Source organism: Nicotiana tomentosiformis, chromosome 7, assembly GCF_000390325.3.
Source record: "Nicotiana tomentosiformis chromosome 7, ASM39032v3, whole genome shotgun sequence".
Taxonomy (NCBI): domain Eukaryota; kingdom Viridiplantae; phylum Streptophyta; class Magnoliopsida; order Solanales; family Solanaceae; genus Nicotiana; species Nicotiana tomentosiformis.
Window position 1 is genome coordinate 113,822,604 of NC_090818.1, and position 72,089 is coordinate 113,894,692.

General features: G+C 37.0%; 2 protein-coding genes and 1 non-coding gene across 5 annotated transcripts; 2 read left to right on the forward strand and 1 right to left on the reverse strand.

Moving 5' to 3' along the window:
* Positions 1–9,011: 9,011 nt before the first annotated feature.
* Positions 9,012–11,534, forward strand: LOC104103332 (uncharacterized). 2 transcript variants are annotated; one of them, XM_070181853.1, is made up of 3 exons: positions 9,012–9,330; positions 9,644–9,768; positions 10,962–11,345. In XM_070181853.1, exons 2-3 carry the CDS (start codon positions 9,657–9,659, stop codon positions 11,123–11,125), a joined length of 276 nt encoding a protein of 91 aa, XP_070037954.1. In that variant the 5' UTR covers positions 9,012–9,330; positions 9,644–9,656; the 3' UTR covers positions 11,126–11,345. The 2 variants fall into 2 exon arrangements, with proteins under 2 accessions (XP_070037954.1, XP_033513883.1); XM_033657992.2 differs by having other exon boundaries at positions 9,017–9,330; positions 9,663–9,768; positions 10,962–11,534.
* Positions 11,535–18,827: 7,293 nt separating this feature from the next.
* Positions 18,828–23,366, forward strand: LOC104103331 (protein SLOW GREEN 1, chloroplastic). Of its 2 annotated transcripts, none has more exons than XM_009611230.4 (2): positions 18,828–20,016; positions 22,993–23,366. In XM_009611230.4, exon 1 carries the CDS (start codon positions 18,914–18,916, stop codon positions 19,967–19,969), a length of 1,056 nt encoding a protein of 351 aa, XP_009609525.1. In that variant the 5' UTR covers positions 18,828–18,913; the 3' UTR covers positions 19,970–20,016; positions 22,993–23,366. The 2 variants fall into 2 exon arrangements, with proteins under 2 accessions (XP_009609525.1, XP_009609524.1); XM_009611229.4 differs by having other exon boundaries at positions 22,998–23,366.
* Positions 22,197–22,296, reverse strand: LOC117278522 (U6 spliceosomal RNA). The gene has a single exon (XR_004508893.1). It is a non-coding gene; the product is annotated as a U6 spliceosomal RNA (small nuclear RNA).
* Positions 23,367–72,089: the final 48,723 nt, after the last annotated feature.

Consider the following 72,089-nt stretch of genomic DNA (forward strand, 5'->3'; position numbering starts at 1 on the left):
TGACAAATACAATAATATACTTTTAGCTAAAATAAAACTCTTGACCAAACAAGCTACAAATATGTGTTAAATGGCACTCTAAACACTGGTTAGGAAGAGTAAATGACAAAGCGATTAGGGGAACTTTCGGAAATAATTATTGTTTGGAGGTTTATTGCGGGGCTTAACTATAATTTAGCTAATTACATTTCATAGCTACTAATTTCTTATATATTTTACATTATATTCAATTTCACTATATTGAATTCAGTTGCATTCATACAACAAAAAATCAAGAAATATGGTGTATATCGTTGTATTAAATTTGATTGTATACAATATATTCAATTAGGCTATATTTATTTTAAACTATTTTATATTGTATTCAATTTTACTGTATTCAATTCGATTGTATTTTAAAAACAAATCACAAATACAGTGATATTCTACTGTATTTATTTGTAGTTACTTTTACATTGTATTCAACTTACTGTATTTAATTCGACTGTATTCAAACAATTTTTTTAAAAAAAATACAAGGATCTGCCACAAAAAATAATGTCACGACCCAAAATTCCAATCACGGGCCGTGATATCGCCTAACACCGCTTGCCAGGCAAGCCAACACACAACTGATAAAAATATAGAAGAAACGATATTTTACGACTAACAACATGATAATACGAAAATAAAAGCATTTCAAAAGTAAACAAGATAGGTCTAAAACCAACAACTACACAATCCATCGCAAGATGTGGTGTCATAGTACATGAGTTTCTAGAATTTATTTACATGCACTGTTCTGAAAGAATATACAACACTGTCTGAAAAATGGATACAGTACGACGGAAACAAAAAAAATGACTCTAAGGCATGCGAACGTGAAGCAGCTTTACCTTGAATCACCGTCTGGTATCCGCTAAGTACCTCTTGGGACTCCGTTGTTACCAATGTCAAGATCTGCGTGAGAAGTGCAGAAGTATAGCATGAGTACAACCGACCTCATGTACTCAGTAAGTATCTTGACTAACCCCGGTAAAGTAGTGATGGGGTTTTAAGTCCAAAGATACTAACTAATAAAACAAGTTCAGTTAAGTAGGCAACAGAAACAATACTAGAAATAACAAGTAAATTACGAGAATAAATATGAGAAGTAGTAAATGAATACCTAATTGAAATCACAGTCAATTTTCTCAATATCACAACCAATCCTTTTATAATAGCTCAAGTCATGAGGTTAAAGCGATAACCACCAAAACAACTTAATAAACCCATGAATACTCATAAGATGAAGAATGTGTTCAAAATATCAAATCAAATGGCATGATAACACCCTTTGTACATTTACCTCATCCTCACCAAACATATGCATGTATGTCAAATCAAATGGCAAGACAACACCCTTCGTACATTTATCTCATCCTCATCAAGTATATGTATAACAATACCAATCAGATAGAAGGAATACAAATAACAGTAATAATGAAGTAGTAGGTACACAAATAATATTAACTAATAAGGCAGAAGCCTAGAGATAACTGTAACAAACAAGGTATGAGGCACAAGAGTAATGATGGCAAATAAGGTAGGAGAGCATATATTTCATTAACAAAAGGTAGAAGGTTTAGATAAAACAATAACAAATGAGCGAAGACATAGATGTAAATATAACAAACAAGAAGAAAAGTATGATTCTGACAAGATAAACAGATAGAAGGCGGGGATAGAATAATAATAAATAAGGTAGAAGGTAAATACGTGGCAACAACAAACAACATAAAAGCATAGATGTAGCAATGACCACTCAAGATAAAGGCATAAATGTACCCTCAAGGTAAATATAACATAATATAATACAAGTCTCTCACGAACCATTTGTGCGATGAACTCTCATCCTCACATTATAATATAAAAGCAATTACACAATATCACCCTTCGTGCTTTTACTCTCTTCCTATGATAATGTAAAATAATGGCACGACATTATCCTTCGTGCATAATAATGTATATAAAATGGCACGTCATCACCCTTCGTGATTTACACTCTTCCTCGCATGATAATGTATATGCAATGACACGACATTAACCTTCATGTTTTTTACTCTTCCTCACATGATAATGTATATGCAATGGCACGACATCACCCTTCGTGCTTTACACTCTTCCTCACCAATAACATGTATATTAACAACAAGCAAGGTAAGAAGCATGGATAACATCAAGAATAGTGGTTAAGAAAATATACCACCTAAATATCAATTACAACTCTTATACCAATAAATAATTCAATAAATTAAACTTCAAGAACCCGATTGTTCAAGCATTTTGACAAAGCTCAAACATACTCTTCAACGTAAGTATGGAATCCAAATACCTCTCAATAACGGTCATAGACATGTATTTGTGATTAGGTATAGTGATGATCGAATTTAGCACATCAAAAATTTCACAAAGAGTCTATCATATTTAATCAAGTTGTAATAGGTTGAATCATGGTTTCTAGCATTGAAATTAGCATTCATACTATTGTACAAATCAAGTAAAACATGAGGCAAGAAAATCACATAGTCCATCAAGGCACAAAGAATCTTAAAATCTACCCCGCGCATGGATAACCCTGGCACATGCATATACGCTCGTCACCTCACATGTACGTCACCCCCCGCATGTAGCAAACAATATCATTTTATTAGGAAAAGTTCCCTCAACAAAGCTAGGCAAGACACTTACCTATTTCTGGAACGCAATCAATAATCAACCACGACTTTTCCTTTAGAACAAGCCTCCAAACCAATTGAATCTAGCCAAATATCGTTCAAACAATTTTAAATAAGCTTTAGAAACTGCCCACAGATGAAAAAGGTTCAATCTTTAGCTAAATTGAGAAGGTTAACAAAAAGTCAACCGGGCCCACGTGGTCGAAATCTTAGATTAAGACCAAATCCCAATTACACATTCACCCCCGAGCCAAGATATGTGATTTATTTCGAAATTCGACTTTAATTTGAGCTCTAAATCTCAATTTTATAAAATTTCTAAATTCTACTCAAAACCCTAATTTCTACATTGAAATTCATAGATTTGATGATAAAATTCATGAAAAAGTAATTAAATTGATTGCAAACAAGTTAAAGTTGCTTACCAATGCATTTGGGAAAAAATTCCTCTTACAAAATTACCTCTATAGTGTTTAGGGTTGAAAAATAGTGTAAAATGAGCTAAGTCCCATTTTCTTCAACTTTTACCCAACTGCATATGTCATAATTGCGAAACACTAATCGTAAAAGCGATCGGTGCAACAGACCCACAGATGTCGCTAATACGACTTTCCCCTCGCAATTCTGAAGAGTCCCTTCATCGCAAATGCGAGCTAAGCTTTACATTTGCGACACTGCCATCCCCTAGCTCCAAGTCACAAAAGCGACTCCAAGGTCGTAAATGCATCAACCCGCCTGTCCAAGGTCACATCAGTAGGTGTGTTCGGGTTGCAGCTCTCGCATTTGCGAAGTCTTCAATCCCAATCCCAAATTCACATTTGCGAGGCTCGCAATTGTGATAAGGTCTTTGCCAATGCGAGACCTGCAACTTGAACACATATACTGTTGTGCATGAGCAGTTTCAAATCAATCCGCAATGCATCCAAAACTCACCCGAGCCCCTTGGGCTCCAAACCGAACATGCACACAAGTGTAACAATATCATATTAGCTCGCTCGCTCTCTCAAATCATCAAAACAACATCTAAAATCACAATTCGATCACCAAAACTTTCGACCTTTAAGTTTAAAACCAAATTTTCCAATTGTTTCATATAATGCGCCGAAACGCGCTCGGGTCACCCGGGACCCAACCAAACATACGTATGTCACGACCCGAAATTTTTACCCTCAAGACCGTAATGGCGCCTAACATTTCACTTGCTAGGCAAGCTAATGTTAGATGTATTTATTAACTATTTTTAACAAACTTCAAATTCGATAACAATAAGGAAAGTGAATAGTCTAAAATAAGATAAATAAGCTAATAAGTGACGACATTTAAATACAACCCCGGATCTGGTGTCACAAATACATGAGCGTCTAAGATACTACAAATAATGGTATGAAATAACCATAACTATCTCAATAAAATGAACAACTAAAAGAAGTAGAAAAGGACTTTGGAGCTACGGACGTCGTGCAGCTATACCTCAAGTCTCTTCTGGGTAGCTGGATCCGAGCAAGTTTACGGTACGCCGTTAGGACCAACTCTGTAAGTGCCGAGCCTAACCTCCACGAAGTAGTGATGAGACTCAAATCAACCAGTAGAGAGTCCTGAATAACCAGTCATATAACTCATCTCAACAACCGATGCCAATTCAACAATCACAACAAATATAACTTTCATCAACATGTTACGGCGTGCAACCCGATCCCACAATATAAACTTTAAACAAATCTGTCGCGGCACGCAACCCAACCCCTCCATATAATCATCTGTCAATATCATAGTCCATCCTTATTCCGCCTTTTCAATTCATTTCTTTTCAATTTTCGTTGCGGCGTGCAACCCAAACAATATCAATTAACAATAGTAACTCAATAACTAAGATTTACAAGAAATCATACATCAAGAGGACAAATGTACGAGCAATGGAGAATAACATGATAATCACGAGGCTCGAACTACTCGGATATCTCAACTTTACTAACTCAATGGTATCTACTTTTAACAACACATACAAGTGAAACTACTTCAATGAAGGCAACAATTAATACGAAACTATAAGTCATAAGACAATTTAGATATATGAGGGAAACAAATCGAGACAAGTAGTGAATAAGTATGGAATCATGGAGGGGATGGATATTTTAATACAAGAAATGCTAAATGGCAAGTAGCAATTATGGCATGAAAGTCAAAATAAGCATATAGCAATTAAGGGATGAAGACAAGTCATAATATTAAGCAATGAAAATAGGGAAAACAAGTAATGTAACGGTTAAGTCATGGAAACAAGTAATCCAGGAAAGCATGAAAACATGTAATTTGACGGTGTATACACAGTTATACACTCGTTACCTCGCATATACGCTGCAACACATGTAATTCACATAGTACATAGCTTAATGGTTCCTAATATTTTCAAATCAAGGTTAGACCCAATACTTACTTCACTCCACAAGCAACTCAAGGTTCAACCATGATCTTGCCTTTAGAACAAGCCTCTAAACTAACCAAATCTAGCAATTTATTGACCAAACAATTCAAAATAAGCTTTAGGAACTACTCACGAATGAAAGAGGTTCAATTTAGGTCATTATTGAAAAAGTCAACCCCGAGCTCGCTTGGTCAAAATTCGAGATTCGGACCAAAATCCTATTACCCATTCACCCCCGAGCCTGTTATGTGATTTATTTTGAAATTCGACCTCAATTCGAGGTCTAAATTCCAAATTTATGAAGATCTCTAATCTTTCCCAAATCCCTAATTTCTACTATGAAAATCATATATTTAATGTTGAAAACTTATGAAATGTTATGGGTAATTGAATAAAAGTAGATTAAAGTCACTTACCAATGAATTTAGGAAGAAATTATCTTGGAAAAATCGCCTAGTGTTTAGGGTTGAGAGTTTGAAAGAAATGAGCTAAATCCTGTTTCCCCCCTCTTTTATCCAGTTGCAGTTATCGCAATTGCAATACAAGGTTCGCAATTACGATAATCGCAAAAACGGCCAACCCCTCTCAAAAGCAAAGAAGTCATTGAGCATGTTGTCGTTGCAAATGCGACAATTTCATCGCAAATGTGAACCAAGGTCGCTGCAGATGCAAACAATCGACTCACAAATGCGAGTGTGCCTCAGTTTTCCCGTAGTCGCAAATGCGACTCAATAGTTTGCAAATGCGAACCTGCCCCCTTCGTATCTGCAGACTTCACTTCGCAAAAGCGAAGCTGACCCAGCCCCCACCATCTTCGCATATGCGAGCATGAACTCGCATTTGTGATCAGGTCCTCGCAAATGCGATATATGCAGACCTGATGCACCAATACTCTTCTAAGTTCAAAAATCACTCGGTAGCCTATCCGAAACTAACCCGAGCCCCTTAAGCTTCAAACCAAACATGCACACAAGTGTAATAACATCATACGAACTCGCTCGCACAATCAAAATGCTAAAATAATACCTAGAACTATGAATCGCACACCAAAATAAATGAAATTTTCAAAGAGACTTAAGAACTTTTAATTTTTTAATCGGACGTCTGAATCACGTCAAATCAACTCCGTTTTGCACCAAAATTTACAGACAAGTCATAAATACTGAAACGAACATAAACCAAGTTTCGGAACCAAAATCTGAACCCGGTAGCAACAAAGTCAAACTACGGTCAAACTTATGAATTCTTTAAACCTTTAGATTTCTAGTTTTCAACAAATTGCATTATTTCAAGTTCGGGACTTCCGAATTCGATTTCGGGCATACGCCCGAGTCCCAAATCACTATACGGACCCACCGGGATCGTTAAAATATTGATCTGGGTCTGTTTGCTCAAAACATTAACCGAAGTCAACTCAAATAAATTTTAAGGCATGATTTTATATTTTTCTCAATTTTTCACATAAAAACTTTTCGGAAGAAGACACAGATTGCGCACGTAAATCGAAAAAAGCTAAACGAAGTTGATTGAGGTTTCGAAACACAGAAATGAGGGCTAAAACTAAAAATAACCTATCGGGTCATCACAACGTACAAGTCCAAAAAAATCATACGAACCTACCGGAATCGTCAAAACACTGATCCGAGGTCGTTTACAAAGAAAACATTGACCGTGGTCAACTCAGTGTCGCTATTAAAGTCAAAAATCATATTTTCTTCAAAATTTCACATATAAGCTTTCCGAAAAATGATACAGAGCACGCACCCAAGTCATGAATTATCAAATGAAGCTATGAGAGGTCTCGAAACACAGAAAAGGAAGTTAGTACTCAAAATAACCGGTTGGGTCATTACAAATAACCTTTGGAATACATAAATACATGCGAAAATATAAAAAATAAACTTTATTTGCATTAAAAAATACATATTACACACAAATTTGAGTGTATTTGTACATAATACATTGTATTTGTATCATTGTATGTGACTCAATAGCAAAGAAGAGAAGAAAGTTCGTCGTAGATGACGTCTTCCGGCCAAGCAAAATTATTTATATATTGTATTAAAAGTAAAATAGAGACGAACAAAATCTGGCCATATTTTATAATACAATATCACATTGTATTTACCAAAATCTGATCAGTCGAATACACTCAGATGTGAGATACAAAGTAGGAGAAGAAGCCATGGATTCCGGCATCTCCGTCAGATCCAGATCTGGTGACTCCGATCTTCCTCCTCCATTGTTTCCACAGCCGATAATGGACCCATTGCGACTTTGTGATTTTCATATTTGAATCTGACGGTGGAGATGAGAGAAGAGGCGAGAAGAGAAGAGAAGAGAGAAGAGGCGAGAAGAGAAGAGGCGAGAAGAGAAGAGAAGAGAGAAGAGGCGAGAAGAGAAGAGAAGAGAGAAAGACGGTTGGATCTGATGATGGATATGAGTGAAGGGAAGAGAGAGGGAGGCTGATGTTTAGTTGGGATCCGGTAGAGCTGGACGGCAGCAAAAAAAATATAGGGAAAAGAAAGAGAGGGTTGAGGGGAAAAAGAGAGAGAGTTGAGGAAGGAAAAGAGAGAGGGTTGACGAAAAAGTTGAGGGACCAATTGTATATATTTGTACTTTACTATAAAATATAAAAAATGGCTATAAATAATAATATTTTAAAAGTATTTTATTTTATTGGTGTATTATTTAGTTCTATCATATAAAATTTCCAAGAGATTACGGCATTCCACGTGACCTAGAGCTTCTACCATTCTGGGCTTAGTCGTAGGGCCCACTGGTTTTATAAGAGCAGGTGGGCCCATTCAAGGAACCGGTTTTGGGCCAAACAGGGGATCTGTGGGTTTAGCTTTTCACGTGGCCTTTGCTCATAAAATATGCCCTAATCCCATGACAAGTCATAGGTTTCGTACCACGTGGGCACTACCTTAGTGTGAAAAATTAAACTAAATAATGGTCTACATAATCCCTTAAGCTAAAAATAGTCAACGGATATATAATTTATGTATAACTGTATATAATTATTATATAATTTATATATATCGATTAGAAAAAATAAATATTCAATCTAGCTGGTTATTTGTGTAACAATCTATAGTTTAAAACTCCAGTTATGTAATTTTTTTGGAGCAATATATGTAGCCTCTCTCCGCAATGAATACTCCTCGTGTGCATGCTTTCGTTTAAAGTTTTGATACATCACTTATAAGAAGAATATTTGATAGTCTTAGCCATTAAATCTCTTTGTAAATATCATTTAATTGATCTTCCACCTCACAACAGATAGAGGTAAAATCTAAGTACACCTTATCCCCTTCATGTACTACTTGTGGACAGGGGGTATTTAGCGTAGAAGTTATAAGTTCATCTGAACTCCTAACTTTTACGTATGACCTATACTTTCGCCAAAAAAATTATTAAATATGTATAGATAATAAATTTTAAATTTATTAAATTAAATGAGATATGATAGAGTTACGAATTTGAATTCATAAAGTTCAAATCTTAGAATTGTGTCTACTTGTAGGATCACACTGAGTATGTTATTGTGTTTGTTAAAGCTTCTAGTAAATGAACAGTAAGAATGATTTGAAAAAAAAAAAACATGAAGCGAGTTCAGTTTGCTAAAACAATTACTCGATTTATTATCACAAGTAATATTATTTAAGGATTTAAATAATTTTATTTATTTCTTATTATTTTCGTAATTCTAATTAAATGTATTTTAGCTAAACGATGTAATTTATGATATTTCTTTATAAATTGTGCTTGATTTATATTTTAAAAAATTGTTTTTTTGATCCTTGCATCCAGTCACTAATTATTTTGGACGGATAGCATCATTTTCCATTATAAAATACAAATATTACCATATTTGTTTTCTCCTGTCACTAACATATGCCCACCTTTGCCGAAAAGTTTTACACCCCAAATGTAGCTTTAGCCTTTTTCTTTTTATAGCAAAATCTAGTTGTTTCTTCTACCAATAAACCCTACTTTCTTTCTTTCTTTATCCCTTTCTCCATCTTTCTCATACTCTCCAAATATAGTTTCTACGCAAATGATTCTCCAGTTCCCCTCTTCTTGATACAAAAAAAAAAAAGTAACTCAGAGAGTTCTTGATTTTCAAATTTTCATTTAAAAGTTCTTTTTAATTTCTTGAGTAATTGGATAGAAATGAGTGACTCTTCTGCTCAATACATCCACATGGTAAGTTTTAGCATCTTCTCTTGTAAGTAATAATTTCCTTAGAGTTTAAGATACTTATATCATCAGATCATTTTATCTGTTGTAACATGTAATTTGTTTTTTGTTTTTTTAAAAAAAAATTATAAATCTCATATTTTAAAAAGACTTACTTGATAGTATAAAATATTTTTTAAACGTGGCAAATTTTCTTCTTCTTTATCATCATCATCTTCTTCTACTCCTATACATTTTTTTTTCAGTGGTAATTAAGGTTTAGGCAGGTGATTTTAAAGATGGGGGTTAAATACTTAAATTTACTAATTAATTAAGAAAGGTGTGGTGAATTAATGCAGGTGCAGCACTTGATAGAAGAGTGTATAATATTCAAAATGAGCAGAGAAGAATGCATGGAAGCACTGGCCAAACATGCAAATATCCAGCCTATTATTACTTCCACGGGTAAATTCACCAGCTTTTTTTAAAACCTTTTTTTTTACTTTTTAATTTTTTGCTTCCATTTTTCCTTGTTCTTTGTTTTTTTTGTGTGTGTTTGGGGTTTGGGGGGGGGGGGGGGGAGAGGGGGAGGGTTGGGTTGGAGGGGAGGAGAGGAGAGGAGAGGGGAAAAGGGGCTAGGTACAATAATATAACCACATAATTTTGCGTAAGTGGTGTCGTATTTAAAGAAGAAAACAAATAAGAAAATTATTGCAACAAAGACAAATAAAATATATTTAAATACATTAATACAATTATTCTCGATGAGTTTCTATTATTTTTTCAATACTAATGACAGTCTATGTTTTCTTTTTCTTCAATTGAACGTACACTTTTCTTATTGTATATATGGTCATCTATATAACTAGAGCAATTATAACCTATATATTATTTACATATTTGTTTAGTGAGTTGTTTCGGCGAAGGGGTATTGGAATTAATTTATTGAAAGATTAAGTAATTTTATTCGACATGTTAAAATATACTGATTGCACAAAAGTTATGTATAAAGATAAATTCATAATTCTTTTCCCTTTTAATACTTATTTTGTCTAAAGCTTCATTTGCCTGAGAAGTTGAGCAAAGTTCAAACTCACACTCGAACAATATGAGTTTGATTAGGAAGAAAACATGTGCACGGGGGAATGAGTGGATATTTGTTTGGTTTATTTTGGGCTTCTGATCAGGATAAACTTTCCATTAAACCAGCATACATTTTCTGATCAATGGCATTTTTATGTTTGCTTAGTTTTAGAGTAGAAGTGATAAATATATTTGAATATGTTGAAGATATAAAAATCTTTCCAAATAATGCTGTTATTATTATTTAGTATGTGAATGAGAGTCTTGGCGTAACTGGTAAAGTTGTATCATCGGGAGGTCACGAGCCGTGAAAATAGCTAAATGTAAGGCCAAGTTGCATACAATAAACTCTTGTGATCCGGTCATTCCCCAGACCAAATAGCAAAAACGTAATTCACCGAACAGTCCTTTATTAGTATTATTTAGAATGTATAGGAGTTTTGTTCTTTTCCATTTTCTTTCTGGCCATGAGATAAGAAACTCCAAGACTATTTTAGCTATATTATATTTCATTTCAAAAGAAAGTTCTTAGACTGTTCTAGTTGGTTTAGTTTTAATCAATTGTATGTATGCAGTGTGGAAGGAGTTGGAGAAGGAGAACAAAGAATTCTTTGAGGCATACAATAAAACGAGAGAGGAAAAATCATCATCAGCAGAATCACAATTGGAGACGACAAGACAAAGAATCCATAATATGTTAATGTTGGATTCTTCCTCTACAGATTCCATTGACAAGTGACAACAATTATTAGTAGAATTTTCAATGGTTGCCTTCCTCTCTATTCTCCATTATTGATCAACGTCGATCTTAGGAAAATGATGTTTGATGTATACTTTCAAACGGTTGTATCTACTATCTAGTTTAGGGTAATAAAACAAAGAGATAGGGTTCAAAGGTAAGGTGGTCCTAGGTTGTCTTATTCCTACCATATATGAAATAAAGTTGTTGGGGTGTGTGATGTTGACTAGCAAACCTGTTTGACACGTAATTGCCTGTTGTCTTAGTTGGCATTGCCTTGTTCGTCCACGTGGATTCGTTGTATTAGTCCATGCATGTTAATTATCTCTCTTTGTTTATGGTTCTTTTTAAGCGATGGATTTTAAACGAGTTGTGTGTATTCAAAATCAATTATTTTAGACTTGAATTATATATCTGTGTGACAAATTAAAATATATGAGCAAAGTAAACAGCTTATTATCCCAACTAGTTGAGTGGAGTTCCAGTATTGAAAGATATAATTTCAAGAGTTTCTTGGAAAGAATAGTTCCAAAGAAAACGAAAATAATTAAGATATTAGACAAGGCATAACGAAGGAAGAAGTCTAAGAAGATAAACTCACTATTAAAGTAAAGAGAAGAAGATCACCGTTACTCAATTGGACCTAATTGATCGAGGAGCTCAATCGGGAATCGACCAAAAGAAAGACGAGTTAGAAAGCAAATGCATATAAAATAAGATCGCATATACGAGATTATTTATTTCTTGTTCTTATATTATTTATATAATTAAATCAAAGGCCGAAGAAAAAAGCTATTGATTAATTAGAGATAATTTCCCGACGTTTCTATGTATGTATAACAAGGATGGGTATGATTTGCCGACATTTCTTTATATGTCACAACAAGAATGTGTTAAAACTCAAAATTTGTAATACTTGGAGTTCATTATTCAAATGGTCATTCAACTATCCCAAATTATCCGCTAAAGTCACTTTTGTTTCGTTTGTAACAATAAAGTTACTTAACTATGCATATAACACTGAGAAGGTCACTCAACTAGATTTTTTAAATTTTTAATTGTCAAATACCTATTTTACCCTCTAAATTATCAATTTTTTTAATTTTTTAAATATTGTAAGTTTTTTCTCTTTTTAATCTACATTGTGGACTTACCTATAGAAAAATATATTTTATTTATAAAATAAAAACTAAAAAATAGTTTTCAGCTCATATAATGACAGAATAATAATATAAGCATAAATTTCAACCATATATAATATATATTATAAAAATACCTTTATTTAAATAATTATTTTTATATTACGTGCATGGAATATATATTGTACAACCTTTATTTTCTTTCACTCTCAATCGTGTAAATACTTTTTTTATTTTTTGTTGTTAATACTAAAATTATTACGAACATATTATTCTAATTAATTTTTTTATTATGCTCATTAGTTTGTTATTCCAGCATTATATATGCTTAAATACTTTTTTTTAATTTATAAATAAAATTTATTTATTATATAGGTAAGTCCATAATATAAATTAAAAAGGAAAAAATCATAATATTAAAAATTTAAAAAAAATAAAAAGAAGATAAATGTTTATAATTTAGAGGGTAAAACATGTATTTGACAATCCAAAATTTAAAAAATCTAGTTGAGTGACTGTCTAAGTGTTACAGGCATAGTTAAGTAACTTTGTTGTTACAAAAGAAAAAAAAATGACTTTAGCAGATAACTTGTGATAGTTAAGTGATCATTTGAGTAATGAACTCGTAATACTTGATAAGCGTAGTAAATAAATGTTACTATTATTTATTTGCTGACATTAATGTAAATCTCGAAAAATTTCCGACATTGAAATTTACGACATTTGATTTAATTAAGTATCAAATAATTCATTTTATGACATTTATGTGACTTTAAAAAGACATTTAAAAGATGTCGTCGCATCCTAACTTTATGTAGTGGAAAAAGTCTCAATGATAGGAAACCACCCTAGGTGAGAAAAGGATAGGATACTTGCTATATATCAAGTCCGATCCTACAAATAAAATTTAACTACGAGGTCGGATTCATGCATACATTAACTTGAGAATACTTAGAAACAACATCTCACAATATATAGGATCTTGTTTGCCAACATGTGACAGGCTAGATTGCATTTACTTGCAAACTTCATATTTAAATTTAAAGTTTTCATTTATAGTTTGTAATCTTGATGTGAAAAATCATGAGAGTTCCAAAGAAGTGTGATTGTAAAATCATGTAATTCTTGCCATCTTATTCAAATTAAACTTTTCATTTTGCAGATTCTTGGCTGCAACTTGAGATATAGCAGTATATATGCTTTATGTATTTTTGTACTCTGTCATCAAAGATGAGATTTCATGAGTCATGCATGTGAATGATTGATAGGGGGCAATTAAGAGATCGATTTCTTTTACTTTTTTAATCTAATTTTGTAAATACATTAACTCACTCGTTAACTGCTGAACCTTTTAAATTTCACATTGATCACTATTTTCAATCAATATTGTGAATTCGAGTCACCCCAAGAGCAAGATGGAGAGTTCTTGGAGGGAGGGAACCGAGGGTCTATCGAAAACAGCCTCTCTACTCCAGGGTAGGGGTAAGGTCTGCGTACAAACTACCTTCCCCAGACCCCACTAGTGAGATTATACTGGGTTGTTGTTGTTGTTGTTGTATTGTAACAACGTTCAGCTCGTGACATAAATTGAAAGGAACTTTATCACTTTTCCCTTGGTTTTAACTAAATAATATCTACGGTTTCCCTTCCCTGGGAAGCTTGTGGCAAAAAGTAATATGATAAGTTATGCGATTTATTATTATGTTATGCGAGGTAAAATGTGAAATAAGAATACTAACTGTTGGTAGTATATGGATTAACATAAACAAACAATAAAACCCGTCACACTCTTCATATTTGTTTCATAATTTTCCTTTTAAAATAACAAACAAATAGCGTTATAATCAGGGATGAAGCTAGTGTTCTGGCTACGAGTTCGGCGAATCCAAGTAACTTTGGTTCAATCTCTATATTTGTTTTGAACAATTCATTGATTATTTACAAATTACTAATTTAGAATCCATTAACTTAAAATCCTTAAAATTCCAAACTAATAAGCTTGAAATCTTAACTCCGCCTCTGATTATAATCCTTACACTACTAATTCCTACATTACAGTTCATAACTTGTTGAACCGATCGGCAATACAACTTCGAGAAGAAATGACGCCACATAGCCCGCTTTATCATCACAATAGAAAACATATTCAGTTTTTATTTTTAAACTATTTAAAGTTCAATTTTAATTTAGCTAAGCAAGCTTTAAATTGAGCTTGTTGCTGCTGCTTAACTTAATACCCGAAGTCCTGAAGTTTGAAAGCTTAAGTTCAAATCCGACCTTCTGGTATGAAGTTGGGCTTTACTAAAGCCTAACTTTAGAGTTTCACGAGAATTCGAACTTTTCAAATTTAGACTTAGGTTAGACGTTAGGCTTTGGAAGAGCTAACTTCTTACCCGAAAATTTGAATCCGGATTTTTCAGACTTGTGATTGCAATTTCAAACCCCCATATGTCTAAAGTAAATCCTTAAGCGAATAAACTTCAAAAATTTTATAAATTTTGCATTATCTTTTAAATGGGTCCTAAAAACGACTATTTGTGGAGCAAAAAACATGAATAGGCAAAATTTAAGGAATTTTTTTCCGAAACATAGCAACAATAGCTATTTTACACACATGACAACTAAATAATTATATTCCTAGCAGATACCTTTAAATCACGCACCTAATGCATTTATTTCCTTACTGAAAACGTTCTTAGCACTTTTTAATATTTTTTCCTGAATTTTCTCTTGAAATCAATCCCTAACATATTTAAATGGTAATATCTTTTTCTACTTTTTTGTTGGAAACTAATTCATTCCATAACAGGTTTGCTACTTTCCATACATGGATCTTTTTACTAGAAAAAAGTATATATAACGTTTTATACAACATAAACTCTACCGAAAGTTTACATCTTTATATTTTGAAAAAATAAAATATATTTATTTTATAAAAGATATAATGTATATTTGAGGTATATATACATTATAAATCATGTAATTTCATATCATTATTATACCAGGGAGTACTTTCTTATTAAAAAGATCAAAGGTATATTATTACATTAGTATACATAGTATTTCTCGAAAATATCATTATACTAGTTATATATAATGTTATACCTTAATACCATTATAAAACATAGTATTTCTCTAAAGAAAATATTATACCTATATATATATATATATATATATATATATATATATGCGCTTAGATATTGTAATAATATATATATATATATATATATATATATATATATATATATATATATATATATATATATATATATATATATATGCGCTTTTGATCTTTGTAATAATATATATTAATACATTAGTAACAAAGAAAACAACTAAAAATTTAAACCATGTATAGAATACCTCTAAGGTATTTACTGAGTATCCAGAGTTTTGGACTATAAAATGGAGAATGAGAAGATGAATCATGAAATAGCGAAAAAAAGGGGAAATCTCCAAGAGATTAAAGTTATTTTTTGTTTATGGGAGAGTGAGAGAAGAAATCAAATTAATAATCACTTTTGTGTGTTTCTCTCTCCTGTTTTTTTCTATTTTTCCTAATTTTTTCCTAACTTTCCCTTTCTCCAATTGAACACTTTTTTGTCTTTTTGTGTTTTTTCTCTTCTATTTTTTTTTGCTTTTTCATCGAGTGTCTGATACCCACATTGGGGCCAGACTACATCCGGATTCACGCCGGAAAGTCCCACATTGGGAGGTAAAGCGCTCCCTAACAAAGACGACTTCATATCTAGGGACTCGAATTCGAGATATCTGCTTAAGGATGAAGGAGTACTTACCACTCCACCACAACCATTGTTGGTCCTCTTATATTTTTTACTATATTGCAGATTATTCATTTCTTCATCATATGTGCTTTTGTTGGAAGGCTTCAAGAGCTTCTTTGTACTTTTTTTCATGCATTCATAGATCAAGATCCCCCGATCCAAAAACGTCTCGTTAATGAACTCCATGGATAAGTTAACTCTTCAACCACATATAGAGTTGTATCCAAGATTTAAGTTGAATGGGTTCAGTTTTTAAGATTACAGTAAACTCATTATACTGTTAAAATTATGGGTTCAAATCTAATGCTTGTTGAGATTTTAATAGTTTTTTTTAATATAAATTCATACTCCGCGTCGGAAGTTATGAGCTTAGTTGAACTCGTATCCGAAAGGCTACATCCGCCCCTAACCACATACTGCGATTAACTAACTCTGCGGGTTATTTTTACAAGGAATTATTATATGATACACGATCTAATGATAAGGAAAAACGAATAAAATATGATTTTATTTTGTAAAACAAAGAGCTAACAAAATGATATATTATAATAATATGCAATATTCCAGCTAAACCTTGAATAAATACACATTTACCCAATAATATACCGCTACTGTATCAAGATATATTGTAATAGTATATAATATACTGCAATAATATACTGTAATAGTATACATATATACCGAAATAATATACTATAAATATATGCAATTTTCAATAGAAATTTAAATTAAAACATAATTACGCAATAGTATACCGCTACTGTATCACAATATACTGTAAGAGTATACTAATAGAGTTTATAGTTATACTGCAACAACATACTATAATAGTATACATGTATACAGAAATGTATACCGAAATATTATATGGGTAGGGTCGCATAATTATTTTGGTTTCTACAGGTAACCCAGTATATATCCCCATAAAAATCTCCTATTTCTATTTGGGGATTTTTACCTTCTTATATTACATATAAAACTTTATTATCCTCCCTAATCAAGTTTTAACTTAATTATATGGGCATATACAATTAGTATTGAAGAGTATCCCTTTATATTAGGAATTGAATAGGGATTTATTTATTTCCCATCCCTGCTCTCTCTTTCTCTCTCTCTCTCCGACTCTCTCCCCGTCTCTCTCTCTCTTTTTCTCTCTTATGTTATTTCGCAATTTTTCTTCCTTCGTTTTTCTCTGCTTTTTCTCTTTTTTTTTCTAGCAATTTTCTTTCATATTGTACAATTGGTGTTCGAATTGAAGTTGTCAATAATTTTTTTTAAGGTGTTTGATTCTCCACCATTGGAAACCATTAAAAATCTTCAAATCTTTGAATTCGAATTTGAGTTTTCAAAAACTATTGTTGGTTCGGATTGGATATTGTTGCAAACAATTGAGAATATTCTTTGGAGTTTATATCTCAATTTTGAGGGTATTTGGTAAAGATTAAACTTGATTTTGGCTGAATTTTAGATTGAAACTCGAAGACGAAGAAGAAGAAGAAGAAGAAGAAGAAGAAGAAGAAGAAGAAGAAGAAGGAGGAGAAGAAGAAGAACACATGACATACAATATACGTACGAAATTGTATTAAAATTGTATGTAAATTGTATTCTGTTGTAATTATTTATATTTTTATTTGAATGTTGTATGAACGTTGAAAAATAGTTGTACAATATATGAATCGTTGTATGAAATTTGTATTTAAGTTATAAATACTATCTTCTTACATAAAGTTGTTGATACGTATCAAAATTGTTTTAAGAGAAGAAGTTTTGATTGGAATCTTAGAGAGGAAGAACACACCAATTACAAAATATATACAAAATACAGACAAAAGACATATTGTATAAAATTTGTATGAAAATTATGTTTAAGTTGTATGATGTTGTAGTTGTATTTACCTAGGTAAAAATGGTATAAGAAAGTTGTAGATAAGTTATAAAAAATTTGTGTATTGTATAATTACTTGTATGAAATCTGTTTTTAGTTTATAGTATATTGTTATAGATGTATCATAAAGACGGACATACCACATTACACAAACCTTTCCTCTCTCTTCTTTCTTACTCCTCCATCAAAAGTAGCAATTCTTATAGAAATACAATATGTAAATATAGAAAATTACCTATACATTCCACCCAGATTATTGTATAGGTTTTATATTGTATATACATATTAACTGCGCATTATCACTCTCTGGTAATATGGTAAAAAAATCTTTTATCATCACCTCTCTCTGATATTAATTTATATTTTATTTGTGCAATATAATCCTAGATTTGTGCAGTACATCGTAAATACATGCATTACGTAGCTGAGGATATGCTTTTTCTATTGGGTATTTAGATTAATTATTGTTTAGATATCAGAATATGGGATTTGATTGGAATAATTTGGTTGAATTTTGGTATGAAAATTAGCACCAAAGTTACAGTATCACTGGTTGGTTAGAGGATAGGGAAAGAGGAGAGAAAAAAAGGAAAAAAGATGTAACTGAAACACTCAATTTAAGTTACTAATAATTGATTGTAAGGAAAACTTATTTAGGGCGGGTAATATACAAAACTTGGACAATTTTGATAAATAAATTTCAAATATTGTATAGGAAAGAAAAAATCTCAATTTGAGCACTTCGCCCACTTCGAGAGGCCACTCTCCACAGGCCCAAAGTCGTGGCTCATCTCTAAGTCTAGTCACTTAACGGGCCTAAAGCAAAAGCCCAATAGTTTTAGTCTATTAGGCCCAACCTTAACAAGCGCAAAACTTCTTTTATCAAGCTTTCTCTCTAGACTAGACTGTAAAATCCACCATTATCGTTAGGGTTTAAGACCTTTTTCTTACACTCTTCTTCACAAACCTCATAAACGACATGACAACCTTAAACCCTGTCTGTTCCAAAACAAACCAAATTCACAAACAATTCAATCACCATTTTAATCGTCCAATTTATGCTAAACCCATTTCTTGTCTCTCTTTCAGAACCCCACCCCCACCATTTTCCACCTCTTTCTTCTCCATGAAAGCCTCCTCTTCGCAAAACCCTAAACCCCTTATCCCTCAAAACCCTAATGAAAAATCCCAAAACCCATTCTCATTCCTCAAACTCACACTCGTTGCTACAGTTACTGCCACTGCCCTTATCTTTTCAAGATTCTATTTTTTCCCAAAACCTTCAATTTCTGCTCAGAATTTTGCTCCTCCTCCTGCTGCTGTGGAAACTGATACGAGAGAAGCAGTTTCAGAGGAGGAAAAAGAAAGGGCAATTGAGGAACACTTGGTTTCGAACCCGGATGACGTGGTAGCATTAAGGAATTTGATGGAAATTAAGATAAAGAACAAGAAAATGCTTGACGCTATTGGTATTATTGATAAGTTGATTGAAGTGGAACCGAATGAATCCGAATGGCCATTGATGAAATCCCATTTGTATGTTAACATTGGTGAGGTTGAATTGGCCAAAGTTGGGTTCAATGAGATATTAAAAAATGACCCTTTTCGCGTCGAGGCGTATCATGGGCTGGTTATGGCTGTGTCGCAAGATGAATCGATCGAAGATTTGAAGGGGATTGAGAAAAAGATTGAGCAGGGGATGAAGATGTGTAAAAAGGAGAATAAAAAAAGCGACTTGAGGGATTTTAAGCTATTGCTTGCACAAATTCGAGTGATCCAAGGGAAATATGAAGATGCATTGAAAGTTTATGGGGAGTTAGTTAAAGAGGAGCCTAGGGATTTTAGGCCTTATTTGTGTCAAGGTATAATATACACATTGTTGAGGAAAAGCAATGAGGCTGAGAAGTGTTTCGAGAAGTATCGGAGACTTGTACCTCAAGGCCATCCCTATGCTAGGTATTTCGATGAGAATATGATCGCAACAAAGGTTTTTGCGCAGAAGGTGGAGAATGAGAGAGCTGGATCGAAAAGTTGAATAGAATAAGGCTTGGTTCTGTTGAAGTTCAAGATTGGATGATAGAGGTATGGTGGAAAATGGTTTACTTTATATGTTATTAGCTTGTTAATGGTTTTAGCTTACTAGATGTTTCGATTTAGTTTGTCTGCTTTGCATAGATTGGTTGTTATATCAGTTACGGATTAGCTATTAGGGTCAGAAAAGGAAATTTTTTGTAAGTGAGGAGAATGGTGCTCAGGCTCGTTGATTATCAGCAGGTTCTTGAATGATGTAATGTCATAGTTCATTTAATCAAGAACGAAAGGGCGAATTATGCTTTGTGATTTTTTCTTAGTACTTTTGGAATTTCTAACAATATGTGCTTGATATGAGTTGTCCTTATCCAAAAAATTGTGCTTTATATGTGTTGTGACTTTTAGGTGGAAAACACAGAGACTGCATGTGAAACTTTGCTGCTATAGAGTAGCAGATATGTAAAGAGCAGTTTCAGGAATGACTTTGCTTGCCAACGTTCCCTTTTTTTTTCAATCGATAGTTGAATGTTTGGATCTGCTTTAAATCATGATCTCATCTAGTATAAACCTTACCCTGTGGGTTTAGTGGTTTTTTTTTAAAACTTCACTTGGTCCTTCCTTTTCAAAGATATCTAGCTTTGAACAAGTCTAACCATCAGCGCTTTAGAATATTTCTTTATGGTGTTTTGTTGTCTGATAAGACCTGTACCGTAACACCATGTTTAATCATGTTACATGGTGTCTGGTGCGGGTCCGGTGCCCCATTGAAAATCTGAAGGGCTGAGTGCTGACCACGCCTGGTTGTATTCATCACCACATCTGTTCTCCAGGGGAAAAAAAGTAAAAATTCACTGCCTTAGAGATAAATAAACATGACCCATGACAGCAAGGTCTGGTGTAGATCCTTATCCTTGTATAGATGCGAAAGAGGTTTGCAAGAATACTAGGTTAGTGAGCACAATTCGAGATGAGGCAGGAATTCTTTATTATTGCAATTGTTTCCTGGAACATTTGTTGGATGTTTTTTTGCAGTTATTATGTTCTTGTCTTGACTGCTCTCAATGGAGCGCTTAAAGCGTGCTTAAGCCCTAAAGTGAGGTGCAAAACATGTTGAGCACTTCTTCGTGTTGCTTAGCGGACGCTTCAGTGTCATCATCAAGGCTCTAAGGCATACTTCCCTTTGCCAATGAACGCTATCCTGAAGAGCCATGAAGAGCCAACACTGAACAGTTAATATTTCACTTTATTGTAGTTTTTTCAATTTCTTTATCCATATATTTGTTATTCATACTTGTGATCATTAGTCTTGGACTATACATATATTTTTATACTTTCTTCTTCATTAAAGCACACATTTTATTTGCGCTTTGCGCTTAAAGCCCCAATAGACCATAACACTTTTTTACGCTTTTCGCCTTTGATAACACTATTGAGGACAAGATGCGGGACGCGCGACTTAGGTGGTTTGGTCATGTGAGGAGGAGGAGCACAGACACCCCGGTGAGGAAGTGTGAGAGGTTGACATTGGAGGGCCTACTGAGAGGTAGAAGTAGGCCAAAGAAAGGTGATTAGGCAAGACATGGCGCAACTTCAGCTGACCGAGGACATGACCCTTGATAGGAAGTTATGGAGGTTGAAGATTAGGGTAGTAGAGTAGGTAGTCTAGAGTGTTCATAACCGTAGTATTGGCATGCAGTCTAGCTTTCTGTTGGTAGTAGGTTTTTATGACTAACCGTTGTTTTCTTTCATTGTTGATCACCTTACTATCTTGTTGTTTTTATTTTGCTTTTATATGGCTTTTTAGTACTGCCCCTTCTTGTCTATATTTTCATTAATGTAGTGCTTATGCTTTTCTGAGCCGAGGGTCTATTGGAAACAACTTCTCTATCCTCACAAGGTAGGGGTAAGGTCTGCGTACACACTACCCTCCCCAGACCCCACGGTGTGGGATAATACTGGGTATGTTGTTGTTGTTGTCACCTTTGATAACACTAGCCTTGATGTGGCTTTATGTGGACACTGGAAATATGTATTGTTCTTTCTTGTCTTGCAGTATGTTTACACTTATCCTACGGTGTGGGATAATACTGGGTATGTTGTTGTTGTTGTCACCTTTGATAACACTAGCCTTGATGTGGCTTTATGTGGACACCAGAAATATGTATTGTTCTTTCTTGTCTTGCAGTATGTTTATACTTGCTTTATTGGACCAAGGTAGGGGTAACTCTGCTTCTTTTTTGGACCATTTCTCTGTGCGTTATCTTTGCACAGGGGCCATACAAATTTTCTCTGCATTGTTCAAATTTTAGCAGAGGTACACATCCTAGTTACTGCTCAACAACAACAATAACAACAACAACAAACTCGGTGTAATCCCACAAGTGACGTCTAGGGAGGGTAGTGTGTACGCAGACCTTACCCCTACCTTGTGAAGGTAGAGAGGCTGTTCCGATGACCCTCGGCTTAAATCCTAGTGCTCGAATCAGTTTAAGGTTGAGCCTCTTTCTTACACTTTTTAGTTTTACTTTTGTCTTTCGACCGCTTGACGTGAAACACTCGTCATGGAAGTTATGTAAATCATGGAGTCCATTGATGATATTTCCCTTTTGCTGTCCGGTATTCACTTCATGTTTGCTATTTAAAGGGACATTCATTTCACTGTTGATTCCTGAAGTTAAGCTTGCTGCTTGATGCAGAGTTTTGGCGTTATTTCGAATTCATTGGTTAAATTTGTGTGCTCCCTCAAGTTTCTTTTACATGACAATAACTAACTAGACATGGTGATGAGATGTTTATTTAATTTGATTACTTATTAAATTTAAATTCATTATTGCTTTGAAAAATGTGGGAGATGCTATATAGAAATTCAAAATCTGCTTCCTAATCAAATGTCTTTATTCTGGTGGACTTTTGTTGAAATTGGTGGGCCTAAAAGAGTTAACTTGACCCATGCATTACTTCTCCTTGTTAATGTATAGTCCGTTTGTTGAATTAGGCCATGACCTAAAATTCAATTTTTTCTCCTAGTTTAGTGAAGGGGAGTCATGGAGCTATGGTAAAGCTGCATCCGGGTGACCTATAGGTCACGGGTTCGAGCCATAGAACCAGCGACTAATGCTTGTATTAGGGCAAGCTGTTTACATCACTCTGGACCCGCATGAATGCAGGATGTTTTGTGCACAAGACTGCCCTTTTTTAGTTTAGTGGTATCAATGGAGCGGAGGTTTTGTGTGTTTTCCACGCAATATGTGATTTCAATTATTGTTATTCCATTTCTTCGTTTCCCATGTAATGTGTTATCTTTTTTCCCATAAGGCTGATGGTCTGAGGATTTTATTCAAAATTGCTGGTTCACAGAAGCAAAAAGAAAAATTTGTTCCTAGGAGGTGATCGTTGATTCATTTTCTAATCGTATTTTGGGAACTCCGTTGATGGGTGAGGCATTTTATACTGTTTGTTTACCCCAAAAAAAAAAGTAAAAAAAAAGGGGTTAATATGCTAATGACTTAGTTATGTAGTATTATTCTCGAAAGGATGTAGATAAAACAAGAGAAGGTGAAGCTTCTTTTAAATGTTGAGGTATTGATAAAAAAATTAAAGTTGCATTGTTACACTTCGAGTAAAAATATCTCCTGTATATGTGAAGATGAAAAAAAAATGTGAAGATGAAGTTTTAGGGTGTTCTTTGTAAAAAGATATATATATATATATATATATATATATATATATATATATATATATATATATATATATATATATATATAGTCTTTGAACATTTTGTAAAATTTTAACATGTAATCATACCACGAAACTTCAGTATATTGGTGGGAGTTTTTAACATAATATAGCTGAGTTTGATTTTCATTTTCTCTTACCTTTTACCACCATGTAATAGGAAAGAGTACCAAAAGTTAGTTATTTTTTTATTTTAAAGAAAAGGTAATTGTAATTGGCCCAAGAAAAATAAAAGGAGCTACGCCCTAGAAATCACCAACAATTTCTCTTTTTTCAGCTCTGTTTGGTGGCAGAAAATTATGGCACAATGATGATATTATATCACGTCATGTCTAGTGTGGACAATTCTGCTTCTTAGCAAAAGGTGTCACTGACAAAATTGGAAAATCAGAGATAAAAATATAGCTAAAATCACGAAACTTGATAGTAACTTATCGTGATATACTATTTTACATGAAAAGGCAATATTTTCTCTGTAGACTAGGGTCAATCAGTTTTTGTATCAATTGGACATTTGCCTTTTCTCTGCAATAAAATTCTTAATATTTTTTTTCACGTCTGCTGGCTTTGCATATGTTAGGATTAGTTTAGCAGGCCAAATCCTTAGTGACATTATTACCCTTTAGAGCACAAGGTAAATACGTTGACAACTTGTTTTAGTCCATAAAAAGCTTTGTGAAATTGGCAGACATAGTATATTGGATGAGTAGTATCTAGAAAGTCATGAGGTTGAAACGTAAAGACAGAGACGGATTTAGGATTTAAAGGTGATGGGTGTCATAATTTTCTTTAATGTATACCTTGTAATGACTAATACAATATTTGTTAGAAACGTTTATTCGATTTTTTTGTATTTATTCGGTTCAACCTAATAGGTATTTTCTATTCACAAATATAATAAGGAATCACACTTTTATTATAACAACATAAGTAAAATTAATATTTTCACTAGGAAATTACATCGTTTCTGTATATTTACACAAGTAAGATAACATTTTCAATAAGAGAATTACATCAATTAGAATAAGAAAATTTTTAAAAAATTCTTCAATAGATAAATTATACCCCATAAGTATAAAACTAAATAAACTATAATTTCTCAAAAATCAAAATCATAAATCTCATATTTTTTAAGCAATACTCACGAATTTTTCATCATAATTTAATAGTAAAGAGATTTAAATTATATTTAATAACCAAATAACACACATTTTTGTGATATAATAAAAATCAAAAATTCCCATTAAGACCCAAATTTTTCGGATTTGAAAGATGAAAACTCATAAATTTAAGATTAAGAGAAGTGCTTATTTTATATAATTTTAAAGTTTTGGAGTCTTTTTGAGTGTTCTATCTAGAGACCATATATAAAATAATTGAAAATAATAATAAAATGACAAATAAAAAATTAGGAGATAGCCGAAAAGGAAATGGTTGAGACAAGGAAATAAAAGCACAAAGAAAAGGGAAAGTTGGATAAAATTCAAAATAAATTCCAACTTGAATTTTACCCACGTGAAAAGCTTTCAAAAATATCTAACACTCATGACACCTTTGTCTAGTTTACTGTTGCGGGTGACAGAATCAGATAATTAACCTAATTTAAGAAAATTTTAACATAAGTATATAAAAACTTTATCATCTTAACGGATGCCATGCTGCCTCTTCTCAAAGGGGTGGATCCGCCGCTGCATACCGAAATAATCAAGAGGCGAAATCATGTCTTGAATTTTATGGATTCGAGTTTGAAATTTTACCATTGCCCATTTAGTTTATTGGGTTCGAATTATATTACTTGTAATTAAAGAACTTTTTTACACATATAGAAGAAATGATAGAAGGCGCCTTCTTTTCTTCTTATAAAGGTCATTTTTCTCATTTCATAAGTAAAAGTGGAGCCGTTAGGTACATAATCAAATAAATAAAATTGTGGTCTTTCTAATATCTAAACATTTAGATGACATAGTCACACACTTCAATATGGTATTAGAGTTGGTCTTGGGTTCGGGTCTCACAACCATCCAATATCAATTTTTTTTTACGTGTTTGACTCCTCAAAAAGAATCAAGCTGCACGTAGGGTGTATACAAAAAATTAATAATCCAAGTCAAACCAGAAAAAAAAATATGATTGTGGTTTGGTTTGATTTGATTTGGTATTGGGGAAAAAAATTGGAGCATAATTAGTTTGGTTTGGTTTTAACTAAAAAAAGTCAACCAAAACTAAATTGTCTCTTCTCAACTGGATTTGGCTTCTATTTAAGACTTTTTGAATATTGAATCTAACTACTAGCATCGGTCCCGACAAAGACCACTCTTTCGTTCGAGCAAAGGGCGCCTAACCTGAAAGAGGAAATGGGGGTTTTCCTCGATGCGAAAGAGCTAGATCAGCAGTTTATCTGGGACGAATTCTCCAACTCGATAGTACATTTATATAATTTTTTAAAATATTTTATACATGTAAATATTTATTGTAATATAATTTATAAATATTTCTTAATTTTTTTTATAGCCCATAAATGTAGTAACTCAAACAAAGTTCAAATCAATATTAATGCTAACAAAAAAAATTCAATTCAATATTAGGCATGAAGATAATGTTGGATTTCTATTTTTTTTAGTGTTACATTGGTTTATAATGAAAATGTATAACTTAGTTTATCTCTTTCATTAGTGCTTAATTATGTAATTAATAGTACTTATTAGCTATACTTATTTTAGCATGACCTATGTATTTTTACATTATGTTAATATTTATTATGGCTTATTAATTAGCAATATTTGATTTATGTAATTTTATTATCTTTGTTATTGAATATTTTAGTATAATGCTATGACTTATCTCATATTATTGTATTATTTTCTTGAAAAATACATTATATAGATGTATTTTACTAGGACTAAAGAAATATTTAGAGCACAAATTGTATATTTTGTGTTATAAAGACTTTACCGGAAAAAAATCGGAAATTTTAAAAAAACTCGAAAAACCTTAGATTGAAAACCCCGATTTTATTGGGTTTGGTTTGATAATTGAAAAATCCGAACCAACCCGACCTATGTACACCCCTACCCGCACGTGATTGAGCATGTTAAAGACATAATTAAGTAAATAAAAGTGTGATCTATCTAACAGCTTAAATTTTTAGATGAGACGGTGACGTACTTGGACATCTCTTTGACCGTGTCAGGCATTTTCAATCCGTCCGATATTGATAGAAAAGTGTGAAATACAGTATAAACTTTTACTCTTCTTCCAATAATGACATAAACTAATTGGATGCAAATCATCATTATTTCACTTAATTATAATAAATGAGCCATTTTTAGTCTCCTTTTAAGTTTTAGGTGAAGCTAAGGCTATAGTGGTGTGTGAGTGATACTTAATCTTCCGTTGCTTTCTCTCCTCTCCAAAGATCAACCCCACAAAATATAATGGGACAATTTAATATACCAACTTTAACATACCAAAACCTGAAATGTTATTTCAATATAAATTTTTTTGGAGGTATCACGTAATTAATTTTCTATGCCTAGTGGAATGATAGTTCAGTTTCTAGTTGGGGCAAAATAAATGAAAGCAATTTGCAAAGAAACTTGGAAAGTAGGTTTGTCTACAGTCTAATTACTATATATCTTCTTCTTCTTCAATAATTTTGAAAGACTATGTTTCAAAGTAAAGTCGGGATTTTTTTTGCATAATTGTACCATTTTTACCTAGTTAGAATGTCTCAATTGAACAAAGGAGTCAGTAATTTGTTTATAGTGTCCAGTTTTACAATCTTCTCTTGGATTTTGTTTATCCAATCTTCAAAGCTCAAAGCAAAGTAAATGTTCATTTCATATTTTTCCCTTTGATGAATCACGATATGTAGCACAAGAATATATACCAGTTAAATAAAAGAATTTCTACATGACTACATCAAACTACAGCAAATAGAACTGAGTAAGACAAGTAGCTACACCATCCACATTAATATTCTGACTTGTACAAATTCAAGTATTCAATTGGATCAAAATCAGAATTACAGTCAAGTAGTGGCAACACTACGCTTTACATCACTTAACTGCAGAGTAATCGATATCACTAATAGCTTATTTGGCCAAATTTTTAGACAAAAAATAATTTCTTTTCATTAGAAGTAGAAGCTGTTTTGAAAAGCTGAAAAAAGTAAATTATTAGAAAAAAATACTTTTGAGAAAATACTTAGAATCACTTTTTGAATGCTTGGCCAAACACTAATTGTTGTTCAAAAATAGTTTTCAAACTAATTAGCCAAATACAAAATGTTTCTCATCAAAAGTATTTGCACAATACTTTTGAGAAAATTACTTTTCAATAAGCGAATTTTTGAAGCCTCCCAAAACACTAATTGTGTTTGGCCAAACTTTTAACAAGTGCTTCAAATAACCTATTTGGCTAAGTTTCTAAAATCAACTTATTTTGAGAAATATTTTTTCTCAAAAGTACTTTTGCTGGGAAGCAGTATATATTTGGCTAATTAATTTGAAAAGTATTTCTGAACAGCAATTAATGTTTATCCAAACTTTTAGAAAGTTCTTCTAAGTGTATTTTTCTAAAAAAATACTTTTAAGGAGAATCTACTTTTTTCTGTTTCTCCCAAACTATTTCTACTTTTACTCAAAAGCATTTTTTTTCTTCTAAAAGTTTGGTCAAACACTTCAACTTTGAAAAAAAAAAGCTTTTGGCCTTGGAGAAGCTTGGCAAAACAGGCTATAATATCAATTAGTGTTTGACCAAGCTTTTAAAAATTGTTTCTAAGTGTATTTTTCTCAAAATTATTTTTCAAAAAAGTACTTTTGGAGAGAAACTACTTTTTTCTGCTTTTCTAAAACTGTTTCTGCTTCTCTTCAAAAGCTTTTTTTTTTTTTAAAAAAAGTGCTTCTATGATCGAAAAAATTTGGCCAAACAGATTATAAGTATACTTTTCATAAAAATGCTTTTCAAAAAGTGCTTATAGAAAGAAGCATAAATACTTTTTTTGCTTTTCAAAAATTGCTCAATCTTCTGCCCAAATACACTTTTTTCGTTGTAAAAAGTTGGCCAAATATGTTAACTTTAGGAAAAATACTTTGTGGTAAAAAAAAAAACTACCTTTGACCAAACGGGCTATAAATGTTTTAGAAAAAGAGTGTCATATTTTTTCATCCTGCTATATAGTTCACTTACGGATAAATTAATATACCAACTTTAACATGCCACTGTCTTAAATGCTATTTCAATGTAAATTCTTGAATTGTACCACGTAAGTTTTCTATGCCAAGTGGAATGATGTTTCAGTTTCTAGTTGTTGGAAAATATAAATGAAAACCGTTTTCAAAGAAACTTGAAAAAAGTAGGTTTGGCTACAAACTATCTTTTCAAGATCTTTGGAAAACTTGTATTCCTAAGGATTTTTTGCATTATTGCGTAAACCATCTTTACATAGTTGGATATTTCCACTACACAAAGCAATCTTAGCATTGTCTGTAATTTATTTATAATGTGCCAGTTTTACAAACTTGTCTTGTCCTAAATTTGGTTTATCCAATATTCTTACATTCTGCCAAAAGAATCTCAGCTCGACATTCATATTAGACACTTTTGAGTATTGAGTAGCAGAAATATCATCTTTCTGCTAAAGAATTTCAGCTATCACAAAAGTGAACCATTTTGGATAAAGCAAATCTTGATAGTGCAAACTAGAGGTGGTAAGATATTATATCTTGAGCTTATATAAGCTTTTCATTTCTAAAATTTTTGCAAGGAGTTGGACTGTGGATTTAAAAGAGAAACATGATCATTATTATTTGGTGATGCGAACAAAGTTCCACATTGGTAGCTGAAAATATTGGGAGTCTATATATAAGATGTAGAGATTTCTTAATGGTGTGAGGACTTTTGGAGAAAGTCGTGCGGACTTGGACCAAAGCGGACAATATCATACTATGTTAAGAATATCTTCGGGCTGGTTGAGCCCAACAACTGGTGTCAGAGTTTAAGTTCAGCGAGACGAGTATGACAATGGCAAAGTGACGATGTGGAGCTCGGTTTGCTTACCCTTACGAGGTTGTAGATGCGCACGAAAAAAAAAGCTAGTTGCGGGCTTCGATTACTATAAATACTTTAACAATGTAGGTGGTACACAGTGAATCTCAAAATTGACGTAGATCGTGGTAATGGCCACGTGAAACTGGTTCTAGGGTGAGACCTATAGATCGTGGTAGTGGGCCACGTGAAACTTAGTTCAAGAGGGAGATTATTGGGTGTGGGACTTTCACATTAGTAGATGAAAAGTTTGGGAGCCTACATATAAGATGTAGCTATCTCTTAATGGCGTGAGACATTTTAGAAAAAACATACGAGCTTGGCTCAAAACGGACAATATTACATCATGTTAAAATATTTTTTTGGACCGTTTTAGCCCAACAAATAAGAATTCATGTATTATCTCAGCTAATTAGTTAGAGATTGATGTGTAGCAATAGTTGTTATTGTAGTTGATGAAGCAAAGTAAATGTTTATTCATACTTTTCCCAACATTCTAACTTTATTTTGGTGGCTAGTGGTCACCATATAATGCTATAATTTGGTTAATTCTAGAAGATTAATCGATTCCTTTATCAAGGGTGGCTGTTTGTTTAAACCCTAATTTAGGGACATTCAAAAGTCATCATAGTGGATTTGGACCTACAAAACACTAACTTTAATAATTAAGACAATTTGCTTTTTATCTTTTTCTTTAATTGTTGCTTTAAGTCAAAGTTATTCAGTTAAACAGCTCCATCCTTGTAAAAGAAGTCGTTTAAACTTGTCATCACTCTCAGTAAAAAATATTTAACACAGTACCACGTTGGCTACTCTATATAATAGGACATATATATAATTCCAAAGTCTTCTTTGGCTCTTTTGTAGCTCAGGACTATCATTCCAGAATTTTGTCTGTCTTAAAAATAATTAATAACTTATGTTATATGATATTATACAAAATACAGAGTTAAATAAAATGCTTTATTTTCTTTGGCTACAAATTTCTTAAATAGTTTCTAAACTTTAAAGTAACGATTTGTAATACTTTTTATATCGTTAAATACTAGAAATGAAATCTTTTTTTTAAAAAAGTAAATAATCGATTACTTGGTATGCGGGGATAATAGGACCACTTATTATTAGTAAATCCACATTTTCTTTAAAAAAGAAAATAGGACCATTTATTATTAGTAGTTACAATTACTTGGTATAAGGGGATAATAGGACCAAACGAATAAGTTCATACAAATAGGACGGAGAGTTCCTTGACATTGTAAAAAGTTAGATTTAACTATAATGATTTAAACTAAGAGTCCACCAAACTGTATAGAAACAGTTCCCATAGAACACACACAACAATAAGTAAATGACATAATAATGTTTTATGTGAAAAATTTCTAGCTTACGGGATTAAAAATCACAACCTACACTCGTAGGATTTCAACTTCACTAACCGAGAAAACTTTAGATTACAACCTATTGTAATCTAGGAATTAACCTCTTAATCCCTCATCTACTTGCAATAACTCTATTGCAAGCCTCTTTGTAATAACTCTATTACAAAGTTCACCATTTTGACTAACTCTAGCCAAACACAAACACGCGGTTTATGATTTTATAGAAGATGTCCTATAGAATGCTTATAACTAAGCTGAGTAGAATTTACAAATAAATAACACTAACAAAGATACAACAATACTAAGGACACACGATAAACTCAGTGCTGGGATCTGGTCCTTTGTTCCGTTGCTACTTTGTTCTTCAAGCCTTGGAGTCAATGAAAAGCGACAACACACTTGAGAGAGACTTAATGATTTAGGGTTTGCAAGTGTGTGTTTTCCCTTGCCTCATGTTGGTAATATATAAGTGAGGTCATTGGGATGGTGTATGCAAATATCTGGTACAAAGCATGCTCCATAAAGTGACTGCTGCATTATTGCGTGTGCAAAGAAATAATGCAGCGACTTTAATAGTTGTAAGGAGTTGACTTGTACTGTCACCAGATGAACTAATAGCCATCTGTTCCCTCTACCGTTTCTTTGACTAATCATGTTGGAACTTGTACCAGACATGTGACTTATTGTTCTAAGCACTTTGACGCTGTGTAACAGATTCCCTATCTGGTTCTCATATGGAGTTTGTTAAATCATCAAAATACAAAAGGCACATAACTTATCAATTTTTTCCTTTTTGATGATGACAAACTTATAATTGAAGTTCTTCCTGAGAACAAGATTTCCATACAATTCACCTGCAGAATAACTTTATTCCCCCTGAGAACCTGTTCCCTTTTTTGTCCCCTCCTTCAATTTTCTTCCCCCCTTTTGCATCATAAAAAGAATATATTCAAGTAAACACAAAAAGAAGTCCACCAAAGTTAACTCATGCCACATATGTGCACACAACATAGCTAAAAATAGAGCACACGAGTATAACATGCATAACAAAAGACTGAGATGCTCATTAATTAATAAGAGAAGAAAATAGAGGCAGTAGCACCATTGTTACAAAACATCCACATAAAAAAACAAACTTAAAGTACCAGTCATAACAACAACAAGCCAAAAGGGACACTAGGGTTAAGACAAACATCGTTAAACGAGACACTGAGAGGGGAACTGTTTAAGGGGCACTGGAAGAGGGAGGGAAGGATGAGGAGGCAAGGGCTTGGAGAAGAATATCCACTCGAGCATTTGCAGACCGCTGCTCGTTTATCAGCTGTTCTTTCAGGTCCTCAACCTGTTTTCTCAGGTCTGCATTTTCAGCAGTCAAGCGGGCAACCTCTGCGCCTTGTGCACTGCTAGAACTAGGTTCCTCATTGGCTTGACTGAGCTGCCCCTCAAGAATGGCATTCCTAACCTTCAGCCTCCTTATTTCCTCGTTAGCAGCATTCTGAGCTTCAATTAACTGAGAAATAGTTAAATTGCTGCCAACACCCCTTCTTGTCAATACACTCGCATTCCTCCAAGGTTGTCTTTGAGAAAGTTTGCTTTCGAGTTCCCACTGTTGCTCTTCCCAAAGGGACTTTGAAGAATTCAAACACTCTAGTGAGCAAGAACCCATAAGGCAAACCATGATTCCCGTACTTGAAGTCTGCCACCTTTTTCATATGTTCAATCATTATACCAGGCATGTTGATGGTGGTGTATGCATCCAGAGCTTCCATGAGGAACATGTCTACTTTTGAAGTAATGGAACACCTTTCTGTGCGTGGAAGCAGGACCTTATTCACCATTTCAAACATAAGCTGATACTCTGGTAGGAGGGCCTTCTCGTGCACCCGTTCCCCTTGCTGAACAACCTGAGCTTTTAGAATGACCTTTCTAAAGTCAGGGGAACAGGTCCCTTTAACAGATGAGAGCCCTTCAGTGGGCACACCCAAGATACTTCCTAGAACATCCTCGTCCATTACAAAATCCACTCCATTAACCTTCAAGCAGATATTGTCGTGTTCCACAGTAAATTGATCTGCATAGAAACCGCAAACCTCCTCTTCATAAACCTTGGGACTTTGAATGGTAAACAAATGAGTCCACTTCTGAAACTCGCAGATTGCAAACAGTCGTCTCATGCTTGTCATTTCAAGAATGTCAACATCAAACGCTCTACCCCATAGCACTCTTTGCTTCTTAAGGTTTTCTCTTTTCTCAACTTCAGACACATCCACTTTGACTTTCTTGGAGGAACCAGGTTCCTCTTTGTCACTTGCCTTCCTCTTCTGAGACTTCTTCACACTTTTCTCCTTCTTTTCAGACTTACTTTTCTCACCAGACTCCTCTTCTTCAACACTCTTCTCTTTATCAAACTCCACCTCTTTCACAGACGATCCTCTCTTGGGCTTTGTAGGCACAAATTTCTTAGAGGATTTACGAATTAAGGAAGTAGATTCCTCATTCACCCCTTCATCTTTAACATTCACAATGTTTGCCGGAGGAACATCCTTCTTATTCACTAACTTTCCCTCTTTCACCAGACTTCTTCTTTTCTTTTCCTCCTTGTTTCTCTTCAGATCACTCTCAAGAGCTTCTTTCTTCTGCTGCCATAGTTACATCATCATAGTCTTCCTCACTGTTATCATTCTCCTCTTCAGACAAAGGTCTCATCTCAGGAATAATAAAATCCAATGGCACTGTATCAAAATAAGGAGAAGGAGCAGGGTCACTACTGATCATGGGATCTTTTGAAGAGCTTGGGGTTTCATCCCGAGTAGGACCAGAGTGCTCTTCTTAGGCAGAGGGAGCAGGTCCTTCTGTTGTCTCCCTTGTAGTACTGACTGGCACCAAGTTACCAAGAGGCACCGGTTCCCCACCTCCAACTCCATTTCCTTCTCCTTCCCCTTGAGACCCAGCGATCACATCACCACCCTCATACTCCCCAACCAACCCTCAATCGATAGCAATAAGTACAATATTCTTTATAGCTTCTCTCTCACTCATACCCAATAGTGTAGAATCAGTAGATGCAAGAGGAGCATTACCTGTCGGAGAGGCAACATTCAGATCAAACATCGGATCAGGCACTTCTTATGCTTCATCACTGCCACCAACATCTTCTTGGGCTTCAGAGACTTCCCCAACTTGCTGACTTGAGACCTCTAGTCCCTCTTCTCCGTCCAATATTTCACCTTTCCTATTTATTCCGGCAAAGTAGAGGGAGAGGTTGTAGCGACAAACCTTTCGGGGGTTTGATTTATGCGACTACGATGAGAACCAGAACTCGATAGGGTTGGAGAAGAAATAATGGGTGGTTGTTGGTCTGAGTTGGAGTTTTCACTAGGTGATAGTTGAGACTTAGGCTCACGCTGCAGTGCTTCATGAGACGAAGACGTAATGGGAGTGACACTGGTAACATTTGAAAGCTCTGGATCCTGGAAAGACGTAGTGAATTTTGGAAGTAAAGACACGAGAAAGAGAGGGTTTTTGAGAGAAGAAGGAAGTTTGATGGCTTTGATGTGGACAATTACGAGAAAGACGTCTTTTGGGGTTATTTAGAGGGGATGAGGGACCGGTTACAAATAGGTGCAACAGACTGGGTTGACGGGTCAGTTTGTAACGGGTGCGACACTTGGGTTGTAAAAGGATGAGAGAGAAAGGCGGACACATTTAATGATGTGGCACTTTTATAGCCGTTTAAAATGCGCATGAGACTGAATGAGTTTTGTAAATGTGAGCCTCATCCTTTTACCAACATGCAATATCATTAGCTGCTTGTTTGCTCTATAGTTGCCATACGTGTTTACCTATAACAGTATAGAAATGAGTTAGAAATTGCCAGAAAACACTTTTTAGCAGTTTACCTGTTCATTCCTTCATAGCCAATCATGGAGGGACGTGGTGCTCAGTTTAATTTTATCAGTCCCAACGCCGGTCGATTCTTTTCAAAGTACTCTCTGCTCAATACTTTGGTGAAAATATCAGCTACCTGGTCCTCTGTTTTGCAAAACTTCATACAGATGAGACCCTTTTCAACATTATCCCTGAAAAAATGATGTCGCACATCAATGTGCTTTGTCTTCTTATGCTGAACTGGGTTCTTTGCCATGTTGAGAGCACTTGTGTTATCATACAATAATGGCACACAATCAGAAAATACACCAAAATCTTCCAGTTGTTGCTTGATCCACAACAGTTGAGCACAACAAGAAATAACTACCATATATTCAGCTTCTGCGGTACAAAGAGCTACATAGTTTTGTTTTTTTGTACCCCATGAAATCAAGAATGATCCGCAAAAATGTGCCATCCCAGATATGCTCTTTCTATCCACCAAGTAACCAGAATAATCAGCATCAGCATACCCAATTAAGTCGAAATTGTCTCCTAAAGGATAGTAGAGGACCAGGTCCTGTGTTCCTTTGAGATACCTCAGAATCCTCTTGGAAACTTTCAGATGAGATTCCTTTGGACTTGATTGGAATCTAGCACATAATCCCATACTGAACACAATATAAGGTCTGCTGGCTGTGAGATGCAAGAGTGAACCAATGATACCCCGATACATGGTTTCATTTACAGGGGAACTAGGTTCGTCCATGTCTATACGGGTGGCTATAGCAATAGGAGTATCAATGGTTTTTGAACTTTCTATCTCAAATATTTTCAAAAGCTCTTTAATATATTTCTGCTGACTTATTATCGTTCCCTTAGAGGTTTGCTTAACTTGCAGACCTAGGAAGAAGTTCAGTTCTCCCATCATGCTCATCTCAAACTCGCTTCCCATAAGCTTGGCAAAATCCTCACATAAGAAATCATTTATTGCACCAAAAATGATGTCATCAACATAAACTTGCACAATCAGCATGTTCCTCCCTCGTTTCTTCAAAAAGAGAGTGTTGTTAATTTTTCCACTTATAAAGTGATTTTCCAGAAGGAACCTGGACACCCTTTCATACCTTGCACGAGGGGCCTGCTTTAGACCATATCGTGCCTTGTCGAGCTTGAATACATGTTCAGGATGCTCATGACATTCAAAACCAGGTGGTTGTTTGACAAAGACTTCTTCCTTTAAATACCTAGTCAGAAATGTACTCTTCATATCCATTTGGAACAATTTGAATTCCATATGAGATGAAAAGGCAATGAGAATTCTGATGGCTTCCATTCGTGTAACTAGAGCAAGTCTCATTATAATCAATATCTTCTTCTTGATTATAGCCTTGAACCACTAACATGGCATTTTTCCGTGTTGTATTTCCAAACTCATCAAGCCTGTTTCTGAACACCTACCTAGTTCCTACAATAATTTTATCTGAAGGTCGAGGAACCAGGTGCCATACACTGTTTCTCTCAAATTGATGGAGTTCGTCTTGTATAGCAGTAATCTAGTCAGCATCTTTCAATGATTCCTTGATTTTTTTGGGCTCAATTTGAGAAAAAAAATCCGAGAAGTCAAATATGCTTCTCGTCTTTGATCTGGTTTGAATCCCTGAATCAAGAGGAGTCATCACATTCTGGAGAGGATATGAACTTTTGTGCTTCCAGTTGAACACCTGAATCTCATTTTGAGAAAACCCAGGTTTCTATGAATGGGATCCATCGTTAACATCAATGGAGGAGTGAGTGCCACTTCTCTGCTCAGTATCAGGAGTTTCTTGCACGACATCAATAACTCTATTTTCTGCTTTAGTTGTTGTAATGGAGGAACCAGATTCCTCTGAATCAGCTGGAGGTTCTGCCGCATCTTCTTCATTAGATTCCTTGACCTAACTTATCAGATCAGCCTTTCCATTTGCCATATAATTAACTTCTCCAGGAACCTTTGACTGCTCTCCATTTTGATCCTTATCATGTGAATCTTTCCTACTTACAAAGATTACATGTATGCTTTCTTCAACACATTGAGTCCTTTTGTTATAGACCGTGTATGCTTTGCTTTGTGAAGAATATCCAAGAAAGATTCCTTCCTCACTGGTATCAAATTTTCCCAGTGCTTCCTTACCATTATTCAAAACGAAACATTTGCAATCAAACGTTCTCGGGTGAGTCAGTTTGGATTTCCTCGCGTTCAACAATTCATACGGGGTCTTGTTTAAGAGAGACATGATCATGCACCTGTGTTAGCAGACTTAGGAACCCAAACAAGTTTAGGTCCCTTGAAGTGAGGAAAGGGGTGAATTAAACTTCTTCTCTTCCAAGCAAGCATCACACGTTTTTTATTGGAGGGACCAGATTCCTTAGTAGTAAGTACTTTTATAGCAAAAACTTTGTTTTTCTGTTGGAACTGAAATCTAGCTTTACAGGATTCTTTAAAGTGTCCAGTGTTAGCAAAGTGAGTGCAAAGCCAGTTATGAGGGACAGTAACATACTTGCTATGTGGGTTGTAAGGAACCTTTTTCTTTTGGAACCCAATTCTATGTCTGTTCCCCCCGATGCTTTTATACATGACAGTGATTATATTAGAGAACTAGGTCCACTTTAGAGATTTATCTAGGTCATTTTTAACCCTGCCTAGATCTTCCTAAAGTTGCTATTTCTTTCAAGTTCAGCACACAAACTCAATTTCACCATTTTGAGCTCATTTTCAAGTTTAAGGTGTGCCTCACTTGCCATTTCCTTACCTTTTAAAGTGTTTCCAGAACTGTTTTCACTTTTTATTACTTCTACTGTTTCGTTTAGATCCATAACTACTACCACCAAGTCATCTCTCTCATGCTCTACCTTTTCAATTTTCTCAGTTAGAGCATCATTTTCTTTCTTTAAATCCTCAATGGTTTTTTTTTAAATCAACAACTACGACTACCAAATCATCTCTCTCATGTTCTACCTCTCCTAGTTCCACAGTTAACACATTTTTATCGTTGATAAGGTTATGATAAGCATCAATCAGAATATTAACTAAGGATACAAGCTTATTTTGAGAATAAGACTTTAAATTTCTTTGTACGTCTAGAAAATTTACTTCATCGTCGTCATCATCTTCATCCTTGTCACATTTTACCATCAGGGCAAAGATGGAGTCATATTCAGCTGCTTTGCTTTCAACGACCAACATGGAGGTGTCGCCTTGTTCATCTTCTCCCTCAGATTCACTGTAGGAATCTCCCCATGCAGCAAGAGCTTGTTTCACAATTGTCAACGACATCTTTTCTCTTGAATTTCCTGTCAGGAACAAGGTTCCTCTTGGCTATTTTTTCTGTTTGTGCTTGTACTGGTCTTGATTGTGGAGAGGACAATCTTTGATGAAATGTCCTAGCTTCCCTAATTTATGACACAAGTCATAGCCTGCCCCTTTTCGGAATGCCTCCATTTCTACGAACCATTTTCTGAAATCTCTTTGTCAAATAGGCCATGTCAGCATCCTCACCACTTGAGTCATTGTTGTCTCCCTTGAGGATCAGGTTCTTCTATTTTATGGGTTCTCTTATTTCATAATCCTTCTTTTTCTTCATTTCATAAGTCTTCAGATTTGCAATGAGTTCGTCAATGGTCAGCTTTTGTAAATCCTTTGCCTCTATGATAGTATTGATTTTACTATCCCAAGAACCAGGTAATACATTAAGTATTTTCCTGACCAATTTGTTCCTTGGAATGATCTTTTCTAGAGAGATGAGCTCATTGATGATGGAGGTGAATCAAGTATGTATGTCCTGAATGGACTCATCATCCTTCATCCTGAAGAGTTCATACTCAGTAGTGAGCATGTCGATTTTTGACTGCTGGACTTGAGTTGTTCCTTCATGTGCGGTTTGGAGAGCCTCCCAGATCTCCTTGGCACATTGACAAGCTGAAATTCTGTTATACTCGTCTAGTCCAATACCACATACGGGGATCTTCTTTGCTCAGAAGTTTTTCTCTATAGATTTATGGTCGGCATCGTTGTACTCCTTCTTGTCTTTGGAACTGTCACTCCTGGCTCGCCAATGATCTTCATAGGGATGAAGGGTCCATTGCAGATGACATTCCAAAGCTCTGAATCTTCAGCCATGATAAAATCATGCATTCTTGTCTTCCACCATCCATAGTATTGTCCATTGAATCTTTGTGGTTTGTAGGTTGATTGACCTTCTTCAAAGTTTGGTGGAGCAGCCATGTGGATCCTTTCTAGGTATTATCCTTATAGAAAGAACATGCTCTGATACGAATTGATGTAAACTAAGAGTCCACCAAACTGTATAGAAAACCTAGTTCTCTATCAGTTCCCACAGAACACAGACACACAATAATAAGTAAATGCACAACAGTGCTTTACGTGAAAAAATCCCAGCTCACGGGATTAAAAACCACGACCTACACTCGTAGGATTTCAACTTCACTAACCGAGCAAACTTTAGATTACAACCTATTGTAATCTAGGTATTAACCTCTTAATCCCTCACCTACTTGCAATAACTTTATTGCAAGCCTCTTTGTAATAACTCTATTACAAAACTCACAATTTTGACTAACTCTAGCCAAACACAAAAACAAGGTTTATGGATTTACAGAAGATGTCCTACAGAATGCTTCTAACTAAGCTGAGTAGGAATTACAAGTAAATAATACTAACAAAGATACAACAATACTAAGGACACACGATAAACTCAGTGCTAGGATCTGGTCCTTTGTTCTGTTGCTACTTTGTTCTTCAAGCCTTGGAGTCAATGAAAGACGACAACACACTTGAGAGAGACTTAATGATTTAGGATTTGTAAGTGTGTATTTTCCCTTGCCTCATGTTGGTAATATATAAGTGAGGTCATTGGGATGATGTATGCAAATATCCGGTACAAGGCATACTCCATAAAGTGACTGCTGCACTGTTGCGTGTGCAGAGAAACAGTGCAACGACTTGTACAGCTATAAGTAATTGACTTGTATTGTTACCGGAGGAACTGATAGCCATCTATTCCCTCTGCCGTTTCTTTGACTAATCATGTTGGAACTTGTGCCGGATATGTGACTTGCTGTTCTAAGCACTTTGAGGCTGTCTAACAGGTTCCCTATCTGGTTCTCATATAAAGTTTGTTAAATCATCAAAATATAAAAGTCACATAACTTATCATATAGCTTTTCCTTGCAAATAACTTGCAGGAAATTAAAGTACTTCAACAATTTTCTATGCTCTTTTAGTTTCAAAAGCAGTGAAAAATGAAGAGAGAAAAAAGAAAAGAAAAAGAAGGTAACGAATGGTGATAATGGTAACTTCTTGACAATTGCATTGTGTTTGGTCGGAGATAAGTGTTAGAAGCTAACTGTATCAATTTGGATCTTTCAGCTGTAATTTATAAGACATCAAGCAACTCATTCTTTTGGTTCCCCACATGGTGTTCAGGTAGAGGCAGACTTATGCTCGTAGAAATAGGTCTCCGGCCTATTAACTTCCGCAAAAATTTTGAATATATAAGTGCATATATCTTGAAAAATGATTATATATTTTGCTTGAAACCTTAAAATGAGAAGTTCAATAGGAGCATGGTTGAGCCCCCACAACCTTCACGTCCAAAGTGCACCTATGTGTTCTGGTACTTAGCTTGTATTAGAACCCCGACCAAACTCAGAATTCACACAAGTACTTTCACATTGGGTTTGGGGGACACTCCATAATAAAGGCGATTGTATATCTAAGCTGACTTGAACTCGAAACTTCTAATAGATTAAAGATGAAAGATTGCTCAAGAACTTATTATTCTACCACAACCTTGTTATTGGTATCAAGAAACTCATTGGTGGCGTGCTTTTAGCCTTTTTCACTTTGACTATTTTAACACAACTACCAAACATTTGGTGGCTAGCAAAGGGTTATAATTAGAAGACAAGAACAGTGAAAAGGGAAAATAATAATAATAACAGCATGGGGACAAACATTATTGTGATAGCAGGAAACAATGGGTTGTCTTGTTATGATATATGGCCTTGGCTTCACCGTTCATATTTCACACTGAAAAAGAGGTGGCATTCACCTCCATCTAATCAATCCTACAGTAACATTTGGTAGACACGGACAAATTAATAATAATCCTTACTTCAAAACTGCATATATTTGAAAATCCAGTACAGTATCCTCCTATGTATATTATCTGTCTTTCAAAATTGTTACACGTCTTTAATAATAACTTAGTTATAAATTGGTGTGGTGACCAGTCCGGGTTCATCCTAATTCTGATCCAAGGTTAAATAAGATTAGATTAGGTTTCCTAAATTTTTCTCGAATGATCTTAGATGTATGAAAGTTTGGTGTGATTTCCTTTCTTTCTTCGACGGATTTTAATTTGTCTAAAATTATTCTTTATCTATTATTAAACATTTCATTTAACTAACACGTCACTAATTGATATAATAAGGATAGAATTTGGAAGAAAAGTAATAAATATTTTTTTTAAAAATAAATTTAGTGTCAGAACGACTAACATTTAATTAGGACTTGATGTAATATTTTTTTTATTTTATCTTTTGGATTATTCTGTATATATAAAAGAGCCACTTCTCTACCATACTACAGTTGCTTTGGATACTCACCCTTCCTCACAAGGTAGAAATGATAAAGCAACGGATACAATTTCTTAGTATGCAAAATTACAAAATGTGCGATAGTATAAATGCAAAAATATCGCCGGGAACATTTTTATTTTATTTTATAAAGAGTGGGAATATACTATACACTCTATCCATCTCAAAGAAGATAGTATGACAGTTAATATTATAGTTTTCTGTGAAGTCCCACAATGTTTACATTCGAGAATTATATTAAAGTGTTGTAACACTACAAGAAAACACTTACTTTGTGGTTTTTTTTTGTTATATATTTGTTTTATAATCACTACTTTAAATAGCTGATTTTTATAAATAAAAATATTTCGTTGTTTAAATAGTAATTAGTTAAAGACAAGAAATACTACTCTATTTGCTAATTCTTGGCTTAGAATTGGTGGTCTTTATTGCTCATAACTACAGGAAGTCTAATTTAGTAGCACATGGCCTAGTTAATCCGCTCTTAATCAAGAGTCTAGTGGTGAAGTCAAAAAATTCAATAAATATGTTTAAAGTCTATTTCTTTTATCAATAATAAATAGTAATATTTTATTTTATATACAGTATATTCAGAAAATATTGTTCAATTGACCATGCTTAAACTTTCGTAACTTCGCCTTTCTTGTGTCTTCTACTATTTCTTCGCGTGATATAGAGACATTGTTGGAGTTCGTTCCTTCGCTTGATTTCGAATTAATATTTTTTTTCTTTGTTGTTTTTTTTCTTTATAGAAAAGAAAAAAAGATACTCCACTTATCAAGGGACAAAGAAAACGTAGAGGTTAAGTAGGCCTCCCTTAGGATTAGCCTTTTCATAGTTGAAATTTTCAAAGGTGAAGATTCGACGTTGATATTTTTATGATTTTCAAATGTCATTTTCTTAAAAAAATCATTGCAAGAGATTTTGGTGTTTGGCTCCATTCAGGAAATTCATCTTGTCTTCATCTAAACTCTTCCCCCAAACTACTTCCATCCTTCTCGAATTTCCTCTCCATGCCTCTCAATTCCAAAAAATGTAACATCATATCAATCAAAGGAGAAAAAAAGATATAAAAATAACTCATCCAATAAAGATACAAAAGACTACAAGGTTCAATGTATTTAATTTTAGAAAAAAAAATACTTATTAATCCTATAAATTTTTAAAATAAAATTAATATAGTAAAAGAAACATAAAAATATTAAATCACATTTCTTATTAAATATTTAAAATTTGTAATCCAAAACTTTTTGACTCCAAAAGGAATGCAAGAATATTATATGAAAAATGAGAGTAAAATAGTAGCTAAAGAGGTGTACTATAGTTTCCTCTTCTACTACTTGTTACTGTCATTTAGTGGTCAAATTGACTAATTATAGTCATCCGAGTTGTTTGAAGTTTAGCCTAAACATATCAATCTTATATTGAACTTATTATAATATTAGGTAGAGGATCATGAAAAAATCGACTAACGATATAGGACAACAAGACAATTAACGTGAGAGCGACAATAGTAATTGTGGACAATAAGAATGAAAAAATGACGTTTATAGGCTTTCAAGCACTACAAAAAGATAGTGTAGCAATTAACTAATGATTCTTGTATTAAAGTGGATAGCTTTATTTAGAATATATAAACACCTAAACATGTGTATGTATAGGTCGAAATCTACCACGAAACATTTAGGACGAGGAAATATTGAGGAAAATTCAGTCGAGGACGATCAGGAAATGGCGAAACTCGTGGTCGGGATGCTTATAATGGTCGAGGACAAAATTCGCGGAAAGAATCGTAACAACTAGTTTTTAGAATAGGATAATAGAGGAAATATTCTAAAGAATATTCTCTGCACATGTACTATTAGAGTTTACTAGGGATATGTCTCATATAAAGAGGACAAAAGATAAGGAAAAAGGTAGGTAATATTGACCTAATAAGAACAGATTTTTGAGAAAGATTCGCTCTCTAGCAAAGATACAAATATTTCCTTTTCATCAAGATTCTTGTTCATATTATTCCATAGTTTTCCATCAGATCCGAGAATAGTTCGAACATTCTAGAATTTATCTATCACTCATCATTGTCAGGAGGAACAATCATCTAGTTCATTCTTTATTAGGTGAATCACTCCTCCTATTTACTTAAATGGTATTTATTGCTAGTTTCTCCTCCATTATTGCTCATACTTTTTGGAATATTTAATGCATGTTATTGTCAATCTCCCACTAGATCTATCCCACGTTATCCACACTTTCAGGATCCGCATTTAGAGATATTGTCATTAACTAGGTTTAACCCATCATTATATAAATACAGTAGTTTTAACCGAAAGTTATACTTTTTGGTCAAACAATTTGGCGCCGTCTATGAGAATTTCCTAGTTAAATTTTTAGTTTCCTCTAGATCTATAAATAACACAGATCGCTAACGTAAAAAAAAGGAGAAAGCAAGAACAAGATCCCCTTTCTTTGTATGCACAGATCTAATATGGCAGGTAATAGAGAAGAAAGAACGAGAATAATGATTAACCTCCCAACCAACCTCATAAATATCATCAATGAGAGCTCTGAAGCAGTGGACAAGGACGCAACGCCCAATGCCTCCCCCGTGCGAGGTGAGTCACCCCCTCCTCACTATAGCATCACAAAATCTCTTGGTAAGGGAGCCTCCACATCCGTGGTGGAGGAGACACCACCAATAGTAAAAAAAACTCCTTGAGGCTTGGCTAACTGACACGCTAACCAGCGTCCTCCATAAGCCCATTCGGGACAGCTACAGAAAATTTGCGTTATACCACCAACGGACGAGCATCATGATGAATATCCTCCTCCTCCAACGACATGTATTACTCACAATGTCGTTAGTAGTGTAGGTGACGACACTCTCGCAGTCATTCTGAAGAGGATGGAGGAAATGAAGAATGAGAACAAAGCACTTCGGGACCAAATAAGAGAACACCAAGAAATGGTCGATAAGATACCGGGCGCCCCTAAGCTCTTGTCGAAGAGTGATGCCGATCGATTTGTCGAGCAGCCGTATAATGATGACGCTGCCCCACATGCTATACCAAAGACCTTAAAACTGCCGCCCTATCTGAAAATATATAATGGCACGACCGACCCCGAAGACCATGTGACTTACTACGTCACCACCGTGAAAGGCAATGATCTCGCCAAGGAACAAGTATCCTCCATTTTGTTAAAAAAGTTCGGTGAGACCCTCACATGAGGAGCTTTAACATGGTATTCACAACTGCCTGCACGATCCATTGAAACCTTCGAAGAAATGGCCGACAAGTTCGTAACGACCCATGTTGGGGCCAAAAAGACTAAGGTAAGAGTAAATGACATATTTACTATTAAACAATCTCCGGGAGAGGGATTGAGGGACTTCCTCGCCCGGTTTAACCGAGTAAGAATGACCTTGCCGAATGTATCGGAAGGGATGGCGGTCGCAGCTTTTCAGAACGGGCTGAGCAGAAATGGTTCAAGGGCAACAAGAAAGTTATTAAGTCGGCTTATGAAGTGCCCCCCAACTACTTGGGATGAAATACACAACACGTATTGTGCCAAGGTCCGAGAAGACAAGGACGACCTCAACGAGCCGAATCATCTACTGACCTCGGTACAAGCCAAATCCAGAAAAGATCAGAGAAATGATATCAGAAGGGACCTCACAGCTCCACGACTCAAAAGGGATCGACATCTACCATATGTCAGAACCGCCATTGCGTCCTCCTCCTGCCACGAAGAGGGCCCACCAAGATCAAGAACAGGGACTCATCGGAATGAAAGAGGTATGCCCCTTTTATTATCTATGCCTTGGAGAAGCTCGGACCAAAGGTGAAGTGGTCGCAAAAGATGATGTCATACCCGAGTACTAGAAAGTCGAACGCCTTATGCGAGTTCCAACAAGAGTGAGGGCACAAAATTGAGGATTGCATCGACTTAAGACAGGAGGTCGTAAACATGCTACAACAGGGACACCTCAAAGAGTTGCTAAGTGAATGAGGAAGGATCAACTTTGCCAGAGGTCGTGAACAACATCAAGGACCGCCGAAACCACCCTCGCTGACTCGCACCATCCATATGATCATTGACGATGGTGATGATGCTTCCATCAACAGTGTATAGTTCACCATAACCCACAAGATCAAACGGTCAATCACTCACGAACGTTATGATGAACTCGAAGAAAGTACCGTCTTCGATAAGTCAGATACTAACAGTTTGGTTTTCCCTCACTGTGATGCCCTTGTTATCACTTTACAAATTTCAGATAGCTATGTGTGACGCATTTTGGTAGACGATGAGAGCGGCGCGTGCAGTATCCGCCCTCGAGTACTTGCACAAATAAAACTCAAGGATAGGATAGTGCCGCACTGCATCACGCTAACATGCTTTAACAATGCAGTGGGGCGAACATCCGGCGAGATCACACTCCCCGTCCTGGCCGGTGGAGTCACTCTGGAAACCACATTCCATATCATGGACCAGGACATAACATACAACGCCATAATATGGCGACCATGGATACACACCATGAGAGCCATCCCCTCCAGCTTGTACCAAGTAATCAAATTCCCAACTCCATGGGGAATATTCAGCATACGAGAGGAACAACGCATATCCCGGTAATGCTACCGCATCGCTCTAAAGTGCACGGTCACTCAACAAATGAAGGACAAAGAAAAAGAGGCACAACAATCAATAGGGTCGAGGTCGGTACGCGATGATGGCGAAAACATCATCAGAGACCCGATACGGTAGAAGCCGTGGGATCGACCGTAGAAGAACTCGACTCCGTTCAATTAGACAACGACGACCACAATAAGAAAGCTTACATCGGAAGCTACAGGAAACAGGTAAATTTCGTCAATTCTTAACTGCTAACGCGAACTTGTTTTCTTTTAGCCATGTAGATATGCTAGGTATCCCGAAGGAAATCGCCATGCACAAGCTAAACGTCGATCCATTCCATCCCCCCAGTGAGGCAGATTAGGCGTAAGTTCAACTCCGCAATTAATGATGCGGTACACGAAAAGGTGGAAAAACTATTGGAAAACGGCTATCTTAGGGAGTCGAAATACCCCCAATGGGTCGCCAACGTGGTCATGTTGAAAAAGAAGAATGGGAAATGGAGGATGTGCGTAGACTTTACATATTTGAACAAAGCATGCCCCAAAGATTCATTTTCGTTACCCCATATCGACCAACTCATCGACGCAATGGCCGGGCATGAACTACTGAGCTTCTTGGACACCTACTCGGGCTATAATCAAATCCTTAGGGAAGAAGAGGATCAGGAGAAAACCACTTTCATCACCCATCAGGGGACGTACTGCTACAGAGTCATGCCCTTCGGGTTGAAAAATGCAGGGGCAACTTACCAAAGGTTAGTGACGAGGATGTTCAAAGACCAACTCGGCAAAACAATGGAAGTCTATATAGATGACATGCTAATCAAGTCCAAAAGGAAAGTGGATCACATCGACCACCTAAGAGAAACCTTCGGCATAGTCAGACGGTACGAAATAAAATTGAATCCCGAAAAGTGTGCATTCGGCATGGCCTCAGGAAAATTTCTAGGTTTCCTGGTGTCGCAGCGAGGGATCGAGGTCAACCATGATCAAATCAGGGCCATCGAAGGAATACCAGAACACATAACCACCAAAAAATAAGTTTAGAGGTTAACTGGCCGTATCGTCGCCCTTTCAAGATTCATTTCGCAATCATCAGATAGGTGTCATAGATTCTTTGGCGTACTCAAGAAGGATAACGGCCTCCAATGGACTTCTGAGTGCGTCCAAGACCTGAAGGAACTAGAAGCATATTTGTCATCGCCACCATTACTTTCAAAAATAGAGTCGGGGGAACGTCTCCTCGTCTACCTTGCCATATCCGAAGTAGCTGTGAGCGCAGTCCTGGCCCGAGAAAATAAATTACGCAGTCTCCTATCTATTACATTAGCAAAACACTAGTCGACGCCTAGACGAGATACCCTCACCTCGAAAAACTGGCTCTGGCCTTAGTCGTAGCTTCACGAAAGCTTAGACCATATTTCCAATTCTACCCCATCTCGGCCGTCTGGACTTTCCCCCTAAGAAGCATTTTACATAAACCCGAGCTATCAGGCAGGTTGGCCAAATGGGCCATCGAACTAAGCGAGCACGATATCACATATGAGCCGTGAACATCGATAAAGTCACAAGTCTTTGCAGACCTTGTCACCGACTTCAGCGCAAAAATAATGCCTGAACTCAAAAAAGAAGCGGTCCACGCTTCTCCCCAAACATAAGACCTCTGGGTCCTGCACACTGATGGTGCGTCCAATGTATCAGGGTACGAACTGGGACTCGTACTCGAAGTCCCAACCGGCGAAGTGATTCGCCAGTCCATAAGATTCCCGGACATGACTAACAATGAGGCCGAGTATGAGGCCGTAATTGCAGGGTTGAGACTAGCACTCAAATACGGGGCAAAATGGCTAAGAGTACGCTGTGATTCTCAACTCGTTGTCAACTAAGTTACAGGAGCTTTCCAGATAAAGGTTGCAAAAGTACCAGACCAAAATCTACAAGCTGCTGCCCGAGTTCGACGAATGCCAACTCGACCAAATCCCCCGAACATAGAATATCGAGGCAGACGACCTCGCCAAATTAACTGCAGCTACCAAAAACATTACAACCGGAGACATCAGTGTAGTCAACCTTTTTAACTCATTGATAGACCTAGTCGAGGTAAGAAATCTAAACCTAACTTGGGACTAGCGCAACCATATTGTCACATATTTGCAGGACGACGTACTCCAAGGTGATAAAAAAGAAGCCAAGAAACTGAGACTGCAAGCAGCCAGGTATATCATCATCCACAACGACCTGTATAAGAGAACGTACGGTGGCCCTCTGGATAAATACTTAGGCCCAAATAAGACGCGACGCGTTCTTGAAGAGGTCCACGAAGGCCATTGCGGAGTTCATTCCGGCAATCGGTCTTTGGTCAGATGCCTCATACGGGCAGGGTATTATTGTCCCACCGTGAAAAAAGAGGTCGCGGACTTCATGAAAAAATGTGAGCAATGCCAAAAGTAGTCCCCAATGATTCACCAGGCAGGCGAACACCTCCACTCAGTCACTTTCTCTTGGCCATTCATCAAATGGGGAATGGATATCGTAGGCCCCCTCCCGGCAGGATGAGGTAACGTATGAATCCTTTTGGTTTTGACTGACTATTTCTCCAAATGGGTAGAAGAAGGAACATTCGCCCAGATACGTGAACATGAAGTTATCGCCTTCATATGGAAAACATCATATGCCGATTCGGCCTCTTCAAAGAGATCAGTTGCGACAACGAACCCCAATTTACAAGAAAGAAGGTCGCTGAACTTTTTGAAAAATGGCATATCAAAAGAATACTCTCAACGCCATATCATCTCGTGGACAACGAACAAGCGGAGTCCTCCAACAAGTCGATACTGAACATCATGAAGAAAAAATATGAAGACACTAAAGGGTTGTGGCCGGAAATATTACTAGAAGTACTTTGGGCCTACCGAACAACGCCGAAGATGAGCACAAGAGAGACACCATACTTATTAGTCTATGGGACTGATGCAGTAATACCCGTCGAAGTCGGGGAGCCCATACTAAGATACTCCCATGAGAACAGATCAAGGAATGATGAAAGCAGAAGGAAGGAGCTCGATGAAGTCAAAGAATGAAGAGATATGGCCTACGTAAGGATGATCACCCAAAAATAACAAGCAGAACGATATTATAACAAAAAGGCAAAGGTCAAGCCACTCAAATTCGGGGACTACGTGCTTAAAGCTAAAACACAAGCAAGTAAAGACCCACATGAAGGTAAAATGAGATGAAATTGGAACTGGCTGTACAAAATCACGGCAACAACGAACAAATGGTCATTCCAACTAGAAATAATGGAAGGAAAGCTACTACCAAACAACTAGAATATTACCCACCTTAAGTACTTCAACTTTTAAGAGATAAAGCGTCCCCCAAGTCGTTATCTTTTTCTCCTCACTTGAGTTTTGTCCCAATTGGGTTTTCTCGAGGAGGTTTTTAACTAGGCGACGAAGGGGACACTTTAGGTTGAAGTGCACACAGACGGAGGCACAGGACGACTAGTTCATTGCTCGACCTCTCAAGACTTCTCCAGGTCGACCAATGAAGGGACTAGACAAACTGGGACTGGAACGCCAGCCAACGCCCGATAAAAGATGTAAATTTCTCTAAGTGTATGAACAAAGCACAAATGCATGAAGTTTATTTATATTTCTCCGGATATACAACCAAGGCAACATTGCCTCAAAGTTCACAACGTAGACAAATGCCGCACCTAGAGGCATATCTTTCTAAACATAGGTTATATTCGACCTCGTTTGAATTAACACATAACTGGCCATCGGCCATAACTAAACATAGGTTATATTCGATCTCGTTTGAATTAACACCTAACTGGCCCTGGGATATAACTAAACATAGGTTATATTTGACCTCGTTCGAATTAACATCTAACTAGACATTCCATAACTAAACATAGGTTATATTTGACCTCGTTCGAATTAACACCTAACTGGACCTCGGCCATAACTAAACATAGGTTATATTCGACCTCGTTCGAATAAATACCTAACTGGACCTCGGCCATAACTAAACATAGGTTATATTCAATCTCGTTCGAATTAACACCTAACTGGACCTCGGCCATAACTAAATATAGGTTATATTCGGCCTCGTTCGAATTAACACCTAACTAGTCCTCGACCTTAATCAAACTTAGGTTTTGGTTCGACCTCATTCTAACTAACACCTGTTGATCCTCAGCCGTAATTAAACTTAGGATGTGTTCAACCTTATTCAAGCTAAATGATTACGACCAAGAAAATAAAAAAAACATACAAGCGCGAACCAAAGAAAAAGAATCGGGTACAAGTAACAAAGTCAATATTTCATACTTAGAGTATTTTTACAAAGGCTTGTAAAGATGCCTACATAAAATGCACAAATTTGTAGCAAAATAAATGAAAGAAAAAGAAAAACTATTGGTTGCCACCAGGACCATGAGTGCCATCGGCTTGACCATCTGCCCTCTCACCATCACAACCGCCCTCAGGGTACACGCCCTCGTACCAAGCATCCTCTTCAATCTGATCCACATCCGCATCCCTCTCATCGTCACCGGCCTCTGGCGTAGCAGGATCATATCCGCAAGCGATTCAAGCTTTACATGACTTAACACGAGCATCTTCAAGGGCATCCCCAGGAATAGACCCCGCCACATGCAAATCTCGGAACATGTCCAACTAGGCCTCAACATGAATCCATTACTCGTACAGGCCCCGGGAAACGTTTGGGAAATATGAAGTGTGAGAATATGACGGTTGTGCAAGCATTTGAGCCTTCTCGCCCTCTAAGGTGGCCACCTGGTCCTGAAGGAAAGAGTTGTCTTTCTCCAACTCCCTAATCTTCTCATCAAGCTACTCTTCTTTAAGCCTGGCAGTCTCCAAGTCACTTTCTCGCTTAGAGCAAAGAATACGGATCACTACCTCTAAAGCTTCCGCCTTCCTCAAAGCCACCGACCGAGCAAACTCAGCTTTCTCAAGGTCCTCTGCCTTATCTGTGACCTTGCCGCTTAGAGCATCCGCTTTGAATTGCCACTCTTAAAGTTGGGTGCACGGGGAAACCACCTCGGCTTGGAGGTCGCCGCACTGGGCTTCGACCCCTCTTCTAACCTCGAGCTCTTCCTCTTTATTTCTTAGCATCCCCTCGAGGACACTGCACTTTTTGATGACCCTCACCAGCTCGTCATCCTTCTCCTTCAGTTCATCTCAAAGAGCTTGGAAATTGCCGCTCTCACCAAACAGCCAACAAATTTCCTGGTGCTTGCCACAGTACTCGCGGTATTTTCGCTGCAACTTCATAAAATTAGCCTTGCGCCGCTCCTCTCTTCGGGCGCTTTCAATTTCCAAGATCATGGCCTCAAAATAAAAGAAAAAGAAAACAGACAAGAGTAAGAACAAAGCCTAAACGTTGAGCATAATAAACAGAAGCATCGAAAAACTTACCCTAAGAGTGAGATCGGCTATGCTCCTTGATAAGGTAGCATTTTTTAGCTCTTGGAGAGTTCGACCACATCGAAATAAAGGGGACCGAGGGCAGGAACCACATTCTCAGTATCTTTCAATAAATCCTGATCCATGGGGATCACAATAGTCTGCGTGGACCCTTCCAGTCTCACCTCTAGCTGGGTAAATCCCTCCTCGATCATCCTCATCTCGTCAGCACGAGATCAGAACCCGTCTCATAGCCATCCTCGAAAACGCCTTTGCCTCTCCCCTCAGTCGGTAAAAAAGTATCATTTGTCGGCTGCGAAGTCGACGGTCCCTCCTGCCATAAATTATCAGAAGCCACAGTGGCCGGCCCTTCATCTCCTACTGTCGCAAAAGGAAGAGGTATGCCCTCAACGGCCTCCGCTTATATCGGAACATCAGATGCCAGTTCCACGTCGTCCTCAAGTATTATGGTCGCCGTCTCACGGATGACAAAATCATCCCTTACTGAATCCACAGCCCATGCTACCCTATCACCAATGTCCACTAATCTTATCTTATAGGGAACCAAATTCCCGCCGCTCGGCGATGACTCTTCCTCCTTGTCCACCAGACGGTGCAAAGGGAAAGCCAGAAGATCCGCTGTTGAAATATCCCCAGGCAGAGAAGAAACCGACGATGAGGCAGCAGTAGATGGGGCCGACGACTGAGTAGACCTGGTCGCGGTTGAGGAAGGAACAAAAGAAGATGATCGAGCAGGTCTAGCCGCGGTCACAGTGGGAATAGACGCCGAAGATGAGGCATCCTTACTCTTATGAAATGCAGGAGGAGGAGCCGATCCTCGGTCTGAAAAAGAAAAAATCAAAGCAAGGTTATCATCACCACCAAGAGCAAACTACAATAAGTAGGCGACCATGAGGCCAAAACAACAAAAACATATATAGATAAACTCATCGGCCAAGGAAGGAGTAGGCCCAAAGTTCTTGAAAAATCCCGGCCACTCACGAATTCCCACGATGTGAGGCAGAATCCAGCCAACCTAGTCATAAATGTCCCCGACCAAAGGAGGGGGCGTAGTCTTGGCTACATAAAAAAGGGATAGAATTTCAGAACCTACGACTAAGGCTAACAGATCAAATGTTTTAACAAAAGAAGAATAGACACTTACGAGTGTAGTTCCAAGTCTCAGGGAAGCCGTCCGCGTTTGCCACCATTTTTTCGGTTCTGGCAAAGAATAAGTTGTGCCATAACTAACGATTTGCCTTGTCATCCATCTTCACCACCAGGCATTTGCCTCCTAATGACGAAGGTTCAACATTGTCCCTATATAGAAACTAGGGGCGAAGAGATGCATCATATGCCGAAGTGTGATCTCGACCCCGGCTAACTCCGCAAATTTAGTTAGCATCCTGATGAGCTTGTAGATATATGGGGCGAGTTGGGCCGGGCACACACCATAGTAGCGACAGAATTGCTCCGCCAATGAGAGAAGAGTAAGAGCGTAGCCGACCTGGAAGGGATATACATAGAACGCGCAATACTCGGGGCGGTGGATTTGTACCACATCACGCCCTGTTGGGACAAAATCGATGCGGGCAGGAATGTTAAATTTTACCCTAAGCTATGCTAGATCGGCCCCTTCATCGCTGACTCAGTAACCTCAGGTTCGTCTTCAGGCGCCTTAAAAAAATTAGACCTAACTTTCTCGCTACGAGGAATTATTTCCTCCACCGTAGGAAAGTTCTCATCTTCAATAGCGACAAAGATGCCATCAACGTGAGAAGGCATAAGCACCGCCAAAGGGCAGGGTCAGTTCCCACACCAAAACCAGAGGATACATTAGCCATATTTTTTATGAGAGAAAGGATATTCAGGCAAAGAAGGATTAGAAGCAACAGGAAGCACTCACACCAAAAAAAGACACACAGCAAGGGAGGAAGGAGAATAAGTCACAAGGTTTTGATGAAAAAAACACGTAAAGAACATATGAATTTAATCACATCTCTATTTATAAGAGTTCAGGCATCAAAACAAAGAGATTACGCCATCATTACCCAACACTGGAATCGAAACAGGATCTCCAACTGACAGTCGCACGTGAAACAATGCAAAGCATATGGAAAATGCGTCATAATGACGCATGATGTCATTCTAGCGCAGAAATGATGCAACCCCAAAAGTTGTGGCTCACGAAAGGCCAGGTTTCTAGCTCGTCCCAAACTTAACTGCCCGACCCACTCGTCCACTCTCATCGACCATAACTAATAAAGTCTGCTCATCAAGGTCGTTTGAAGACGACCTCAATAAGCAGAGGGACTAACCATATAGGTTGAAATCTACCACGGAACATTTAGGGCGAGGAAGTATTGAGGAAAATTCAGTTGAGGTCGATCAGGAAATGGCGAAGCTCGTGGTCAGGATGCTTATAATGCTCGTGGACAAAGTTCGCAGAAAGAATCGTAACGGCTAGTTTTTAGAATAGGATAATAGAGGGAATATTCTAAAAATTATTCTCTGCACATGTACTATTAGAGTTTACTAGGGATATGTCTCATATAAAGAGGACAAAAGATAAGGAAAAGGGTAGGTAATATTGACCTAATTAGAACAGATTTTTGAGAAAGATTCTCTCTCTAGCAAAGATACAAACATTTCCTTTTCATCAAGATTCTTGTTCATATTATTCCATAGTTTTCCATCAGATCCGAGAATAGTTCGAACATTCTAGGATTTATCTGTCACTCATCATTGTCAGGAAGAACAATCATCTAGTTTATTCTTTATTGGGTGAATTATTCCTCTTATTTACTTAAATGCCATTTATTGTTATTTATTACTAGTTACTCCATTATTGCTCATACTTATTGAAATATTTAATGCATGTTATTGTCAATCTCCCACTAGATTTGTCCCACGTTATCCACATTTTCAGGATCCGCATTTAGAGATATTATTACTAACTATGTTTAACCCACCATTATATAAATACAATAGTTTTAACCGAAAGTTATATTTTTTGGTCAAACAATGTCCTTTAAAAGGGTTCCAATTTTGACCCTAACTTTGTAAAATGGTCTGAATTGCCTCTGTTAATAATATGGTTATATATATCTTTGATGTTACAAAAGGGGGCTAAATTTTCCTTTATTGACTAACAATGAAGGGTTTTCCAAAATGTGAAACTTTTTTACAAGAGAAAAGTGTCAAATTTTCTATTGAACTATGCAAAATGGTCCAAATTTGAAATTTTCCCCTGAACATTGAAAAATAGCATCACTGTTCCGATGTAGCAACATTATCTTCTTCAACATGCAAAACCTCCAATAGCTAGATCTATCCCCTTTGCTCAAAGACTAGTAAAAGTGACCTTCCTTAAGCCCCAAATGATTAGCCAAATGGAACCCATATAATGATCAATTGCACCAAGTTAAATTCTCACCTCTCTACCAGAATGTTATCGATACAACAGTGCCACCAATCCTTCTCAGATCACTAATAGTGATATCACAACTCTATATCGACCTCATAATTCTAAAACAAACTGAGGTACATAGATTTAGCTCCTAAATCTTTACAATAATATTGTGGTGGTCAAGGTGGAGATATAATTTTTGAGGGATGTGGCCTTCTAGTAGAGATATAATGGTGAACAAAAAAGTAGTAACAATGAAGGTGATAAGTTATGTGCCTTTTTGTTATTGATGATTTAACAAACTTCATAGAAGAACCAGATAGGGAACCTAATACAAAGCCTCTCCATGCTCAGAACAACAAGTCAAATATCTGGCATAATTTCCAATGAAATCAGTTAAGGGAACAGCAAAGCGAACAAATGGATATCAGTTCCTCCAGTCACAGTACAAGTCAACTCTTTACAGCTGTTAAAGTTATTGCACTGCACACGCAACAATACAACAAACACTGTTGAAGCATGTTGTGTACTGGACACTTGCTTGCATCATCCTTAGTGACCTCACTTATATATTACCAACATGAAGTAAGGGATTACATACACTAGCAAACCCTAAAAGATATTTTATTCTCAAGTGTGCATCCTCCTTCATTTACTCCAAGGCATTGAAGAATAAAGCATCAACAAGAACGAAGGACCATATCCCAGAATTGAGTACATAGTGTGTCCTTAATATTGTTGTATCTTTGTTAATGCTATTCACTTGTAACTCCTACTCAGATTATTTAGAAGCATCTTGTAGGATACCTTTATAAATCATAAACCTTGTGTTTGTGTTTGACTAGAGTTAGTCAAAGTGGTAGCTTTGTAATAGAGTTATTACAAAGAGGCTAGCAATATAATTATTGCAAGTAGGTGAGGGATTAAGAGTTTAATTCCTGGGTTACAATAGGTTGTAATCTAAAGTTGCTCAGTTAGTGAAGTTAAAATCCTATGAGTGTAGGTCATGGTTTTTAATACCGTGAGTTGGAAATTTTCCACGTAAAATATTATTGTTTCATTTACTTACTGTTGTGTGTGTTCTGTAGGATTTGATAGATAACTAGGTTCTCTATACAGTTTGGTAAACTCTTAGCTTACATCAATTGATATCAAAGCGGGTTTTTTTTATAAAGCTAACACCTAGAAAGGATCTGCATGGCTGCTCCACCAAATTTTGAAGAAGGTTAATCAACCTACAGACCACCAAAATTCAATGGACAATACTATGGATGGTGAAAGACAAGAATGCATGATTTTATCATGGCTAAAGATTCGGAGCTCTCAGATGTCATCTGTGATGGACCCCTTTGTTTCTATGAAGACCATTAGCGAGACAAATGTTCAAGTTCCAAAGACACGGAAGGAGTACAATGATGCCGATCATAAAGCCATCGAGAAAAACTTCCTAGAAAAGAAGATCCTCATCAATGGTATTGGACCAGACGAGTACAACCGAATCTCAGCTTGTCAATCTGCCAAGGAGATCTGGGAGGCTCTCCAAACTGCACATGAAGGTACCACTCAAGTCAAGCAGTCAAATATTGACATGCTCACTACTGAGTATGAACTCTTCAAGATGAAGGAGGATGAGTCCATTCAGGACATGCATACTCGTTTCACTTCCATCATCAATGAGCTTTATTCTCTAGGAGAAATTATCCCAAGGAACAAAATGGTCAGAAAAATACTTAGTGTGTTAACTAGTTCCTGAGAGAGCAAAGTCAATGCTATCACAGAGGCAAAAAATCTGCAAAAGCTGACGATTGACGAACTCATTGGAAATCTGTAAGACCTACGAAATGAAGAAGAAGAAGGATCATGAAAGAAGAAAACCCAAAAAGGAGAAGAACCTGGTTCTCAAAGCAGACAACAATGATTCAAGTGGTGATGATGTTGACATGACCTATTTGACACAAAGGTTTCAGAAAATGGTTCGTAGAAATGGAGGTATTCCTAAAAAGGGCAGCTCTAGTAGAACAAAAGGCTATGATTGTTGTCACAAATGTGAGACGCCATGACATTTCATCAAAGATTGTTCTCTCCACAAGTAGGACAAGCACAACACAAATAAGACGGTTAAGAGGAACACGGTCCTAGACATGAAATTCAAGAGAAGAGATATTGATAATGTTGTGAAACAAGCTCTTGCTGCAAGGGGAGATTCCTCTAGTGAATCTGAGGATGATGATGAAGAAGGCGACACCTCCATGATGGTCGTTGAAAGCGAAGCAGCAGAATATGACTCCATATTTGTAGCTAATATCTTGATTGATGTTTACCATAATCTCATTAATGATAAAAATGCTTTAGCTGAGGAAATATGAAAGGTAGATCATGAGAGAGATGATTTAGTGGTCGTAGTTGTTGATTTGAAAGAAACAATAGAGGATATAAAGAAAGAAAAAGATGTTCTAACTAAGAAAATTGAAGAGGTATATCATATTATATAGATGGCTTTCTGGTAGTAGTTGTGGATCTAAAGGAAACAGTAGAGGATTTAAAAAAGGATAATACTTTTGTACAAACTTAAATTGAAAATTGCATGAACTCTTCAAAAGGAAAGAAAATGGCGAGTGGGGCACACCTTAAGCTTGAAAATGAACTCAAAAAGACAAAATAGAGTCTTTGTGCTGAACTTGAAAGAAATAGACAACTTCAGGAATATCTAAGCAGGATTAAAAATGACCTAGATAAATCTCTGAAGTGTACCCAGTCCTCTAACACAATCACTTCCATGTATAAAAGTAATGGGGGGAACAATGAGGGAATCGGGTTCCAAAAAGAAAAGGCTCCCAACAACCCACATAGCAAGTATATTATTGTACCTGATAACTGGCTTTGCACTCATTGTAATAACACTGGCCATTTCAAAGATTCCTTTAAAGCAAGGTTTCAGTCCCAACAGAAAAATAAAGTTTTTGTTAAAAAAGTATCTACTGCTAAGGAACCTGGTTCTCTAAAAAAGAAATGTGTGATGCCTGCTTGGATAAAAATAAGTTTAATTCGCCTCTTTCCTCACTACAAGGGACCCAAACTTGTTTGGGTTCCTAAGTCTAATCTCGGATTTCCTTGTGCAGGCAGTAGTGAAAGGAAGCAGCCAAAGATGGTACATGGATAATGGCTGCTCTAAATATATGATTGGTAGTATTGATGATTTTCTTTCACCCAAAGCCCTGCAAGGTGGGAGTGTGTCCTTTGGTAATGGCAAAAAAGGATACAATCTGGGAGTTGGAAAAATTGGGAGGACACTCACTCATTTTATTGAAAATGTGTATTTTATGAATTACTTGAAATACAGCCTGCTGAGTATCTCTCAAATCTGCGATAAAGGACACAAAGTGGAGTTCTTATCAAAGTATTGCACAGTCACCAATCTTGTAATTGGTGAAGTGGTTCAGGTAGCAAAAAGATTCAATAACATTTATGTTGCAGACTTTGAGTCTCTGAACAGTGGCAATCTTATATGTTTGAGTGTTATTGATGGTGATGCTAAAATACGGCACCGAAGATTAGGACATGCAAGCTTCTCTCTATTGAACAAGCTAATCAATAACGACTTGGTTCGTGGGCTACCGAAGTCAAAGGTCAAAGATCACAAGGTGTATGATGCATGTGTGAAAGGGAAGCAAGTTAGGTCCTCATTCAAGCCAAAGAAGGAAGTAAGCACCTCAAGGCCACTGGATCTTCTCCATATGGATCTGTGTGGACTTATAAGGATGCCCATCAGAGGAGGAAAGAAGTACATCTTTGTTATTGTTGATGATTATTCCAAATTCACATGGACCTTGTTCCTTAGAACCAAGGATGAAACCTTTCCAGTCTTTGTTGCCTTTGTGAGGCAGATTCAAGTGAAGATGAGCCATAATGTTGTGAACATAAGATTTGATCATGGTACTGAGTTTGTCAATGTAAAATTTGATGAATTTTGTGCTAAAAATGGTATAAGTCATAATTTTTTAGTTCCCAAAACACCCAACAAAATGGTGTTATGTAAAGAAAAAGTAGGACTCTTGAAGACATGTCAAGGACGATACTAATTGACAGTGGTGTACCAAAGAGCTTTTGGGCTGAGGCAGTGAACACTGCCTGCTATCTGATAAGCAGGTCCCTCCTAAACAAGACCACATATGAATTGCTAAATGGGAGAAAACCAAAGGTGACTTACCTGAGAGCATTCAGTTGCAAATGTTTTGTTCTCAATAATGGTAAGGAAGCGTTGGGAAAATTTGACGCTAAAAGTGATGAAGGAATTTTTTTTGGCTATTCTTCACAAAGCAAAGCATACAAGGTCTACAACAAAAGAATTCAATGCGTAGAGAAAAGCGTACATGTAATATTTGATGAATCACACCACTCAAGTGTGAAGGATTCACATCATAAGAATGATCAAGATAGAGAGTATTCAAAGGTTTATGGAGAAGTCATTAATATGGAAAATGGGAAGGCAAATCTGATGAGTCAGGTCAAAGAGTCTAGTGAAAAAGATGCAACAGAACCTCCAGCTGATTTGGAGGAACATGGTCCCTCCATCAGTACAACTGAAGTAGAAAATAGAGTTGTTAATGTTGTGCAAGGCACTCCTAATGCTGAGCAAGAAGTGGTACTCACACCTCCATGGATGCTAATGATGGGTCTCATATGGCAGAACCTGGTCCTTCATACCCTGAGACTCAGGTGCCTAACTGGAAGCACAAAAGCTCATATCCTCTCTAAAATTTAATCACTCCTCTGGATTCAGGAATTCAGACTAGATCAAAGACAAGAAACATGTTTGTTTTCTCGGGTTTTCTGTCTCAAATTGAGCAAAAAAATATCAAGGAAGCATTGAAAGATGCTGACTGGATTGCTGCTATGCAAGAAGAGCTCCGTCAATTTGAGAGAAATAGAGTATAACACCTGGTTCCTCGGCCATCAGATAGAACAGTTATTGGAACTAGGTGGGTGTTCAGAAACAAGCTTGATGAGTTTGGAAATACAACAAGAAATAAAGACAGGCTGGTGGTTCAAGGCTATAATCAAGAGGTAGGAATTGATTATGATGAAATTTTTGCTCCAATTGTAAGAATGGAAGCCATCAGAATTGTTATTGCTTTTGCATCTCATATGGAATTCAAATTATTCCAAATGGATGTCAATAGTGCATTTCTGAATGGATATTTGAAGGAAGAAGTTTTTGTCAAACAACCACCAGGTTTTGAATGCCATGAGGACCCTGAACATGTCTTCAAGCTTGACAAGGCCTTATATGGATTAAAGCAGGCAATTCGTGCATGGTATGAAAGGTTATCCAGGTTCCTTCTGGAGAATGGCTTCACTAGGGGGGAAATTGACAACACTCTTTTTCTAAAGAAAAGAGGAAAGAACCTGCTAATTGTGCAGGTCTATATTGACGACATCATCTTCGGTGCAAAAAATGATTCCTTGTGTTAGGAGTTTGCCAAGCTTATGGGAAGCGAGTTCGAGATGAGTATGATGGGGGAACTGAACTTCTTCCTAGGAATTTAAGTTAAGCAAGCCTATAAGGGAACAATGATAAGTCAGCAGAAATACATTAAGGAGCTTCTAAAGAGGTTTGAGATGGAAAGTTCAAAGACCATTGATATTCCTATTTCTATAGCCACTCGTCTAGACATGGACAAACGTGGTTCCATTATAAATGAAACCATATATTGGGGTATCATTGGTTCTCTCTTGTATCTAACAGAAAACAAACCTTACATTGTGTTCAGTGTTGGGTTATGCGCCAAATTCCAATCAAGCCTAAAAGAATCTCATTTGAAAGCTGCTAAAAGAATTCTGAGATATCGCAAAGGAATGTAGGACTTGGTCATTTATTAACCCTCGGGAGATAACTTCGACTTAATTTGGTATGTTGATGTTGATTATGCTAGTTATCTGGCGGATAGAAAGAGCACATCTGGTATGTCACACCTTTTTTGATCATGCTTAATTTCATGGGATACAAAGAAACAAAATCATGTGGCCCTCTCCACAGTAGAAGATGAATATATAGCAGCTGCCTTATGTTGTGCTCAACTACTGTGGATCAAGTAACAATTAGAAGATTTTGGTATATTCTCTGACTGTGTGCCGCTACTGTGTAACAACACAAGTGCCCTGAATATGGCAAAGAACTCGATTCATCATAAGAGGACAAAGCACATTGATGTGCGACTCCATTTACTGAGGGACAATGTTGAAAAGGGTCTCATCTGTATGAAGTTCTGCAAAATAGAGAACCAGGTAGCTGATATATTCACCAAAGCTCCGAGCTGAGAGCATTTTAAAAAGAATCAATTGGAGCTGGGACTGATCAAATTAAACTAAGAACCCGGTCCCTCAATGACTGGCTATTATAGGATGGTATGGTGAATTGCTATAAAGTGTTTTCTGGCAACTTCTAACTCAAATCTATACTATTTCAGGTAAACACGCATGGCAATTACAGGACAAACAAGCAGCTAATGACAATGCAAATTTGTTAGAAGGATGGTGCTCATATTTGCAAAATTAGTCAGGAAACGTGGTTCCCGTGACTCAGGTTAGTAGTCCCTCTTACGCTCATAAGCATTTTGAACTACTAGTGTGCCACGTCATTAAGTGTGTCCGCCCTTTTCCCTATATCTTTTAAACCCAAACGTCACACCCATTATAAACCGACCCGACTACCCATTCTATCGTGTCCATTTGTAACTGGTCCCTCTTTTCCCTCAAAATAACCCCAAAAGACATGTCTCTCATAACTGTCTACATCAAAGCCAACAAACTCTTTCTTTCTCTCAGAAAAGCCACCATTGAAATCCTTACTGTGTCTGCATCTTACGAAGCACAACCATCAGGATCGGAGCCTCAACCTTTACCTGCTTAAACCCGCTTCTCCAACCAACCACCAACCACTGTCTCCTCTCCTACTCCGTCAAGTTCTGGTTCTTATCGTAGTCGGAAAAACCAAACTTCTAAGAAGTTTGTCGCTTCGACCTCTCCCTCTGCTACAACACAAAAAATGAAAGCAGAAGGACTGGTGGAAGGGGAAGAAGGTATGAAGGCCTCAAGTCAACGGGTTGAGGAAGAAAGTGTGGACTAAGTGGTTGTTACTGGTCTTGGTGTAGACGTGTCAGCATCTGGTGTATCTCACACCCCCTCTATTCAAAATTTTGAATTAAACATCCTATCTCCATAAGGTAATGCTCCTCTAGCTCTTACTGATTCTGCATTGTTGGAGGATATGGGTGAGAAAAAAGCTATAGAAATATGTTGTTTATTATTGTTAAAAGGAGTCTGGTTGGGGAGTCTGGGACTAGGGTGTGAGTGTTGGGGTTCAGGAGGAAGAATGAGGGAACGAGGATGGAAATGGGGACCTGGTGCCTCAAGGTGACTTGGTACCAATCAGTACTACACGGGAGCCAACAGAGGGACCAACTCCCTCTGCCCAAGAGGAGCACTCTACTCCTACTTATGTGCCTTTTTATTTTGATGATTTAACAAACTTCATATGAGAACCAGATAGGGAACCTGATACAAAGCCTCTCCGTGCTCAGAACAACAAGTCAAATGTCTGACACAAGATCCAATGAAATCGGTTAAGGGAACAACAGAGGGAACAGATGGATATCATTTCCTCCGGTCACAGTACAAGTCAATTTTTTACAACTGTTAAAGCTGCTGCACTGCACACGCAATAGTGCAGCAGTCACTGTTGAAGCATACTGTGTACCGGACACTTGCTTGCATCATCCTTAGTGACCTCACTTATATATTACCAACATGAGGCAAGGGATTACACACACTTGCAAACCCTAAAATATATTTTACTCTCAAGTTTGCAGTCGCCTTCATTTACTCCAGGGTATTGAACAATAAAGCATCAACAAGAACGAATGGCCAGATCCCAACATTAAGTACATCGTGTGTCCTTAGTATTGTTGTATCTTTGTTAATGTTATTCACTTGTAAATCCTACTCAGCTTATTTAGAAGCATCTCGTAGGATACTTTTGTAAATCATAAACCTTGTGTTTGTGTTTGAGTAGAGTTAGTCAAAGTGTTTAGCTTTGTAATAGAGTTATTACAAAGAGGCTTGCAATATAGTTATTGCAAGTAGGTGAGAGATTAAGAGTTTAATTCCTAGGTTACAATAGGTTGTAATCTAAAGTTGCTCGGTTAGTGCTGTTGAAATCCTACGAGTGTAGGTAGTAATTTTTAATCCCGTGAGCTAGGAGTTTTCCATGTAAAATATTATTGTGTCATTTATTTACTGTTGTGTGTGTGTTTTATGGGAACTGATAGAGAACAAGATTCTTTATACAGTTTGGTGGATTCTTAGCTTACATCACTTGTATGCGCGAGATCACCTAAATGGGGTGATTTTTGTGGGAATTTTCATTTGTTATTTCTATGAATGTTGTGGGGGTTAACCGGTTAAGTGGTAGTGGCGCAAAGTTGGTCTTCATGTGGTGTTACGTTTTGAGTGGGTGAATCGATTGTTATGATGGTGTTTAATTTAGAAGGGACGATAGTTGGGAAAAAAATAAAATTTACATTATTTCAGAAAGTTCGAGAGTAAATCTGGATTATTTCGCATAGTTCAAGACTTCAAGTGCATTTTAATCATTTTTCCTAGTAAAAGAGGCTCACATGCTAGAAAGCTTCCGCTGGTAGTCAATAAAAGTAAATCTAGCTCATTACTGTAATGACATGGATAGATTTGATCCCAACAATTAATTGAGGGTCAATTTACATTATTTCGCTAAGTTAAGGGCAAATTCCAAAAAAATCCTTTTAAAAATATTATCCTACATTAAGACATTGTTCCCATGCAGCCTTGGTTTCATTATATATGGTAAGAATATCATTATAAGGGCGGAATAACAACATTCTTGTTAGTTTATTCAATGTATCAATTTTTTAGAGTAACTTTTTGTTATGCAGAAATTATGTAAACCAAGCTTTTAAGGAAATAGTAAGTGATCAGAGAATCAAATCACTGTCAAATGAAAAGCAGTAGAAAAGTTTTAATTTGAACAGTAACTTAAATTTAAGTTCTTGAAAAATTATGAACCACACAATTGCCAGTTAACTCTTAAACACTTTATAATTCAATAATCCATACTAAGATTTCTTAATTTGCTATATTATCATTAAATAAGGAAATGAATGAAAGTGAAGACAACAACAGTAAAGTCGTCATGCTTCACTTTCAACTTAGTCGTAATTCCAATTGATAGTGAAAGTTAATTTTAATATTGCTACTTTAATGAAATTACCATTAATTTGATAAAATTGATGTTTGATTTATTAAGGGAACTTTAGCAAGTGATAAGTAGCTGGACTTATAGGGCTAAAATTTTCAATGATAAGTAAATAAGGTAGTCCGTTGAGGCTTTAATGTTATTTATGGTACATTGAATTTTTTAAATAAAATGTAATAAATGTTAAAACGAAATATACAACTTATACGCACACAGTATGGTTTTCCTCTTCTTTTGCTCTTTGTTAACTAGTTGAGAAGCATTTTACTTTAAACTTTAAAGTACTCGAGTTTAAACATAATTTTAAAATGCGAAATTTTCAGAAACTAATATTGTTTAGTGGCTGTTAACTTTCTATTATCCTATAGCTAACATATACATAATTACTTTCTATAGCTACTATTCAGTTGTTACGGTAGTGTATTCGCGCTACTGTATTCATGAATACAGTAGCAAAAATCGCCTAAAAACAGGGAAGTCCAGCTATACGCGACTGTATTCAGATGTATTCACGACATGTATTCATGAATATAGTAGCAAAAATTACCTAAAAAACAGGGGAGTCCAGCTGTACGCGACTTTATTCATATATATTCACGCCATGTATTCATGAATATAGTAATTGTCACGACCCCAATTTCCCTCTGGAGGATGTTGTGACGGCACCTAGTCTCTAAGACTAGGTAAGCCTAACAATTTTAACTGAATATAAAGCTGAACTCAATCCTCATCATCTGAAATAAATAAAAACTGCTATTCAAAATAGTTACAACTCCCAAAAACCTGTAGAAATAAGTCACAAGCTCTAAAGAGAAAATGCTAAATATCTCTATACATCGGAGTATAATAAAAATAAAGAAAACAACATAATAAAGGTACCTGGTCTGCGAGGTCTCCAAACGCTGGCAGATGTCCCTTGAAGTCTCCACGTACGGGCTATCTCACTGGTACCTGGTCTGGTAAGCAGTACTTGGATCTGCACAAAAAGATGTGCAGAAGTGTAGTATGAGTATACCACAACGGTACCCAGTAAGTGCCAAGCCTAACCTCAGTAGAGTAGTGACGAGGTTAGATCAGGGCCATACTTAAAATAATAGGAAACAAAGCAGAAGATATAATAATATAATGAAATGATTGAGAAGTGAATAATGAGAAATTACCAAAAGATAACAACACAGCAAATAGAGGTAAACAGCAGGGGCGCTCCGAGGTACCGCCTCGTAGTCCCAAAAGTAAATACACAATAGGGGCGCTCCCGAGGTACCACCTCGTAGTCTCAAAAGTAAATACACAACAGGGGCGCTCCCGAGGTACCGCCTCGTAGTCCCAAAAGTAAATACATAACAGAGGCGCTCCCGAGGTACCGCCTCATAGTCCCAAAAGTAAAAATGCAACAGATAACCAATGGGACAATGAAATTACAGCAAGGAATCCTACAGTTAAAGTCTGAATACAAAATCAAGGAACCAGGTAATCCAACTAAGCATGTTGCACAAATTGCAAGTAAGAGATAAGACACGTAGACATGCGACATTAGGCTAAACATGATGACTACACATGCTAGATTAACTCAGTTAAGGGATTAAAAGAACATTACTTAGCAAGAACCGGATTTTTAATATTTAACCCGAGTACGCAATCGTCACCTCGCGTACACGGCCTTCACGTATTGCAAATACCATAACAGTACCAAAACCTAAGGGGAGTTTCCCCACACAAGGTTAAACAAGTCACTTGCCCTTGCCTTGAATCTAGCCGCAAACAATTTGATACAATCAACACGAGCTAAAGGAATCAATTCCATAAGGAAATACTAAGCTCTTAATCAAAAGTCAAAAAGTCAACCCCCAGGGCCACGCCTCGGAATTCAGTAAAAGTCACAAAATCCGAACACACATTCAACCACGAGTCCAATCATACTAAAATTAGTCAAATCCGATCACAACGTGACTTTCAAATCCTCAAATTATAGTTTATGAAGTTTCTTCAATTTTTCCCAAATTTTCATCTCAAAATGCTAGTTAAATGATGAAAACAATGACATATTCATGTATATTAACCAAATCCGAGTTAGAATCACTTACCCCGATGAAGTTCTTGAAAAATCCACGAAAACTCTCCACAAACCGAGCTCCCAAAGTCCAAATGTGAAATAATACTCTAACCATTGCTTATATAGTACAAAATCCGACACCCCATTTGTAAGTCCCCGTAAAATTTTGCAAAAGAAAAAAAATAATATTACGTGGTGCTGAATTGGTTTTAAGTGTTGTAATGGTTCGGACTTTTTGGGTTGAACAATGCACTCGAAAGTAAAGGAAAATGTTTGGCAGTGTTATGCATTTCTGCGATCCATTATGCGACTGCAGAATCACTCTTCAGACCGCATAATGGCCGCAGAGTGAGGCAGTTAATTGGGCCAGTTGGGATGAAATTTTACGGTCGACTATGCGACCGCATAACTGTTCTGCGGTTCATTATGCGACCGCAGAACAGGTATGCGGGCCGCATAGTGACCGAAGACACGGACAGGTTTTTAGTTATTTTGGTCACCGATTATGATACCGATATGTGGTCCGTATATCGATTATGCGATCGCAGACCTTGTTCAAGAGCTTTATTTTTGGGGTTTTTAAACCCGACCCTATTTCGTTAAAACATATCCCATGGACCATTTTGATATTAATTTATGATATTTTTAGAGTGAGAGAGAGGGTCCTAGAGGGGGAAGTGATCTTCATCAAATTGTTCTTCAATTCTCACTTAAAATCTTGAAGATTATCAAGGGAGGTACCTAAGTCTTCTTCCTAAGAGGTAAGATTTTATCATCCAAACTCTTAATTTCAAAATATAACTAGAATGGGCCATTAGTAAGGTAATTCATGGGGATGAGAGTGCTTACCTTGCATGCATGTATCCTTGTAGTATGTGGAAAGATTGTGAGCTAATAATGGTAGAGAACTGATTGGAAAATGATGGAATCTTCCACAAAAAGAGCCTTAAAATATTGATGCACACCTAGTGTTTGATAGTATGCTCAAATGAGCTAAAACCATGTTCATCTTCCTAATTTTGGTTCAATTTTGTTATATTGTTAAAATAAATGGAAGTGGCTAATATTCCGGAACATCTTAGAGTTTTAAGGAGCTCAATTGAGGTATGTTGGCTAAACCCACTTCTTCTTAGAATCGAATCCCACGGTGTTCATGTAATTGGAGTAAGTCCTTGATCATTATTAAATTGTCTTTTCCTAATGTGGTTGTGTTGAAGGATGTTTGTTCAATGATTATGCTAAATGCTTCATCATGTCATCTTGCCATTTGAGAATATGTTCAAAACGTGGAATATGTGTTAGGAATGCTAAGACTTCATGTCAAGATTGAAATAAAGGTTGTTTTGCCAAATTATATGAAAGGCCCCTATATGCGTGAGATTTCCCAAATTGCTCATATGTGAATTAATGTCTTGAATGAGAAGCCCTATTGATGATGATAATGATAATGATATTTGAAGGTGGAAAAGGGAACTGAAACTATGAAATATGGCCAAGTGCCAAGAACGACTTTGTAATCGTAATCACTAGTGCCGATGAATTGAAAGTATATGAAAGAAGTTCGATGTGAGATGATTGACTGAAGAAGGTAATGTCTCAAATGAGATGGCCTAGTCAATCGGTCCGAGATCGGACTCCATGTAAAAATATGGTTGTATTGTGAATGAAATTGTGGTAATGTCTCAAAGGAGATGGCCTAGCCGATCGGGCCGTGATTGGACGTCATGCCGCACACATGGTGGTACTATGCCGGAAATTATATTGAAATCGTGGTAATATCTCAAATGTTGTGGCCTAGCCGATCGGACCGAGATCGGACTCCGTGTAAGAATACGGGGGTATTGTAAATTGTGGAATATTGGTGCTAAAGATCACCCAACCTAATAATATGGAAATTGTCTTGAAAATGCACATGATCCTTAACTTGTTGTTTTACTATTATTTGAAGCCCTTATTGAATTCTTGACTGTTCCTCTTGTATTATTATTCATTCTATTGAGTTGGTGCTTAGCTTTACATACTAGTGCTATTCGGCGGTACTAACGTCCCTTTTGTCGGGGGAGTTGCATGTTTAAATAGATGCAGGTGGTTACATAGAAGACAGTGCGGATCTCAGATAGTGCTGCATCCTCTTCTCAGTGAACTCGGTGAGCCCCATTTCATTCCGGGGTCATGTATTATACCTTTTGTTTATATCATGGTCACTTTTTGAGGTATAGCCGGGGCTTTGTTGCCGGCACCATCTTTACTCTCTTTTGAATCTTTAGAGGCTCCGTAGACACTATGTGGGTTATATATGGGTGTTGGGAATGTTAAACAAGTCATGTTGTGTTTGACCACTTGTTCCACTTGAACTTTAAGAAATGTATATTTTGGGACTTAAAAGCGCAATGACTAATGAAATGATTTAGGATTGTATGAATGAGACTCCTACTGTATAATTAATTAAATCACAACTTCTCTTGATCATGTTTATATCTAACAGGCTTGCTCGGCCGGGTTCACTCGGTTGAGCGTCTGTCGTGCTTCCCGAGGATGGGGTGTGACAAACTTGGTATCAGAGCCTAAGGTTTTAAAGTGTCCTAGGATGTCTCGGAGCCATGTCTAGTAGAGTCCTTCTTATCAGTGTGTTGTCGACCACATCTATAAGTTGGAGGCTACTTGGACATTTAGGAACAATACCCTTCTTTGATATTCTGTATGGTGCGATGAAACTAATTGTGAAACTGTTCCTCCTCTAACTCGTGCATTCCTTTAACTTTCAGTATATGGAACCTAAGAAGAGAGCAGGAACTGGCCAAGGAGCCAATGTTGCCTTTGGAGTGGCAGTTGACCCTTTATTTGATGATGCGGGTAAACACCCGAGGGGTGAGGATAATCCCCTGACTGCTACACTATCTGATTCCACTACACCGGCCCAGGCCACACCAGTTCCTACACCTACTGAGGGTGTAACGGTTCCTCCACCTGGCATTCTGATTCCACCTCCTGCCCCAACTTCCGTCTCTGGTATTTATGATGGGGATCTTAGGGGAGCTATTCAGATGCTGACTCGGATAGTGGCTTCTCAGGCCCAAGGGTCGAATGTTGCACCTACATCCTCTAGCCAGCAAAGGGATTCTAGTGGTTCTAGGGTGAACAGGTTTCTGCAGCTGGATCCTGCGGTGTTCATAGGTGTTAATCCCGAGGGACCCACAGGACTTCATTGATGAGATGCATAAGACTCTCCGGGTTATGCGCGCTACTGAGACGGAGGGAGTGGAGTTGGCTGCCTACCGCCTGAAAGGGGTGGCATATTCGTGGTTTGAGCTGTGGGAGGACTCTCGGGAGGAAGAGAGCTCTCCAGCGAGATGGAGTGAGTTTGCTGATGCCTTTATAGACCATTTCTTGCCTGCCGAGACTAGGGCAGCCCGTGCCGCAGAGTTTGAGAATCTTAAGCAAGGGAGTAGTAGTGTGTGGGAGTATTACATGGAGTTTGCGCACCTGTCAAAATATGCCATTCTCATGTTGCCTACTATGGAGGCTAGAGTGCGCCAGTTTGTGCAGGGCCTTAGCCCCTTAGTTATCAATGAGGCCGCTACAGCTGCCTTGAATTCAGACATGAACTATGGGAAAATGGTAGCATTTTCTCAAGCTACAGAAGACCACAAGTTGAAGAACAAGAGGGAGCGAGAGGGTACCAGCAAGGCTCAGTCCGTGGGAATCTTTGGGGAGTCATTTAGTGGGGGGAGATCAACTTTCAGAGGAGGGTCATCAGGGCCAACCCAGTCTCATGCTCAGTCTTAAACCAGTGCACCACCAGTGGGGCAGAGTTAGCAGCAGGGAGTCCCTTCAGGCCCAATCAGGGCAGTAGGGGACCCCACTACCAGTGCCGATCAGGAAGGAGGTTCCCATAGCAGCGGAGGTCCCCATGCCCCAGGTGTGGGAAGATACACTCGGGGATTCGCTTTGCGGATTGAGGGGTCATATTCAAAGGGAGTGTCATTCATCCTGCCAGGGTGCGGGCAGGGGCACAACATATCCATCCAGTTCTGCAGCTGCTACATCTTCCGCACCCCCTCCAGCTCGAGGCCCTCCGGCACCAGCAGGGCATGGTGCAGCTAGGGGTGGTGCATAGATTTCAGGTGGACCCAGCCGTTTCTATGCTATGAGTGATCACTAGAGTGCATAGGCTTCTCTAGATGTCGCCACAGTTATATTGACTGTCCAAACGCATGATGTATATGCTCTTATTGATCCCGGTTCCACCTTATCCTATGTTACGCCTTATGTTGCTATGGAATTTGGGATAGAACCGGAACAACTTCCTAAGTCGTTCTCTGTATCTACTCCGGTTGGCGAGTCTATTGTGGCCACACGAGTGTATAGGGGTTGTGTTGTCACGGTGCGTGTTCGGGACACCATGGCCCATCTCAATGAATTCAGGATGGTTTATTTTGATGTAATTATGAGAATGGATTGGCTTTATTCATGTTTTGCTAAGCTCGATTGTCGAACTAGAACTGTGAGGTTTGAATTTCCTAATGAGCCGGTTATTGAGTGGAAGGGGGATAATGTGATGCCAATAGGTAGGTTTATTTCTTACCTTAAGACCACAAAGATGATCAACAAGGGGTGTATTTACCATTTGGTCCGAGTTACGAACACCGATTCTAAGGCACCTACACTCGAGTCAGTGCCAGTTGTGAAAGAATTTCCGTAGGTCTTTCCTGATGAGCTCCCTGGGATTTCGCTTGACAGGGAGATTTATTTTGGGATTGATGTGATGCCAGGCACGCAGCCTATATCTATTCCGCCCTTCAGAATGGCACCAACAGAATTGAAGGAACTAAAGGAACAGTTGAAGGATTTGTTAGAGAAGGGTTTCATCCGACCGAGTGTGTCGCCATGGGGCGCACCGGTTTTCTTTGTGAGGAAGAAGGACGGATCACTGAGGATGTGTATTAACTACCGACAGCTCAATAAAGTCACAATCAAAAATAAATACCCACTACCAAGAATAGATGATTTGTTTGATCAGTTACAGGGTGCTAAATACTTCTCCAAAATTGATTTACGATCTGGGTATCACCAATTGAAGATCGGGGAGCAGGATATTCCGAAAATAGCTTTTAGGACCCGGTATGGGCATTTTAAATTTCTGGTGATGTCTTTTGGGCTAACAAATGCCCCAGCTGCTTTCATGGATCTTATGAATCGGGTTTTCAAGCCTTTCCTCGACTCCTTTGTGATAGTGTTCATTGACGATATTCTTGTATATTCATGAGGTCGGGAGGACCATGCCGATCATCTCAGGGCAGTGTTGCAGACTCTTCATCAGCACCAATTGTATGTGAAGTTTTCAAAGTGTGAATTTTGGCTCGAATCTGTCACATTCTTGGGTCACGTTGTCTATAGAGTAGGAATCAAGGTTGATCCTCAAAAGATTTTAGCAGTGAGGAATTTTCCTAGACCTACAACGCCCACCGAGATTCGCAGTTTCTTGGGCTTAACAGGGTATTATAGGAAGTTTGTGGAGGGTTTCTCTACTCTTGCCTCTACGTTGACTAAATTGACTCAGAAAGCAGTTAAGTTCCAATGGTCCGATGCCTGTGAAAGGAGCTTTCAGG

Excerpts from the sequence above, each read along its gene's own strand:
- LOC104103331 (XM_009611230.4), top strand. The coding sequence starts at position 18,914 with ATGACAACCTTAAACCCTGTCTGTTCCAAAACAAACCAAATTCACAAA.
- LOC104103332 (XM_033657992.2), top strand. The coding sequence starts at position 9,298 with ATGAGTGACTCTTCTGCTCAATACATCCACATG. Across the intron at positions 9,331-9,662 it reads CTGCTCAATACATCCACATG|GTGCAGCACTTGATAGAAGA; the intron begins GTAAGTTTTAGC and ends GAATTAATGCAG. Across the intron at positions 9,769-10,961 it reads GCCTATTATTACTTCCACGG|TGTGGAAGGAGTTGGAGAAG; the intron begins GTAAATTCACCA and ends GTATGTATGCAG.